We start from the raw sequence: 62986 nt of genomic DNA, 5'->3' as shown, positions 1-62986 counted from the left end.
TATTTTTGAGAGAGAGAGGAAGACAAAGCATAAGCAGGGGAGGGGAAGAGAGAGAGGGAGACACAGAATCTGAAGCAGGCTCCAGGCTCTGAGCTGTCAGCACAGAGTCCAACGCAGGGCTCAAACTCACAGACCATGAGATCATGACTTGAGCCAAAATCAGAAGCTTAACCAACTGAGCCACCCAGGTTCCCCAATACAGCATCCATTCTTGATAAAAACTCTCAAGAAAGTAGAGATAGATGGAATGTACCTCAACATCATAAAGGCCGTATATGAAAGACCCACCACTAATGTCATCCTTGATGGGGAAAAACTGAGGGCTTTCCCTCTATGGTCAGCAACAAGACAGTGATGTCCACTCTCACCATTACTATTTAACATAATACTGGAAGTCTTAGCCTCAGCAATCAGACAATGAAAAGAAATAAAAGGCATCTAAGTTGGCAAGGAAGAAGTCAAACTTTCACTATTTGCAGATGCTATGATACTCTGTGTAGAAAACCCAAAAGACTCCAACAAAAAATTGTTAGGATACGTGAATTCAGCAAAGTCGCAGGATATAAAATCAATGTGCAGAAATCTGTTGCATTTCTATACACCAATATTGAATCAGCAACAAAATTAATTAAGGAATTGATCCAATTTGCAATTTCCCCCAAAACAATTATATACCTAGGAATAAATCTAACCAAAGAGGTAAAAGATCTGTACTCTGACAACTATATAAAACTTTTGAAAGAAATGGAAGAGGACACAAAGAAACAGAAAAGCATTCCATGCTTATGGGTTAGAAAAACAAACATTATTAAAATACCTATACTACAATATACACATTTAATGCAATCCCTATCAAAATAGCACCAGCATTTTTGGCAGAGCTAGAAAAAACAATCCTAAAATTTGTACGGAACCATAAAAGACCCTGAATAGCTAAAGCAATCCTGAAAAACAAAACTGGATGCATCATGATTCTGGATTTCAAGCTACATTACAAAGCTGTAGTCATCAAGATAGTATGGTACTGGCACAAGAACAGACACACAAATCAATGGAACAGAATAGAAAACCCATAACTATACCCACAACTATATGGTCAACTAATCTTTGACAAAGCAGGAAAGAATATCCAATTAAAAAAAGACCATCTCTTCAGCAAATGGTGTCAGGAAAACAGGACAGCACCATGCAGAAGAATGAAACTGTACCATTTTCTTACACCATACACAAAAATAAATTCAAATGGATGAAAGACCTAAATGTTAGACATGAAACCATCAAAATCCTGGAGAACACAGGTAGCAACCTCTCCCGCCTCTGCTGTAGTAACATCTTACTAGACATGTTCCAGGGGAAAGGAAAACAAAAGCAAAAATGAACTATTGGGATTTCATCAAGATAAAAACCTCTGCACAGTGAAGGAAGCAATCAACAAAATTAGGAGGAAGTCTATGGAATAGATGAAGATATTTGCAAATGACATATCTGATAAAGGTTAGTATACAAAATCTATAAAGAACTTATCGAACTCAACAGCCAAAACCAAATAATCCAGTGAAGAAAGGGAAGAAGACATGAAGAGACACTTTTCTTAAGGCATCCAGATGGCTGATACATGAAAAGATGCTCAACATCACTCATCATCAGAGAAATACAAATCAAAACCACAATGAGATACCACCTCACACCTGTCATGATGGTTAAAATTAACACAGAAAACAACAGATGTTGGAGAAGATGCAGAGAAAGGGGAATCTTTGTGTACTGTTGGTGGTAACTGTTGCAACCACTCTTGAGAATGGTACGGAGGTTCCTCAAAAAGTTAAAAATGGAAATACTCTATTTTTAGAGTATTGACTCAGCAATTGCACTACTAGGTATTTACATAAAGGATACAAATATACAGATTCAAAGAGGTACTTGCATATCAATGTTTATTGCAGCATTATCAACAATAGCCAAACTATGGAGAGAGCCAAAATTTTCATCAACTGATGAACAGATAAAGAAGTGGGGTGTGTGTGTGTGTGTGTGTGCGTGTGTGTGTGTGTGTGTAATGGAGTATTACTCAGCCATCGAAAGGAATGAAATCTTGCCATTTGTAAGGACATGGATGGGATGGGGCTGGAATGTATTATGCTAAGGGAAATAAGTCAGGCAGAGAAAGACAAATATCATATGATTTCACTCATATATAGAATTTAAAACAAACAGATTAACATATGGAAAGGTGGAAAAGAGAGAGGGAAACAAACTATAAGGGACTATTATGGAGAAAAAACAGAGGGTTGATGGAGGGAGGTGAGTGGGGGATGGGCTAAATGGATAAAGGGTATTAGGGAGGGCACTTGTGTTGAACACTGGGTATTATACATAAGTGAAAAATCACTAAATTCTACTACTAAAAATAATGTTACACTAGCTGTTAACTAGAATTTAAATAAAAATTTGAAAAAATATATATTAATATTAACAGATATAAAGGGAGAAATTGACAGTAATAGTAGAAAAATAGGGGATTTTAACATCCCACTTACACCAATGGACAGATCATCCAGGCAGAAAATCAATAAAGAAATAGTGTCTTTTAAGGATACATTAGACCAGATGAACTTAACAGATATATACAAAACACTCCATCCAAAAACAACAGAATACACATGCTTTTCAAGTGCACATGGACATTCTCCAGGATAGACCACATGTTAAACAAGTCTCAATAATTTTTAAAAGGCGGAAAGCATATCATGCATCTTTTCCAACTACAACATATGAAACTACAAATCAATAACAAAAAAATTGGAAAAAAAAACCACACAAACACCTGTAGGCTAAACAACATGCTACTAAAGAGCCAATAGGTCAATGAGGAAATCCAAGAAGAAACCAAAAAATACATGGAGACAAATGAAAATGAAAATGGGACACAGAAAACCCAGTCTAAGAAAGAAATGTATAGCAATACAGGCCTCCCTCAAGAAACAAGAAAAGTTTCAAATAAACAATTGAACATTATACATAGGAACTAGAAAAAGAACAACAAAGCCCAAGTTAGTAGAAGGAGGGAAATAATATCAGTACAAATTAAATAGAGAATAAAACACACACACACACACACACACACACACACACACACACACAAAGATCAATGAAATCAAGATCTTGTTCTTTGACTCATTACAAAATAGAGAACACAAAATCTGAAACAAAAGAACGAATACCACAGAAATACAAAGGATTATAAAAGAATATTGTGAAAAATTATATGCCAGCAAATTTGACAAACGAGAATAGAGAATAAGCAAATTCACAAAAACATCTAATCTTCTAAAACTGAATCAAGACAAAATAGAAAATCTGAACAGACTAATTACTAGTAACAAAACTGAATCATAATCAAAAACTCTCAACAAACAGAAGTCCAGGACCATATGGATTCACAGATGAAATCTATTAAATATTTAAAGAACAGTTAATACCTATTCTCCTCAACCTATTTCAAAAAATAGAAGAGGAGGGGCGCCTGGGTGGCGCAGTCGGTTAAGCGTCCGACTTCAGCCAGGTCACGATCTCGCGGTCCGTGAGTTCGAGCCCCGCGTCGGGCTCTGGGCTGACGGCTCAGAGCCTGGAGCCTGTTTCTGATCCTGTGTCTCCCTCTCTCTCTGCCCCTCCCCCGTTCATGCTCTGTCTCTCTCTGTCCCAAAAATAAATAAACGTTGAAAAAAAATTAAAAAAAAAAAAATAGAAGAGGAAGAAAAGCTTCCAAATACATTCTACAAGGTCAGCATTATCCTGATACTAAAACTAGACGAAAACACCACAAAAAAAGAAAACCACAAGCCAATATCCCTGATGAACAAAGATGCAAAAAACCCTCAACAAATTATTAGCAATGTACATTCAAGAATCCATTAAAAGGATCATTCACCACAAGCAAGTAGGATTTCTTTCAGGGATGGTTCAATATTCATAAATGCAATTGATGTGATACACCACTTAACAACAAAAAAGAATAAAACACATAGGATCATATCAACAGATGCAGAAAAATCATTTGACAAAATTCAACATCATTTCATGATAAAAAACTGTTAAAGTGGGTTTAAAGGGAATATACCTGAATATGAATAAAGGCCATATATGAGAACACCACAGCCAACATCATGCTCAATGGTGATAAACAAATTGTCATCTAAGATCAGGAACAAGATAAGGATGTCACGCTCACCAATTTTATTAAACATAGTACTAGATGTCTGAGCCACGGTAATCAGAAAAGAAATAAAAAGCATCCAAATTGGGAAGAAAGATGTTATATGGTCACTACCTGCAGATGATATATATTACACATAAAAAACCCTAAAGACTCCATCAAAACCTATTAAAAGTAATAAATTCAATAAAGGCGAAAGATACAAAATTATACACAGAAATTGTTTCTATACACTTATAAAGAAGTAGAAGGAGAAATTAAGAAAATAATTCCATTTACAAATGCACCAAAAAGAAAATACCTAGGAATAAACATAACAAAGATGGTGAAAGAACTGTATTTTGAAAACTGTAAAACAATGGTGAAAGAAATTGAAGATGAGACAAATGGAAAGATATTCTATACTCATGGACTAGAGGAAATAATATGCTCAAAATGTCCATATCACCCAAAGAAATCTACAGATTCAATGTATCTCTATCAAAATATCTATTTTGTATCTCTATCAAAATATCAATAACATTTTTCACAGGACTAGAACAAATAATGCTAAATTGTGTATGAAACCACAAAGACCCAAAATAGCCAAAGCAATCTTGAGAAAGAAGAACTAAGCAGGAGGTATCAAAATCCCATATTTTAAGATATACTACAAAGCTGTAGTAATCAAAACAGTATAGTACTGAAACAAATATAGACACAGATGACAGAGAGCCCAGAAATAAACCCACATTTATATGGTCAATTAATCTACAACAAAAGAGGCAAGAATATACAATAGAGAAAAGACAGTTTCTTTAATATATGGCGCTGGGAAAACTGGACAGCTACATGCAAAAGAATGAAACTGAACTGCTTTCTTACACCATGCACAATAATGTAAATGGATTAAAGACCTAAATGTGAGACCTGAAACCATAAAACTCCTAGAAGAAAACTTAAGAATTAATCCCATTGTCCCCTTGACTTGGGTCTTAGCAACATTTTTTTTTAGATAAGTCTTCTAAAGCAAGGGCAAAAAAAAGAAAAATAAACCCTTGGGACTACACCAAAATAAAAGGCTTTGTGCACAGCAAAAGAAACCATGAACAAAACGAAGAAGCAACCTACTGAATGGGAGAAGATGTTTGCAAATGATATATCCGATAAGGGTTACCATCTAAAGTAAATAAAGAACTTACATAATGCCAATGAAGAGAAAAAATCTGATTTTAAAATGGGCAGCAGACCCAAATAGACGTTTTTCCAAAGACCCAAAGATCACAAACAGGTACATGAAAAGACGTTCATCATCTCTAATCATCAGGGAAATGCAAATCAAAGCCACAATGAGCTCTCACCTTCCACCTGTCAAGATGGCTAGAATCAAAAGCACAAGAAACAAGTGGTGTTGAGGATGTGGAGAAAAAGTGCACTGTTGATGGGAATGCAAATTGGTGCAGCCAATATGATAAGCAGTATGCAGTTTCCTCAAAAAATTAAAAATCATGATCTAGTAATTCCTGGGTATTTACCCAAGGAATACAAAAATACTAATTCAAAAAAATATATACGCACCCCTATGTTTACTGCAGCATTATTTGCAATAGCCAAAGATTGGAAGCAGCTCTACTATCTATAGATAGATGAATGGATAAAGGAGTGGCATATATACATACCATGGAACATTACTCAGCCATAAGAAACAATGAGATCTTGCCATTGCAGAACCATGGATGAACCTAGAGAAAATTATGCTAAGTGAAATAAGTCAAAGAAAGACAAAAGCCATATGATTTCACTTATCTGTGAAATCTAAAAAACAAAGGAACAAACAAAAGCAGAAACAGACCCATAAATACAAAGAACAAACTGATGGTTGCCAGAGGAGCCCTAGGATGGGCAGCATGAGTGAAGCAGAGTGGGTTGTACAGGTTTCCAGTATTGAAATAAATAAGTCATGGGGATAAAATTGCATAACATAGAGAAGATGAAAAAAATGTGGAAGATATGGTAATAGTGTTGTATAGTGACAGATGGCAGCTACACTTGTGAGCTAGGGAGGGGCAGAGAGAGGGAGACACAGAATCTGAAACGGACTCCAGGCTCTGAGCTGTCAGCAGGCTGGAACTCACAACCGCGAGATCATGAACTGAGCCAAAGTCGGTAGCGTAACTGACTGAGCCACCCAAGCACCCCGCCTGTAAAGTCTTTAATTGCCACTTTGGTTAAATGGATAACTAAATATTGTTTTCTAATGATCTGCAAAGCTACTTAATCAAATGTCCAAACACTTGTTTTTTTATGGACTTCCCAAAAACAGAATTTAAAATGAAATCTTTTTTTTTTTTTTTTTTTTTTAGCGTTTAATTATTTTTGAGACAGAGAGAGACAAAGCATGAACGGGGGAGTGTCAGAGAGAGGGAGACACAGAATCTGAAACAGGCTCCAGGCTCTGAGCTGTCAGCACAGAGCCCGACGTGGGGCTTGAACTCACAGACCGCGAGATCATGACCTGGGCCAAAGTCGGCCGCTTAACCGACTGAGCCACCCAGGTGCCCTAAAATGAAATCTTTTGACCCCAAACTAAATTTTGAAATTTCTAGAAGGTCCCTGGAAAATCTCAAAGACTTTCTTCTGATAAAAGAGGGATGTTAAATATGTCAGACATATTTGTTATGTTAAATTACATGAGGAAGATTGTCAAACAAGTGTTGCTATACCTTCTTAGATAATATTTGTGTAAATATACATTAAGGCAAGTGTTCTAGAAATTATACAAAACTCCTAGAAATCTGTTATGTCCTGGTATGTTATCAGTTATAATTTCAGTTGTTATCTTGAAGTGTAGTAGGTCACAGAAATAATCAAATTTCCTTGTCAACTTCATGGTAATAAACGAATTAGATCTTTAGCCACTGCCATTTTTATTTCTGTCATTGACAGACAGTTATTGTTTTACTCTGATGCTTTTGCAACAGTGTTTCATCTTCAAGGAGATTCAGGGAAAAGGCTCTGACAAGTACTCTAGAATAAAGTTCTCTATTACCTTTAACATTATACTACTGAACTAGGTAAGAATTTACAGAACTCTAAAGGAGAAACTGATATCTTCTTAAAGCAGCTTTATGAGGCTAAAATCAATGAATATTAATTACATGGGGCTGAACAAACTAATGAAGATGATTATAATTATCATGACTTTTTGTTTGAAATATTGCTGGTTCCTTAAATTTTATTTTCCAAATATTAGAAGACCTTTCCTCCTAAGCTAACTATGACTTATAGCAATTTGGTAAGTAATACCTATATAAACAGAATTGAAATGTTTATCTTTTTCTCCCTACCTGACCCCTCCAGAATTAAGAAACTCTCAGTGAGTATTCTTATGTTTTCATGGCAATATATTTATTTGCATAAGTTCATAAGAATCTGTTCTTGTAACAGGACACCACTGCAAACATTGGTTATATTACCAAGGCTTTGACTAGAATGTCATATTTGAAAGAAAAACTCATAGACTCAGAAACGACCAGACACTTTTCAGGAACTAAAATTGACCCTATTGAGCCAATAAAAAGCCTTTTGGAAGCCCAGGGTCCATAAGCTCACTTGAGCCATAGACGCACTGGGACACTGAAAAGAGAACTATGGTTTAAAAGGGCTAAGGAGACAGAACTTTGGAAGATGGTGGCATCCAAGATGGAGGCTCACCACATCCTGCTGATCACTTAGATTCCACCCACACCTGCCTAAATAACCCAGAAAACCACCAGAAGACTAGCAGAACGGACTCTCTGGAGCCAAGCATAGACAAGAGGCCCACGGAAGAGGGTAGGAAGGTCGGAGAGGCAGTGTGTGCTACACGGACTGGCGGAAGGGAGCCGGGGCAGTGGAGGGGCAGCCCGCCCGGCAAGGCAGAGCCCCCCCGAGTCTGACTTGCAAAAGCAGAGGGGCCAGACGGAGTGAGTTCTGACAGCTAGCAGGACTTAACATGTGGAATGTTATAAGTTGACAGCTCTGCTTGGAGAGCGGGAGGGCAAGAGGACATCAGGAGGGAGAGGTGTCGAGCCCCAGAAGACAGGGCTCAGCTCAGCAGGGAACAAAGGCGCTGGCCAGCATCTCCCTCCCATCCCCCAGCCAAAACCCCAAAGGGAACCAGTTCACCTAACTTGCTGCACCGGGCAAACACCCAACTCTGTGCTTCTGTGGATCCATCTCTCCAATGGGTCGGCCTCCCTCCTGTTGCTGCAGGGCCCCGCCCACAGGGGACCACCTAGGGCAAAGAGAACTGAACCTGCCCCTCCCGCCCCTGTGCACCTCGCGGATCCACCCTGGCTAATATGCCAGATCCCATCAAAGCAGCACCACAAGCCTGGCATTGTGCAAGTAGCCCAGACAGGGGGCACACCACTCCACAGTGAGTCCTGCCCCTGGGAGAGGGGAAGATAAGGTACACACCAGTCTGACTGTGGCCCCAGTGGTGGGCTGGGGGGGCAGACATCGGGTCTAACTGTGGCCCCACCCACCAACACAAGTTACTCCGGACAGCACAGGGGAAGTGCCCTGCAGTTTGGAGCAACCCCAGGCACTACCCAAAATGATGAAATGGAAGAATTCTCTTCAAAAGAAACTCCAGGGAGTAGAGACAGCTAACAAATTGATCAAAACTGATTTAAGCAATATAACGGAACAAGAATTTAGAATAATAGACCTAAAATTAATCGCTGGGCTTGAAAAACGAATAGAGGACAGCAGAGAATCTATTGCTACAGAGATCAAGGGACTAAGAAATAGTCATGAGGAGCTAAAAAATGCTATAAATGAGGTGCACAATAAAATGGAGGCGACCACAGCTCAGATTGAAGAGGCAGAGGAGAGAATAGGTGAAATAGAAGATAAAATTATGGAAAAAGAGGAAGCTAAGAAAAAGAGAGATAAAAAAATCCAGGAGTATGAGGGGAGAATTAGAGAACTAAGTGATGCAATCAAATGCAACAATATCCATATAATAGGAATTCCAGAATAGGAAGAGAGAGAGACAGGGGCTGAAGGTGTACTTGAACAAATCATAGCTGAGAACTTCCCTGATCTGGGGAAGGAAAAAGGCACTGAAATCCAAGAGGCACAGAGAACTCCCTTCAGACATAACTTGTCGATTTTCTGCATGACATATCATAGTGAAACTGGCAAAATACAAGGATAAAGAGAAAATTCTGAAAGCACCTAGGGATAAACACGCTCTAACATATAAAGGGAGACCGATAAGACTAGGGACAGACCTATCTACTGAAACTTGGCAGGCCAGAAAGGAATGGCAGGAAATCTTCAGTGTGATGAACAGAAAAAATATGCAGCTGAGAATCCTTTATCCAGCAACTCTGTCATTCAGAATAGAAGGAGAGAGAAAGGTCTTCCCAAACAAACAAAAACTGAAGGAATTCATCACCACTAAACCAGCCCTACAAGAGATCCTAAGGGGGATACTATGAGTGAAATGTTGCAGGGACCTCAAAGTACCAGAGACATCACTACAAGCATGAAACCTACAGACACCACAATCACTCTAAACCCATATCTTTCAATAATAACCCTGAATGTAAATGGACTAAATGCTCCAACCAAAAGACATAGGGTATCAGAGTGGATAGAAAACAAGACCCATCTATTTGCTGTCTACAAGAGACTCATTTTAGACCTGAGGACACCTTCAGATTGAAAGTGGGGGGATGGAGAACTATCTATCATGCTACTGGAACTCAAAAGAAATCTGGAGTAGCCATTCTTTTTTTTTTAAGTTTTTTTTTTTAACGTTTATTTATTTTTGAGACAGAGAGAGACAGAGCATGAATGGGGGAGGGGCAGAGAGAGGGAGACACAGAATCTGAAACAGGCTCCAGGCTCTGAGCTGTCAGCACGGAGCCTGACGTGGGGCTCGAACTCACGGACCGCGAGATCATGACCTGAGCCGAAGTTGGCTGCTTAACCGACTGAGCCACCCAGGCGCCCCTGGAGTAGCCATTCTTATATCAGACAAACTAGACTTTAACTTAAAGGCTGCAACAAGAGATGAAGAAGGGCATTATATAATAATTATAGGGTCTATCCATCAGGAAGAGCTAACAATTATAAATATCTATGTGCCGAATACGGAAGCCCCCAAATATATAAAACACTTCATCACAAACATAAGCAACCTTATTGATAAGAATGTGGTAATTGCAGGGGACTTTAATACTCCACTTACAACCATGGATAGATCATCTAGACACAGGATCAATAAAGAAACAAGGGCCCTGAGTGATACATTGGAACAGATGGACTTGACAGATATATTTACAACTCTGCATCCCAAAGCAACAGAATATACTTTCTTCTCGAGTGTACATGGAACATTCTCTAAGATAGATCACATATTGGGTCACAAAACAGCCCTTCATAAGTATAAAAGAATTGAGATCATACCATGCACACTTTCAGACCACAATGCTATGAAGCTTGAAAGCAACCACAGGAAAACGTCTGGAAAACCTTCAAAAGCATGGAGGTTAAAAAACACCCTACTAAAGAATGAATGGGTCAACCAGGCAATTAGAGAAGAAATTTAACAATATGTGGAAACAAATGAAAATGAAAATACAACAATCCAAATGCTTTGGGATGCAGCAAAGTCAGTCCTGAGAGGAAAATACATTGCAATCCAGGCCTATCTCCAAAAACAAGAAAGATCCCAAATACAAAATCTAACAGCACACCTAAAGGAAATAGAAGCATAACAGCAAAGACACCCCAAACCCAGCCAAAGAAGGGAAACAATAAAGATCAGAGCAGAAATAAACAATATAGAATCTAAAAAAACTGTAGAGCAGATCAATGAAACCAAGAGTTGTTTTTTTGAAAAAATAAACAAAATTGATAAACCTCTAGCCAGGCCTCTCAAAAAGAAAAGGGAGATGACCCAAATAGGTAAAATCATGAATGAAAATGGAATTATTACAACCAATCCCTCAAAATATAAGCAATTATCAGGGAATACTATGAAAAATTATATGCCAACAAACTGGAAAACCTGGAAGAAATGGACAAATTCCTAAGCACCCACACACTTCCAAAACTCAATCAGGAAAAAATAGGAAGCTTGAACAGATCCATAACCAGCAAAGAAATTGAATCAGTTATCAAAACTCTCCCAACAAATAAGTCAGGACCAGATGGCTTCCCAGGGGAATTTTACCAGACATTTAAAGCAGAGATAATACCTATCCTTCTCAAACTGTTCCAAAAAATAGAAATGTAAGGAAAACTTCCAGGCTCATTCTATTAAGCCAGCATTACTTTGATTCCTAAACCAGACAGAGACCCAGTAAAAAAAGAGAACTACAGGCCAATATCCTTGATGAATATGGATGCAAAAATTCTCAGTAAGATACTAGCAAAACGAATTCAACAGCATATAAAAAGAATTATTCACCATGATCAAGTGGGATTTAAGAAAAGATAAGAACCATAAGATCCTGTCAATCGATGCAGAAAAAGCATTTGATAAATTTCAGCATCCTTTCTTAATAAAAATCCTCGAGAAAGTCGGGATAGAAGGAACATACTTAAAGATCATAAAAGCCACTTATGAAAAGCCCACAGCTGATATCATCCTCAATGGGGAAAAACTGAGAGCTTTTTCCCTGAGATCAGGAACACGACAGGGATGGCCACTCTTACCGCTGTTGTTTAACATAGTGTTGGAAGTGCTAGCATCAGCAATCAGACACCAAAAGGAAATCAAAGGCATCAAAATTGGCAAAGATGAAGTCAAGCTTTCACTTTTTGCAGATGACATGATATTATACATGGAAAACCTGATAGACTCCACCAAAAGTCTACTAGGACTGATACATGAATTCAGCAAAGTCACAGGATAAAAAATCAATGTTCAGAAATCAGTCGCATTCTTATACACTAATAATGAAGCAACAGAAAGACAAATGAAGAAACTGATCCCATTCACAATTGCACCAAGAACCATAAAATACCTAGGAATAAACCTAACCAAAGATGTAAAAGATCTGTATGCTGAAAACAATAGAAAGCTTATGAAGGAAATTGAAGAAGATATAAAGAAATGGAAAAACATTCCATGCTCATGGATTGGAAGAATAAATATTGTTAAAATGTCAATACTACCCAAAGCAATCCACACATTCAATGCAATCCCAATCAAAATTGCACCAGCATTCTTCTCGAAGTTAGAACAAACAATCCTAAAATTTGTATGGAACCACAAAAGACCCCGAATAGCCAAAGTAATTTTGAAGAAGACCAAAGCAGGAGGCATCACAATCCCAGACTTTAGCCTCTACTACAAAGCTGTAATCATCAAGACAGCATGGTATTTGCACAAAAACAGACACATAGACCAATGGAATAGAATAGAAACCCCAGTACTAGACCCACAAACGTATGGCCAACTAATCTTTGACAAAGCAGGGAAGAATATCCAATGGAAAAAAGACAATCTCTTTAACAAATGATGCTGGGAGAACTGGACAGCAACATGCAGAAGGATGAAACTAGACCACTTTCTCACACCATTCACAAAAATAAACTCAAAATGGATAAAGGACCTGAATTAAGACAGGAAACCACCAAAACCCTAGAGGAGAAAGCAGGAAAAGGACTCTCTGACCTCAGTCGTAGCAATTTCTTACTTGACACATACCCAAAGGCAAGGGAAATAAAAGCAAACGTGAACTATTGGGACCTCATGAAGATAAAAAGCTTCTACACAGCAAAGGAAACAATCAACAAAACTAAAAGGCAACCAATGGAATGGGAAAAGATATTTGCAAATGACATATTGGACAAAGGGCTAGTATCCAAAATCTATAAAGAGCTCACCAAACTCCACACCTGAAAAACAAATAATCCAGTGAAGAAATGGGCAGAAAACATGAATAGACACTTCTCTAAAGAAGACATCCAGATGGCCAACAGGCACATGAAAAGATGCTCAACGTCGCTCCTCATCAGGGAAATACACATCAAAACCACACTCGGATACCACCTCATTCCAGTCAGAGTGGCTAAAATGAACAAATCAGGAGACTATAGATGCTGGCAAGATTGTGGAGAAACGGGAACCCCCTTGCACTTTTGGTGGGAATGCAAACTGGTGCAGCTGCTCTGGAAAACAGTGTGGAGGTTCCTCAAAAAATTAAAAATAGACATACCCTATGACCCAGCAATAGCACTGCTAGGAATTTACCAAAGGGATACAGGAGTGCTGATGCATAGGGGCACGTGTACCCCAATGTCTGTAGCAGCACTCTCAACAATAGCCAAATTATGGAAAGAGCCTAAATGTCCATCAACGGATGAATGGATAAAAAAAATGCGGTTCATATACACAATGGAGTACTACGTGGCAATGAGAAAAAATGAAATCTGGCCTTTTGTAGCAACATGGATGGAATTGGAGAGTGTTATGGTAAGTGAAATAAGTCATACAGAGAAAGACAGATACCATATCTTTTCACTCTTATGTGGATCCTGAGAAACTTAACAGCAGACCATGGGGGAGGGGAAGGGGGAAAAAAAAAAAGTTAGAGAGGGAGGGAGCCAAAACATAAGAGACTCTTAAAAACTGAGAACAAACTGAGGGTTGATGGGGGGTGAGAGGGAGGGAAGGGTGGGTGATGGGTATTGAGGAGGGCACCTGTTGGGATGAGCACTGGGTGTTGTATAGAAACCAATTTGAACAATAAATTTCATATTAAAAAAAAAAAGCCATACCTGAACAAGGTCCAGCTCACAGTGAGGCAAAAAAAAAAAAAAAAAATAATAATAATAATAATAATAATAATAATAATAATAAGCTGCGGTTTTGGGTTTAATTTTTACTATTTTATTTTTTTACTCTTTAAAATTTGTCTTTTTCTGTATTTTTTTTCTTTTTTGTTCTTTCTTTTCTTCCTCTTTTTCTTCTCTATTTTTCACTTTTTTTTATGTAATTACTTTTTCCTCTTTATTACCTCTGTAAAAAGCCATGGTTTAAAAGAGTAACTAGCACTACAGACACAGCTCCAGCCAGCCAGCAAAAGTCACCAAGCACACACAATCTGCACAGGGGTCACCATACACAAGGCCACTCCATCAACTTTAGGAGTTGTTGTTTTGTCTAATACACAGGAAAAACAAAAACAAACAAAAAAAAAAAACCACATAAAGTCAAGCAAAATAGGGAGACAGAAAATATGCTCCAAAAGGAAAAAAAAAAACTCAGAAAAATAAGTAAGAGATAAGCAATATGGCTGATAAAGACTTTAAAGTAATGATTATAAAGATATGCACTTTGCAAGAAAAAAGAATGGAAGTACTCAATGAGACCTTCAGTAAAGAGTTAGAAAATATTTAAAAGAACCAATCAGAGCTAAAGAATAGAATAACTGAAATCAAAAACACACTTCAGGGAATTGACAGTAGATTGGAGGATTTAAAAGAATGTATCAGTGATCTGAAAGACAGCAACAAAGAGGGAAAAGAATTTTAAACAATAAGGATAGATTAAGAGATCTCTTGGACAATATCAAGTGAACAAACATTCACATTATAGGGGTCCTAGAAGAAGAAGAGAGAGAAAGGTGCAGAAAATTTGAAGAGGGCCTGGGAAGCTCAGTCGGCTAAACATCTGACTCTCGATTTCAGCCCAGGTCATGATCTCATGGTTCATTAATTTGAGCCCCACTTTGCACTCTGCACTGACAGTGCAGAGCCCACTTGGGATTCTCTCTCTCTTGCTCTCTCTCGCTCTCACTCTCTCTCTCTTCCTCTCTCTTTGCCCCTTCCCTGCTTGTGCATGTGCTCCCTCTCTCTCAATATAAACTTTAAAAAAAAATTTGAAGAATAACTGAAATCTTGACATCCAATTTCAAGAATCACAGAGTCTCAAACAAGATGAACCAAAGGATGTCCACACCACACACAGCACGTAATTAAAATGTCAAAGTTGGGGCGCCTGGGTGGCGCAGTCAGTTAAGCATCCGACTTCAGCCAGGTCACAATCTCGCGGTCCGTGAGTTCGAGCCCCGCATCAGGCTCTGGGCTGATGGCTCAGAGCCTGGAGCCTGTTTCCGATTCTGTGTCTCCCTCTCTCTCTGCCCCTCCCCCGTTCATGCTCTGTCTCTCTCTGTCCCCAAAATAAATAAATGTTAAAAAAAAAAATTTTTTAAAAAATGTCAAAGTTAAAGATAAAGAGAGAAACATAAATACAGCAAGAGAGAGAAAAAAAGAAGTTACCTACAGGTTAAACCTCTAAGACTATCAGCTGATTTTTTAGCACAAACATGGCAAGCCAGAAGGAAATGGCATAATATATTCAAAGTGCTGTAAGGAAAAAAAAAAAAAAAAAACCTACAACCAAGAATACTCTACCCAGTGAGGTTATCCTCAAGATTTAAAGAGGATAGATGAAGAGTTTCCCAAAGAAAAGATAAAGGAGCTCATCATCACTAAACCAGCCTTATAATAAATATTAAAGGGACTTAAAGAGACTTCATTAAGTGGAAAAGAAATGGTCATACAGACATTAAAAAATATGTATAAAAATATGACAACATAAACATAAAACATGGAGAAGGGAATAAAAAGAGAAGGGTAAAAGAGGAAAAAAATATTTTTTCTGTTTTATTTTTTTCAGAACATGTTTGAACTTAAATGACCATCAAATTAATATGGAGAGCTATTTACTTAGGATGTTATATATAAACCTCATGGTAAGCACAACCCAGAACCTATGACAGATATATGAAAAATAAAGTGAAAGAATGCCAAACAAAACATTACAGATACTCATGGATCACAAAGAGAACAAGAGAAGAAGAAACAAAGAGGTGCAAAAACAACCAGAAAACAAAATTTTTATATGGTAATAAGTACATATCTACAATATTTACCTTAAATATAAATGGCCTAAATGCCCCAATTAAAAGACACAAGATAGTGGAATGGATTAAAAAAAAAACAAAACAAAAAAACAACCCACTATATGCTTCCTAAAAGATATTCACCTCAGACCTAAGGACACATACAGATGGAAAATGAAGAGATGGAAAAACATTCGCCATGCAAATGGAAGAGAAAAAAAAAACCCAGGTGGCAATACTTACATCAGAAAAATAGTCTTTAAAACAAAGACTGTAATGACAGATATAAAAGAGTACTCCATAATGATAAAAGGATAAACCAAACAAGAGGATGTAAAAATTGTAAATATCCATGCACACAACACTAACGCACCTAAATACATAAAGCAAATGTTAACGGATATAAAGAGAGAAATTGATGTTAATACAATAATAGTAGGGGACCTTAACACCCCTACTTAGATTAATGGATAGATCATCCAGATAATCAATGAGGATACAAGGTCTTTGAATGACACATTAGACCAGATGGACATAACAGATATATACACAACAGAATACACATTCTTTTGGAGTGCATGAAAATCGTTCTCCAGAATAGATCACATATTAGCCCATAAAAGAAGCCTCAAAAAATTGAAGAAGATTGGAATCATACATATCATGCACTTTTTACAACCACAACAGTATGAAAATAGAAATAAATCACAAGAAAAAAACGTGGAAAAACACAAACATGTGAACAACATGATACTAAACAACCAATGGGTCAATGAAACAATCAAAGAAGAAATTTAAAAATACATGGAGAAAAATAAAAATGGAAACACAATGGTCCAACATCTCTGGGACACAGCAAAAGCAGTTCTTAGAGGAAGCATATAGCAGTACGGGTCTACCTCAAGAAACAAGGAAAACCTCAAACAATATAACCTTACACCTAAAGGAAATAAAACAAGAACAACAAAGCCCAAGGTGAGTAGAAGAAAGGAAATAATAAGTATCAGATAAGAAATAAATGACATGGAGACTAAAAAAAAGAGAGAGAGAGAGAGAGAGAGAAATCAATGAAACCAAGAGCTGGTTTTTGAAAAGATAATCACAATTGACAAACCCTTAGCCAGACTCAACAAGGAAAAAAGAGAAAGGACAAACTTAAATAGAATCAGAAATGAGAGAGGAGATGTAACAACTGACAGCACAGAAATACAAAAGGATTATAACAGAATACTACAAAAAAATATATATATGTCAACAAACTAGACAAGCTAGAATAAATAAATTCCTAGAAACACAATCTTCCAAAACTGAACCAAGGAGAAACAGAAAATCTGAACAGACCAATTACAAGTAATGAAATTGAACTGATAATCAAAAAAACTACTCAAAAAGTCCAGGACCAGATAGATTCACAGGGGAGTTCCACCAGACATTTAAAGAACAGTTAATACCTATTCTCAAACTATTGCAAAAAATAGAAAAGGAAGGAAAGTTTCCAAATACATGCTATCAGGCCAGCATTACCCTGATACCAAAACCAGACAAAGACACCACCAAAAGAGAGAATTATAGGCCAGTATCCCTCATAAACACAGATGCAAAAATCCTCAACAAAATATTAACAAACTGCATACAACAACACACTGTAAAGATCATTCACCATGATCAAGTGGAATTTATTCTGGAGATGCAATTCCTATTAGAATACCAACATCATTTTTCACAAAATAGAACAAATAATCCTAAAATATGTAGGGAACCACAGAAGACCCCGAATAGCCAAAGCAATCCTGAGAAGAACAAAGCTGGAGGTGTCACAATTTCAAAACATACTACAAAGCTGTAGTAATCAAAATGTTATGGTGCTGGCACTAAAATAGAACACAGATCAATAGTACATATAAACCCACATTTATATGGTCAATTAATCTACAACAAGGGAGGTAAGAATATACAAAGGGGAAAAGACAGTCTCTTCAATAAATGGTGCTGGGAAAATGGGACAGCTTCATGCAGAAGAATGAACTGGACCACTCTCCTACACCATACGCCAAAATACACTCAAAATTGATTAAACACCTAAACATAAAAACTGAAACCATAAAAATCCTAGAAAAGAACACGGGCAGTAATTTTTCTGACATTAGTCATAGCAACATGGTTCTAGACGTGTCTCTTGAGGCAAGGGACACAAAAGTAAAAATAAACTATTGGGACTACATCAACACAAAAAGGTTTTGCACAGCCAAGAAACCATCAAGAAAACAGAAAGACAACCTATCGAAAGGGAGAAGACATTTGCAAACAATATATTTGATAAGGGATTTATATCCAAAAACATAAAGAATTTATACAACTCAACACCAAAGGTCAAATAATCCAGTTAAAAATGGGCAGAAGATATGAATAGCTATTTATCCAAAGAAGACATATAGGTGTTCAGCAGACACTAAAAATGCTCAACACCACTCACCATGAGGGAAATACAAATGAACCACAATATCACTTTTTACCTGTTAGAATGGCTAAAATCAAAAAGAAACAAAAACTGTTTAAGAGGATATGGAGACAAAGGAACCCTTGTGCGCTGTTGGTGGGAATATAAATTGGTTCAACCACTGAAGAAAACAGTATAGAGGTTCCTTGAATATTAAAAATAGAAATACCATATGATCCAATAGTTCTGCTATTGGGTATTTACCAAAAAACAAAAACAAAAACACTAATTTGGCTTCCTTTTGGCCATCTTCCAGTAATTTGCCAAAATGACCAACACAAAAGGAAAAAGGAGAGGCACCCGCTGTATGTTCTTTAGGCCTTTTAGAAAACATAGAGTTGTGCCTTTGGCCACATATATGCAAATCTATAAGAAATGTGATATTGTAGATATAAAGAGAATGGGAACTATTCAAAACGAATGCCCCACAAATGTGACTGTGGCAAAACTGGAAGAGTCTACAATGTTACCCAGCATGCTTCTGGCATTGTGATATGTCCACTCTAAAAAACAAACAAAAGCACAAACTGATGGTTTCCAGAGGGGAGGAGATGGAGGGATGCACAAAACGGATGAAGGGAAGTAGGAGGTACAGGCTACTAGTTATGAAATGAATCAGTCATGAGGATAAAAGGGGATAAAGGGTACAGCATAGAGAATATAGTCAGTGGTATGGTAATAGCATTGTATGGTGACAGATGGTAGCTACAGTTGTGGTGAGCAGGACATGACACATAGAGTTGTCAAATCATTGTGTTGTACACCTGAAACTAAAGTAGTGTTTCAACTATAGTTCAATTAAAAAATAAAATAAAAACAGGGGTGCCTGAGTGGCTCAGTCAGTTAAGCAACCAACTCTTGATTTTGGCTCAGATCATGATCTCACAGTTGTGAGATTGAGCCCTGGAAAATACCACAACCAGTCACAGACAAGCTAGATTGCATTCCATTCTTACCACAAAAGCAGCAACTCAGAAACTGATAATGACTGTTTGGATATTGGAAACAGCACATATCACATATGAGAATATTAAAACACATTTATGAAATAAATAGGAAGAGTAGGGAATTTAGATGGAGACCCATGAGGCAGTCTTTATTTCAAAAATGCTGTCAGAACTTATAATACCATCTCATGAGGGCTCTGGATATAAACCAGAGTGCCTATACTCACAAGGGTTTACAACACGATCTCTGTGAACTAAAACACCACAGGACCCCCAAATATTACCCAACTGTATTTTGGACTAAGAAGTTCCTGTGGTCCAACAACAGACACCAACCAATTAAGGGCTCACCCAGGTACTCTATGAGCCCTACAAAATTCAGAACCACTGACAGAAAGTAAACTAATTACACCTAAGCTACAACAGCCTATTCTGGAATGGGTAAAGCAGACCCCTGACAAACAGAGAGAAGCTACTCCTGACCATAAAGTCCTAACATGGAAATGGTATATTTCCAAGTAGGACAAACAGATTGAGGGTCAGCTTTGTGTGAACTGAGAAAATCTCCACTATGCCAATAGTGGACTTGCCAGAATTCCTGAGGGCAAGCCTATCCACGCTCCAGCAGTTGGGCAATGGGGACTGCCCTGGTCCCTGGCACCCAGTAATGCCTGGTTTATACACACATCAGCCTCCATGACACCATCTGGAGAATGCTGGCAGCCAGCGGCCTTGAGGACTAATGATGGTCTAACCCTGACAGATTCAGGCTTGAGAAAATCAGCACAATATGCTGAATTAATGGCCATAAAACTAACTGATGAACAATCTGTTAAAGAAAATCAGAATGACCTATATCCTTCTCAGACCCATGGGAAATAGCTGTTAGAATAGCTCTTTGGTCGGGAACATGGTGGGGAAATGACTGGAAAATAGGAAATATGAACATATGGAGTAAGGATATGGCAGAAAATAGCACTGGCTGACGTCTTCATGTTCATCACACGTGTCTCGGCATATCAGAAGGCTCAAGTACCAAAACTTAATGACCAGATAGACAAACTCACTAGGAAAACTAAGAAGCCCAAATTCCCCAAATTTAACAAAAATACAATGATTCACGACTAAGGAGGAAACCAATTCAAAACACAACCATATATAAACAAGCAGAACAATGGAACATAAAACCTGAGCACACAAATATGCCAAGTGATTGGGTCATTGCATGGGCACATATCACCAAACAAATCATGCTGGGACACAAAGCACTAGGACATGATTAGGAAAATAAACATGTATATACCTACCAAATAATTCCACTTTCAAATTAAGAAATGTGGGAATTGCTGAAAGTTTAAAGTGTGAAGGTCACTAATGAATACTCTGTAAGGTCAAAGAAGCAGCAGACCCTTCCTGATTATACAAATGATTGTATAGGACCCTTATCTGTACCAGAGAACAAATTATGCATGCACTTTGTAGACACATGGTCAGGAATAGGATTACTCTATCCTTGCAGGAAAAATGATCAGAAATCTACCATCAGAGCATTAGAAATCGGGATTGCTTGCTATGGTATCCCAATTAAATCAGGGGCCCCACTGCAAAGGAAAGCAAGTACAAGAATGGGCTAAGAACAAAGCATAGTAAGATACAAAGGACTTACACCTACAAGCCCAACCATGTCTGGGTCAAATGAAAGGTGCAATGGCTTACTCAAGCAGAAGCTGACTAATAAGCCTGATATAAAAGCTTGGACGAAACCAATCTGGGAGGTGGCAAGATCTCTAAACCATAAATATGGAAAGAATGGAAAAACTCCTATCGCATTAATATTGCAAGCACCTCTACAGATGAGACCACTAACAAACTCCAGTATTTAAACTAGAAGGAAAACATTAAAAAAAAAACATAATGGTGTATATATATAGTACTAGGGAAATTATGGTACCTGCCATCAATACAACCTACTGGATGACTGAAGAAAAAACTACATTACATCACATTAAAGAAAACATTAAAGATGACTCTGAGAATGGCAGGCATGAGAACACCATCTTTATTGTATTGACACCAGATGCCTGATATTTAGCCTCGCAAGATGGAGGGCGACTATGCTAGAGGCAATAATAGACGTCATAATGGTAGATATCCTTGGGTGGCAAGAACAACGAGAAGGAATTAAAAATGCCAAGGAAACTATCTTTATTTTGCAGGCATGAATCCACGATGCATCTTGAACCCTACCAAGATTACTAAAGGGTCAGTGCAGCATGCTGCCTGCTGCCCATACTCCGTTGCCTATCACTCCCTGTTGGATACCATAGTCATTACAGCTATGGATACTCCTCTGATGGCTCCAGCAATAGGAGCTGTGCCAGTGTTCCGAACTGGAATGCCACTTTCTGGTCCGGCACAACTCCACTGTCTGTGACATCCTCCGCGTTCTCCAGAGATCACTAGTCTAGTCACCTTATTGCAACGGAGGACTCATCAACATCACCGGCATCAACCAACCCAGCCTCTGCACCCCATCCTTCGCTGTCAGCACTATCTACTCACCGGGAAAGCTTCAATCAGTAGAGACACCAAATACTTAAATACTTAGGGAAGCTGATGAAGCAGTGGCGACCTCCATTTTAATCTCCACAAGAACCATCAAGGATTCTGAACAACAACTCTATTAGACATTGACTTGGAGGATGAAGACTGGCCTGAACTATTAACTGGCTTTTGGTATTATAACCCAGCATACATACTAAGGCAACCAGGTACTGAATTTTTTACTTTTATCTTATTGAATTGAGGCAGCATTGGACACATCACAGAGACTCTGAAAATAACCTGGATTTAGTTCCTGATTTGTGTGCTAGCACTTTATTGTAGAAGAGCAGCTACTGAATACACAGAATGGGTAATTATATCCTTAAGTATAAATAGGCCAAAAATTAATCATTACACTCACAATTTATACTGTTTAACCCATATTCACCTGTTAGAAAACAATAGATATGAACAGTGTAAACAATAGATCTGTGGATATTATGTCCAGACTTTAAAAGTGGGGCACCCAGGTGGCTCAGTCAGTCAAGCATCTGACTTGGGCTCTGGTCACGATCTCACAGTTCACGGGTTTGAGCCCCACGTCTGGCTCTGTGCTGACAGCTGGGAACCTGGAGTCTGCTTCAGAGTCTGTCTCTTTCTCTCTGCCCCTCCCCTACTCGCGCTCTCTTTCTCTCTCTCTCAAAAATAAACATTAAAAACAAAAGCAGGGACATATAAGAAACAGAAAACTTAGCATGTAACATATATCATCACCCTATGGATTTCTTTCTCACACTATGGATTCTTTCTCACACTATGGATTTCTACTCCAAGAATATAGGAATCTATGTTAATAAAACCTCTCCCAGTCGCACCCTACAATAATAGCCTATACCTTGAAATTTAACATGTAGGGGTTTCGAGCCAGGTACAGATACCCTAATTGTGTTCAGTGTTATTCATCTTCATTTATGCTCAATGAGCAATGGATGCCAACAACAGATTCACTAAAAGGAAGGAAACCCATTTAGTTCCTTGTTGGACTGGCAGGTTTAACTGAAGCAACAGTGGCAGTCACTTTTTCTCAATTCCAAATCCATCAAACCACATTAAATTTTCAATTTTTGAAATCAATCTCAAGTTAACACGCATGCAATGGCACCTTTGTTGTTATTGGATACGTAGATGGAAACATTTGCAACGTACGACAAATAGATTTCACACAAAATAAAGCAATGGAAATTTGACATAAAGCACCTGGAGAAAACACTAACCATAATACTAAAAAACAACATAAAACATGTTTCTCTAACTGTTAATTGTCAATGTTATAGTTAGGAATGGTTGATGTATGTAGTCGTCTTCGGACAGTTATAATCTCAAGACAGTACTGGCTGCCTGAGATAACAGCCCCACCAGAAGGAAAGTAGATATCACACATCCTAATGGCTCTAATTCCTTGGGCAGCTGTCAAATTAGAATATTGGCATTTAAAGAAGGAAACATGACATTGGATTCCCTACATTTGCTGTTTCTCAATATCAAAAGGGAGAGTGAAGGCCACAGGAAGACCCCTTATAATAGAAGGAAAATGTGTTCCTAAGGATACATTATTGGAATAGAACCAAAATACCTTTATTACTGCTGGACTTCTGGATATACCTATGGCATAAGTACCATACAGGTACCTATGACTATGGCTTTGATGCCTCCCCCACCACTTATATTTAACATGGGAAACTGGACCAGGATAGCGTGCTCTAAGCCAAAGCTCACCCGAACCTAATGGGGTCAAGGGGAAACTACAACATGACGTGATATGTAAACATACAACAGGTAATGAATGTGTCAAGAGAACAAAAAAAATATATTATTCGTGGTCAATAAAAGATAAAGAGCTATGAAAGTAATCAGAAAAACGTTTCACATCGAATTTCCTCAAATTAATCTAATAAATGTAAATCATACATGAGAAAACCTAAGTAAAACCAACACATACATTCCCTAAAATAATGACAGCTGGGGTTAAAATAAAATGATTATCTAGGGTTAAAATTTTAAAAACTGCTAGGGTTATGGCAGTGGAACACGTGCTTGATAGTCCTGTGCAAGCCTGTACCCCTGCAGCGTTATAAAGATGATCTTCACTTGGAAACATATTTGTCAAGGACAATAAACTGAGTGGTTCAAGAAGCTTACCTTTTGGTTGTTGGAGATTAAATATGGTAACACGTTAAAGAGTGCTTTGTTATCCTTATATTAAAAATATTAGGAATACACTTGTTTAAACTGCTCATGAAACTATGGTGTCAAAGAATAACACTCTCCACTTGTGACTGTGATTAATATTGTAAGTCATGTAGAATCACGGGATGGATTGATACTTTTGTTCATTTAGATTTGTACAGGACATTAGACACTTAGTATTAGTGTGTGAGTGATTTGAGTCACGGGGTAGACTGTTGTGTATTGGTTTGGAAGGATTTCAAATCCACTGGTTTACAACAACGACAAAAATAAGGTTGTGCTTAGAAGTGAAGTTGCTTTGATAGAACAATGAAGTTGTACTCATGAGAACTTAGTAGCTCAGCCACTGAGGGGCCCCCAGGGGCCTTACCATGGAAAAGATATGAAGAAGCAACGATGACAAGGGGACATTAAACTATATTTGCTGAGGGATCGTGAGGACTATCTGAGAGGGTTTGGTTTGGGCAAGGCAATAATACTTCACTGACCTAAAAGGACTCTCGAGGGGTGCCTGGGTGGCTCAGTCAGTTAAACGTCCAACTCTTGATTTCAGCTCAGGTCATAATGTCATGGTTGTGAGATTGAGCCCCATGTCTGGCTCTGCTCTGCGCTGGGCTGGGCTTAGAGCCTGCTTGAGATTCTCTCATACATTCTCTCTCTCTCTCTCTCTCTCTCTCTCTCTCTTTCCCTCTCCCCCCCCCCCCACATGTGCACGCTCTCTCTCATGCTCTCTAAATAACTAACTAAATGGACTCTTGGAGACCTTGGGGCACTTAGCTCCTGCCTGCATAGCTCCTGCCTCCATAAACATGACTCTTTTACAGGCAGTAGTAAAAGCCATATAGTGTCCCTACAAAAATCATATTGCCCACCAACATCTAGTCCTCATTCCCTGGCAAGGTACCCTAGCAACATGGAACTTTTACTTTAGCACTGGCAGCTGGACGTCAGCTACAGTTCGCTAAGCTGTCTCTCCTGGGTACCAATTCCTGTAAAGATACACCTGAGCCATATTTGGATTTTACTCCTTTCATCTCTCCTTACCTGGAACAATAGTGTGATTAATCTAACACTGGTTTGGAGTATGTTATTTCTGTATTATCTAATGAAAAGACGTTCTCTTGTATGCTATTGGCTTGTGAAATTCGCAGAGCGAACCATTGTTAAATACATTGTTGGCAAAGACCAAATCAGCTTCTGAGTGTTATTTGCCTCCCCAAAACAGCCTTCGTGGGGAATATGTGCATTTGTGTAGATTCAAGATGGGAATTGGACACTAGGCGCCCCCAATTGCTGTTCCTATGACCCAGCCTTGCTGACACTTCCCTGTTCTAGGTCCCTGGCTACTCTGACCTGGGCTTCTAAGCATCGACAGTCTGTCCCCTGTCAGCCACCCTTGGCTACTCAGGTCCCCCCAGGCCCGTGGAGCTAGGGCTCACACCCAACTTCCTGCATTGCCTCAAGGGTGGAAGGAAAACACCCCCCAAAATTGTTCTGAGGCAGCCATAGGAATAGGTGACAGTCCTCATGTGTACTTACTGTTTGCTGGGGTCCTAGATTTCTGCAGCAATCAAGGATCCCAGGGATCTCTTATCGGAAGCTACCTCAGCCGGTCTGTCCCATCCAACCCTGATCAGGCATTCCAGATTCCTCCAGCTCTGCGTTCAGGGGGAATATGGATTACGTGTAGGTTAGGGTTTGGAATTAGGAATATGCCAGTTATACCCAAAAGCCTCCCCCTGTGACCCAGACTTACCCAACTTTGTCCATGTCTACCCGGGCCTGCACAGCTCACACATGTATAGTAGTACCCACCGTGTCAGCTCTAAACCGGTAAAAGACTGTCCCTGTTTGGACTGGTTGCCCAATGGAGTCTCTAGCAATCACGGCTTTGAGTTGTCACTTACTGGAGAGTACCTTAGCTATTTCACCTGCTCTGCCCTGGCAGGGCAGTCCAGATTTTTCCAGCTCTACTTTCACGGGGAATATGTACATTTGCATAGCCTAAGGTTTGGAATCAGGCAAACACCAGGTGCCTTCAATAGCCTCCACGTATGAGCCAGCCTCACAGGTCACCTGTAGTGTTCCAGGTTCCCAGCTGCCCTGAACCGTGCAGCCTGCGCATGCACAGTTCACACCCCTAAGCCAGTCCACCAAGCTTGTGAAATTTTGGCCGGACGCCAATCGCCGGCACAGCCGCCAGCGTGAAGGGAGCCCACCTTCTGAAAACTGCTCTGAGCTGAAAGCTGCAAATGGGCCATAACTAGTCACCATGTGAACTGAACCAGGACCCCCCCCCCCCCATGTATCTAATGGAGGATATCCTGACTCCTGCCGGCCCAGCCCCTCCTGGCAAAGCAGTTGGAAAACCTCCAGCTCTGCCTTTGGAGAGAAAACTGTCAGTGCAGAGCCTGATGTGGGGCTCCAACTCACGAACGGGGAGATCGTGACCTGAGCCGAAACCAAGAGTCGGACACTTAACCCACTGAGCCACCCAGGGACCCTGGCCATCACTTTTTAACATTAATAGCTCCCTCCTGAGGCTCAGCCTTGCCTGACGTCGCTTAACAGGTCCCCGGACACACTGAGCTGCAGACACTGCGCATGCGCAGACTGCAACTGTCAGACCGTCCTGGGCTGCAGGGGGGCACTCAGGCCTGCGGAACTCCAACCTGAACCCAACCACCTGAATGGCCTCAGTGTGGAGGGGGCCCACCCTCCCCACCTCAAAAATCTTTGAGGCAGCAGCTTTAAACTGGCAGTAGTCAGTTCCCATGTATGCTACCCTTTTGGACTTTAGCGGTAATCAAGCCTCCCAAATGTCTCTTGCCGGAGGGTGCCCCACTCAGCCAGACCATCCCTTCCATCTTGCTCCAACTTTGCCTTCTGTGTGAATATACTCATTTGTATAAATTAGAGCTTGGAACAAGGTAGATACCTTGTAACCCCAAGAGCCTGCTCCAGTGACCCGGCTTCTCCAGATGCTTGCTCAGTTCTGGGTCTTGGCTACCCTGATCTGGGAGTCCCACACATGTGTAATTCACACCCTATAAGCCAACCCTAGGCAGACCCCGCCTACAAGCCCTTGGAACTCAAACCAGGCCTGAACTATGGCTAGCTTCCAATGTGGAGAGAGCCCACCCCCTGAAAATCTTTCTGAGGTTTCTGCCTAACCTGGTAACTGCCAGTCCCCATTTAGACTGGCTTACTAATGAAGTCCTGGTCTTCTCCAGGAATCAAAGCCCCCCCCCCCCCCCCCAGGTGTCTCTTAGCTGAGGGTAGTCTGGCCATCCCACCTGGCCCCATGCTGGCAGGGCAATCCAGATTTTTCCAAACGGCCTCAGCAGGAACATACATCTTTGTGTAGGTTGAGCCTGGGAATTAGGCAGATGCTAGATACCCTTAATAGCCCCAACCTGTGATGTGGCCTCTCCACACACTCGCTCTGTCTTTCCGAGTACAAACTCTTGGCTACTCTGACCTGCACGGCCCACATATGCACAGTGCACACCTCGAATGCCACCTGTGGGTGAACAGGGCCATCCGTCCCTCTAGAGCTAGGGCCCATTCCCAATCACCTGCACAGCTTCAAGTATAGGAGTCCATTCCCCCAAAATTGATCGGAGGCAGCTGCTAAAATGGGCAACAGTATGCCCCTGCAGACTGACTGCTGGCATTTCAGGCTTTAGTGCTCCCAGGTGTCTCTTATTGGAGGATACCCCCTCGAGCCAGCCCCTTGCATCTTACCCCAACATTGCTTTCAGCAGAAATATGCACATTTGTGTGGGTTAAGCCTTGAAATTAGGCAGATGCCACATATCCCCAACAGCCTGCTGTTTGACTCAGACTCTCCGGAAGCTTGCCCTTATTCAGATCCCTGGCTATGTTGACCCGCACGGCCCTAGCACGGGCAGTCCAAGCACCCTTCAGCTGACCCTTGGCAGATGGTGCCCTCCAGGCCTGTGGAGCCCAGGCTGTTCCCCACCCACCTGCTAGACTGCAGGGTGGAGAGAGCCTACCCCCAGATAATCAACCTGAGGCAGCAGCTATAACCTGACCACAGACCATTTAGACTGGCTGCCTGGTGGGGTCCCGGGCTTCTCTAGCAATCAGGGCCTTCAGGTGTCTCTAACAGGAAGGTACTCCAGCTTTGAGCCTGCCTCACTCTGGCAAAGCAGTCTGGATTCCTCCAGCTCTGCCTTCAGCATGAATTGACACCTTTGTGCAGGCTAAGGCTTGGAATTTGGCAGACTCCAGGTACTTCCAAAAACTGCTCTGGTGACCCAGCCTTTCCAGACGCTTGCCCTGTTTCAGGTCCTTGGCAACCCTGCCATGGGCATCCCATGGGCATGCGCAATTCGAACCCCATCAGTCACACCTGGGCAGTGGGTCCCTGAGCCCTACAAAGCTAGCGCCCATCTTGAACTACCTGCATAGCCTCGAAATGGAGGGTGCCCACCCTCCGGACATGGGTCCGAGGGGGATGCCAAATGGGTGACAGCCAGTGCCCACATGCACTTACTGTTTGCTGGGGTCCAAGGCTTCAGCAACACTCAAACTCCCAGGTGTTTCTTATTGCAGGATACTCTGGCCAGCTTGCACAATCCAACCCTGAATCAGTCCAGATTCTTCCAGCTCTGCCTTCAGGGGGAACGTGCACACTTGTGTAGGTTAAGGCTTGAAATTAGGCAAACACCAGATACTCCCAACAGCCCTCTCCAGTCATCAGGCCTCTCCTGATACTGTCCTGCTCCAGGTGCCTGACTCTCCTGACCTGCGCCGTTCGCACATGCGCAGCCTGCCTTGTATCAGCAGGCCTTGGCCTGCAGGGGGCACTCTAGGCCTGTAGAGCTCCTTCCGGTGAAAATCTTTCCTTTTTTTTTTTTTTTTTTTTTAATGTTTATTGAGAGAGAGTGAGCATGGGGGTAGGGAGGAAGAAGGGCAGAGAGAGGGAGACAGAGGGTCTGAAGCAGGCTCTGTGCTGACAACGCAGACGGGGCTCCAACTCACGAACCATGAGATCATGACCTGAGCCAAAGTAGGACCCTTAACCAACTGAACCACCCAGGGACCTCCCCCATGAAAATCTTTCTAAGGTGGCAGCTTTTAACTGGCCACAGCCAGTTCCCCTAGGTACTCACCCTTTCTTGGGATTCCAGGCTTCTGCAGCCATCAAAGCTCATGTCGGAGGCTACCCTAGCCAGCCCACACAATCCAGCCCCAGCAAGGCAGCCCAGATGACTCCAGTTAGGCCTTCTACAGGAATATGTGCATTTGTGTGGACTAGGTCTTGGAATTCTGCAAACGTCCTGTAACCCCCAGAGCCCTCTCCAGTGACCTCTCCCAACACTTGCCCTGATCAGATCGTTGGTTCTTCTGACGTGCCCTGCCTGTGTGTGCCCGGTTCGTATCTGAAGACCCAGCAGGCCCTCCAAGCCCACGGAACTCTGGCCAGGCCCAGAGTTTAAGCCTTGAAATTAAGCAGATGCTGGGTCCACCCAATGGCTCCAGGTCCCAGGCCACCCTGACCTGTGCAGCCCACACATGAGCAGTACTCATCCCAAATGTCGACTTTGGGCAGACCTAGCCTTCCAGTCTGGTGAAACTGCAGCCAGGCACCTGCATAGCCAACATTGTGGAGGGAGCCCACCTTCTGAAAAATCACCCTGAGCTGAAAGCCACAAGTGGGCATGGGCCAGTCCCCCTATGAACTTACTGCCTTCTCCAGAAACCAGGACCCCCATGTGTCTCCGAATGGGGGAAAGCCTGTACTGCTGGCCCCATCTGGCAAGGCAGTTGAAAACCCTCTAGCTCTGCTTTTGGGGGAAAGGTTCACAATGGGGAAAATAAAGCCTTGGTACTTTGGGCTGACACCTTATACCCCCAAAGCCTCCTCCCTGTGACCCAGCATCCCCCAACATTGCCCTGGTGCAGGTATCTAGCTATCTTGACCTGTGCCAAGCCACACACACTCGGGTCTTCGCCCAGACAGCTTCCCCAGGGGCTGCAGGGGGCACTCCCGGCCTCCCGAACTCCAGCATGAACCCAACAAGCTGAATGGCCTCGGGGTAATGGGACCCCACACCTCGAAAATCCTTTTGAGGTGGCAGCTTTGATACTGGTGACAGTCTGCCACTTTTGGACTAGCTGCCTGACCCGGTCAGGATTTCCCAGTAATTAAGGCTCACAGGTGTCTCTTATTGGAGGGTACCCCAGCCGGCCAGCCTGCCCCATCCATCTACCCCAACTCTGCCTGCAGTGGGAATATGAACATTTGCATAGTTCAAGGCTTAGAATTAGGCGGAGGCGAGGCACCCCTGTGTCGCCGCCTCCTGTGACCCACCTCACCCCGCGTTGCCCTGCTTCAGGTGTCTGACTACTCTGACCATTGCTGCTGGTGCATACCTAGCTCTTGCCCTAGCAACAGTCCTTTGGCTACCAGGGCCCTCCATGCCTCTGGAAACTGGGCGGGGGGGGGGGGGGGGAGCCAACCACGGTAATCTTCTCTAGGCTAGAGGGAATCCACTACCTGAAAAATCTTTCTAAGGTGGCACTTTAAACTGGCCACAGTCCCCATGGACTGGCTGCCTAACAAAGTCCTGGGCTTCTCCAACAATCAAGGCTCCCAGGTGTCTGCGATTGGCCCGATCTAGCAAAGTAGTCCAGATTCCTCCAGCTCGGCCTTCAGCAGGAATATGTGCCTTTATGCACGTTAAGGCTTGGAACGAGGCAGATGCCAGCCAGGTACTTCCAATAACCTGTTTTTGTGACCCAGCCCCTCCCACACTTGCCCTGTTCAGGCCCCTTATCTGCTCAAGCTGCGCATACAGAGTTCATATCCCTTTGGGCAGCTGGGGCCTACAGAGCCTGTGGAGCTAGGGCCCCTCTTTATCTGCAGAGCCTCAAGGATAGAGGGAGCCCACCCTCCCTAAAACTGGTCTGAGTTAACCCCTAAAAAGAGCAACCATCAGTCCCCATGTAGACTTACTGGGCTCCCAGGTGTCTTTTCTTGGAAAAGACCCTGACTGGCCTGCATGATCGTGCCCTGGAAAGGCCATCCAGATACCCCAGCTCTGCCTTGAGCAGGGACATGTGCAATTGTGTAGGTTAGGGCTTGAATCAGGCAGATGCCTTGTAATCCCAATAGCCTGCTCCAGTAACCAGTCCTCTCCAAACACTTACCCTGGTCAGGTGCTTCTCCACCTTGACCTTCGCTGCCTGCACATGTGCGGTACACATCTCTAAGTCAGAATTGAGCAGGCCTGGCCCTCAAGCCTATGGAACTCTGGCCAGGCCCCAGCTACCAGCAGAGTTACTAGCCTAGTAGTATAGCCCCTGGCGATGTCGGGGGAGCCTTCCTATAATTGCTCTGAAGTGGCAGCTGCTAATGGCAACAGTCAGTCCTCATGTGGACCTGGTGTCTAATATGGTTCTGGACTTCCCTAGAGACAATGACTCCCAGGTGTCTCCTAATAAAGAATACCCTGTCCTGCCTGCCACCTGTCCCCACCCTGTCAAGGGAGTCGAAAACCTCCAGCTCTGCCTTGGGGTTGTTGCATCCACCCGACTCCTGAAACAGAATGCTACGGGCACCAGTGACAGTCACAACAAAGTCTATTGCAATGAGAGGTAAGGCAAACCGACCGATCGGGACCAACACTCTTGACCAGAGTGCAGTCTCCAACAGCCGGGATACAGAGTTTTTATAGCCGACCACATTGTCTTATTATCACCTGGGAACAGAACAAAGGAATAGCTCCCAGGTGGAAACAGTTGAAACAGGCCCTTGCCCCAATCCAATCAAGCGCTAATCCATCCCTTGATTGATAGGATAAGGCTGTTAATCTCTTAACCTATAGTGTTAAAACAAAGCTGTTATTCCTTAAAGCTACAGGTTAGCCCTACCCTTACAGGGTGAATATTCCACAATGGAAGGTACGCCTTGAATTGGGCTGATGTTTTCTCTACCCCCTAGAGCTCGCTCCGGCATCCAGTTTTTCCCAACACTTGCCCTGGGCCAGGTCCCTGGCAACACTGACCTGCGCGTCCTGTGCATGCACCATATGCATTCCATCAGCCGCCATCATGCAGGCAGCGCTCTCCAGGCCTGTGTAGCTAGCGCCCATCCCCAACAACCTTCAAGGCTCAAATGTGGAGGCAGCCCCACACAGAAGATTGCTCTGAAGTGGCCCCTGGAATGGGCTTCAGGTAGACTTACTTTCTGCTAGTGTTCTGGCCTTCTGCAGCAATGAAGGCTTCTAAGTATCTCTTCTTGGAGGATATTCCAGCCAGCTCACCATATCCACTGTATGCAGGACAGTCCAATTCCTCCAGGTCTGCTTTCAGGGGGAATAGGCGCCTATGTATAGGTTAGGGCTTGGAACTTGGCAGATGCTTTGTAATCACAAGACTTCACTGTCATGATCAGGCCTCTCAGGACACTTGCCCTGTTCCAGGTCCCTGTACGCCTGCACATGCTTAGTTTACACCCTGTCAGCAGGCACCACATCAGGCAGCTAGTCCAAATGGGGACACATGGGATCTTTGATTGAAACAGGGTGATATCCGAAAAAAACCACCAGACGCCGAGTAGAAGCGAGGCAAGATTTTATTCACGGCCAGGCCAAACCTGACCTCCTGATGTTAAGGAGAAAAGCGCAGAGAACGGCCCCGAACAAAGGCAGCAGTGGGCTTGTGTGGATTTTAGCAAGTCAGAATACATCATTATTTGGTTAACCAATTACAATCTACAGCGTTTCATGGTAGCCAATTATATTGTGACACAAAGACGTTAGTTTTGGCGGGAACCTATAAATTTTGAAGGTCTTTGTCCTAAGAGGGTTTAAAATGACCAATCATAGTTAGACACCTGAGATGCTATAGAGCAGTGAGTACGTGACTTTTTACACGTTGGTCTGGCCTAGGCCAGATCTTGGTAGAGAGGGTGGGGGAGCGTTTTGCATCCTAAGGTATTTGTTTAGCAAGCAGGCGAGGTCACAGAAGTGAGATAGGAAGGTTAGTAATTACTGATAACCCTAATAGGGAACTACATAAGCCTTTTATCTCCACTATTCATGAAAGGTGAGTTTAAGGCGAACTTATATACAATAAGCTTTCTGATATCTTATAAGTTGACCTATTACAGATTACTGTAGATGCCCAGGACTCCAGCAGAGTGAGTCCACAAGGGGACAGACTGTTGCCAGCTTAAAGCTACTGCCTCAGAACAATTTTCAAGTGGTGGCCTCCCTCCATCCTGCAGGCTATTCAGTGGTTTGCATCTGGCCTGAGTTCCATAGTCCACCATAAACTAAAGGCCTGCTAACGGGTGTGGTCCACATATGCCCTGGTGGCACAGGTCAGGGTAGTGAGGGATGGGGAAAAGGGCCAGGTCAGGCAAGGCTGGGTCACAAGAGCAAGTTATTGGGAATACCTACATTACCTAATTTCAAGCCTTAACCTACACAATGTGCATATTCCTGCTCAAGGCAAAGCTGGAGGAATATGGACTGCCTTGCTAAGTCAGGGATGGGCAGCTCAGCCAGAGTATCTTCCAGTAACACACACTTGGGAGGCTTGATTTCAGCAGCAGCTGGGGACCCCAATAAGCAACAGGTCCATGAGAGGCCTTGGGAGTGGGCTTTCTCTTACTCTTAAGGCAATGCCACTGATTGGGGATGGGTCATTTCTCTATAGGCCTGGGGGCCTCTAATGCCCAAGTGTGGTTTACGAGGTCTGCTGTGCTTGCATAGGCCTTGAAGGACAGGGTAGCCAGAGACCTGTTAAAGGGCAGATATCGGGGGAGGCTGTGTAGTGGGAAGAGATAGTTAAAGGTACAAGGCATTTGCCTAATTCAAAGCTCTAACCTCCACAAATGCACTTATTTACCCTGAATGCAGAGTTAAAAAAAACTGAACTGACTTTCCAGGGTCTGGTTAGGCAGACTGGTGGGGTTCCAGAAAAATAAGGCATAGTTTTAATGTTTCAATGAGCTAGATTTCTGTATTTTTTTAAAATTTTTTTAATGTTTATTTATTTTTGAGAGAGAGACAGTATAAGTGGGGAAGGGGCAGAGAGAAAGGGAGACATAGAACCATGAAGCAGGCTCCAGGCTCTGAGCTGTCAGCACAGAGCCCGATGCGGGGCTCTAACTCACGGACCGCGAGATCATGACCTGAGCCGAAGTCAGACGCTCAACCGACTGAGCCACGCAGGCGCTCCTAGGTTTCTGTATTTCTGAAAAAACAGCAGGTACATGTTTCTGGAGCTTAGGTAAATTTGAGGTCAATTAGGAGGAAAGGGAGAATTTCTTTCCAAAAGATTTTTAAGAATGCATTCCAATTTTGTGATTCATGTGTCATATTATGTATTGGCATATCATGCTGTAAAGAATACTTCATAGCAATGAAGCGATTTTAAATTTAATCGACAGCTATCTCATCACACAATTGAAGGTGAAGGCGGCCACAGGGAAATTTTCTTACTCTCTGCATTTGAAACTGCTGTGATCACATTCCGGAATGTTCCATTGATTTCTGAAGTTCCCGGAATAGCTCCCTTTTTTTGTCTGTTCATTACAGTTTTCTGATTTTGCAGATTTATTAGAACTGGTTTCAAAGGTCAGGCAGGCATCTTCTATATTTGGCTAATCCATGTTAACGTTTTAAATCTGGCTTTAACTATGTGGAGAAAGATAATGGCGATGTTGAACTACTTTTGAGTGGGGCTTTGAAAGGAGAAGAAAGGACATGAATTGTCTGAAAGCTGCTCGTGAACTAGAGGGCACAAGATACCAGCTCAGAGGGGGTGTGGAAGCTCCTGCTAGATCCATCACTGGACTTGAACCCAGCCCACTGTTTCACCCAGCCAGATTGTTATGAAACGGGGACTCTGAAGAAATATTGGAAAGTATTTAAACCACTAAGCTCAGAGATCCGTGAAGCTCCAACACCTCCAAGGAATCCTCCTCTCCTTGACCGTGAGAACAAATGGCTAAAGATAAAAGACGCTTCTGTTTCCCACCTCAGGAGCAGGAAGGGGAGCAGGAAGGCTTCAGGGTGGCTCACAGAGGTATGTCTGAAACCGGAGATGTGGTCCTCTCAAAGCAGTGATTCAGAATGAAGCAAAAAAACTGGTGGGAGCAAGTCCCAGTCAGATGTTCAGAGCAGTGAAGTGGTCTAGGGTGTCCACATAAGTACTAAGAACAGGGGTTATTTAATAGGATTTTGCAATCTTAGAGCTGGAGGGACCTCAGCAACAATCTAGTCCAACTTTTTGTTGCTGTGGAGCCCTCTCTCTTCAAACAAAAGCTTCCACAGGAGCCCTAACACAAACTCATAGGAAAGCAGGATTGCTGGGGGTGTGGCCTGGAGGGGCAAAACCCACAAAAGCTTACTTATAAAATTAGAATAACTTTAAGAATCATCGTGCAAGAAGTTTTATTTATTTGTATCAGAGAGAAGCTAAAGCAACTTTGGTCACAAAGAATCAAGTTCCCCAAACTGACACATCCTTAATTTGCAAAGTGAAAAGCCTTTGGGTCCTTAAGGACATTTTTGCTTGGAGGCAAGAGAACAGGGAATATGACTTTTAGTCACACGGAAATGAGCCTTGGATGGAAATTTTCAGATTTATGGACTATGCTATGCTGGTATGGGACAATGAGCCCCCAAGTCCCACCAGGGGGCGCCCCTGTTCGACATTTTGGGAACGTTTGTTTCCCTCCTGGAGCGTCTGTCGGCCTCGTGCTTTGTAGGTTTAAGGGAAATCCGATTAGATACCACGCTCAAGGAGACACTAGGCGTTCTTCTATTTCAATCTCCTTCCCTCTCACTTTTCGTCCCAATGATCGAAATCCACTTAATATTGGGGTTACTGAGGTTTCTTCACTTTTCAGAAAAAGAATTAAAAAGCCCCCAGATATCCCCTGGAGAGAAAAACAAGAAGCGTCTTCCAAGGGGCCTGGTGCAGCCCGAGGAAGGCTGGGAATTCCAGCTACAAGATCCTGGGAAAGAACGGCTCCTCTGGCCTCAGTTTTCTCATCAATAAAAAGGCTCTTTGCGCCCTACCATCCGTAGCATCCCGTGACAGGGCAGTCTGGCAAATGTCAGCTTAAATTCTGGATCCTACTTCTATCTGTAAAAGGCGGATGCCACACAGTATGATCACGGAGATTAAATAAAACAATGTTCGTAAGCGCTGGTGCAGTGTCACTAAATGGGTTTATTATTGCCTCTTACGTTTTTATTATTGCTTTCATTACCCCTCGGTGGTGGGGGGGGGGGGGGAGAAGCCCCTCCTTGGGAAAGCCTAGGAAATTAGACTTTTCATTCACTTTTGTTCTAATTCATATTCACGGGAGGTTTTAGAAGTTCAGGCTACAACGTGCTGAAGGACAGCAGACGGTTGAGGGGCGCGCCCGTATTTCTGAGGCGGAAATCGGGGGCTAACTGCTACTTCCACAAATCCTCCCCCGGGCCTTTCTCCCTCCGGGGGCAGCGACCCCAAGCCTCACTCGCCGCCAGAGAGCACAGGCAGCGCAAGCGATGGCTACCCCGCCCCGAACCTCCCGGAGCCGACGCCAGTGGCAAAGGCCAGCGCCGCCCGGTGGGGCCTCGGGCCCCGCCCCTGGCGTCTCGCGTAACTTCGCAGAGGCGTTTCCCGGGGCGTGCCTCTGTTGCTAGGCAACCACACCGCTCCCCCTCCCGCCCCTGGCGCTCCTCCCGCCCCTGGCGCTCCTCTCCCCACTCCCTGCCCGACCAGTCGCAAGCAAAGGCGCGCGGAGCTGCAGTGTCTGGACGAGAGTCCCCCGGGAAGCGTCGCGGTCCCGGAGGCAGCCGCCCCAGCGCAGGTGGACCCTGCGCGTCGGACCCTCCAACCGTCGCCCCTCCCCCGGGGGCTCCCGAGCTAGCGGATGGGAGGCACGGCTCGCGGGCCCGGGCGGAAGGATGCGGGGCCGCCCGGAGCCGGACTCCCGCCCCAGCAGCGGAGGTAACGGCGGCGCAGGGTAACGGGCTGGGGGCCCCCGAGTGGGTGGCTGGCGCAGGCTGGCGAGGCCGGGGGTGTGTGGAAGTGGGGGGGCGGGGAAGGCCTGATGGAGTGAACCCCCGGTAGCAGGGACGAGGGAAAGGTTCTTTCTGATCTCCTCCCGGGGACCGGCCCACCCTCCTAGTCTGCATCAACTGCCCTCCCCCCCCCACCTCCGGCCCCCCGTGAGCGGAGGAGGAGAAGCTGGAGCGGAGCTAGGAGAAGAAGCCGTAGATCGGGGATATGTAAGGAACTCTAAGAAGCTGGGACTTTTTGTGGGGCTTTTTAACAAACCGGGGGAGGCAGAGAGCAAATACCTTTCCAAGAAGCCCTGTTGCTCAGAGCAAATAACCCAGGGCTGAACTCTTGGGGTTTGCCGTGAGGGGTGCGGTCTGACTTGGGGATATGCAGGTGAAGGGTTGCGCTGAGTAGGGCTTTCTGGGGATCCTATTTTGAGAGATCTCCACCTTGCATTGTATTTTACACCTAAAAGGAGACTACGGACACCCCGCTCATTTGCATGCAGACTTCCTTTGGGTAATTTCCTCTGCCTGTTTATAAGAATACTTGCAGGTCTTCAGGGTTGTCTTTTTCTCTGTAGTTGTGGACGCCTGTCCCATTTTATTTATTATATTCATGATGTTGGCAAAGAGTCAGTCACATCCAGAATTTTTGGCTGTCAGAGAAGCCAAAAATTTATGTATCCATTAAAGATACATAAAATTCTATCAGAATGTGAGTTTGTGTTTATAAAGAATCTTTCAAAAATATCTGTAGTTGTGTTTTTAATTATCTTTGTATTTCTATAACACACCAATTAAGAAAACTCTAGAACTAATTGTATAAAAGTTTTGAAAGGCAACTTTAAATATTGCAATTACGAAAACAAATATTTCAGCATATTTTAAAAGATTTTTAAAAATTCTTCCCCTGCAACCTCGTGACCATCATTGTATTTGTAGTATATTATGTAAAAATGATACGATGAAAGGCTGATGTGTATGACTGGGAAATTCATGTTCGCGGTGGCAGATGAAATGCATTATCTAGGACCATCTTGTGGTTTAAATAAATCCTCTCCCTCTTTTGTGGCAGAGGCACAGCGTGAAGGAACAGAGAAGTGGTCCTTAATCATTTAGCATTTAGCTTCCACCATCCACTAGAAAATGGAGTGGATAAAGAAGTGAAATTCAGTACCTTGTATAATTTAGAGAATCTCTTTGGTATTTGTTGTAGTATTCACTGGATATTTCTACAAGTTGGGTAGATGTTAAGTAGGTAAGTGAATAAATCATAAAAAGAAGACATTCTAAGAAGGCTTTTTATTTCTTGCCTGTAAGACAGAGAAGTGTGCAGACTGGAACTATTCTTCCCATTATAACATGTGGAAAACAGGCTCATAAAAGAAGGTAGTACAGCCAGTGATAAAGCAGAGATTAGAATCCAAGGCTCTGACTTTTAAAATACAGTTACCTCTGCCTTTCCCCCCCCCCCCCCCCCTCTCTTTTCCTGCTCCGGTTACCTTTTAGGCTTCAGATTTAAACGAGCCTTTATTTTCATGTAGTAAGTTAAATGAGAGCCTTCTCATAGTCCCTATTCTTATTTTTTAAATTTTTTTTTAAAGATTTTATTTTTAAGTAATCTCTACATCCACTGTGGGGCTCGAACTCACAACCCCAAGATCAAGAGTTGCATGTTCTCCTGATGAGCCAGCCAGGCACCCCGAGAGTCCCTATTGTTAACAACATTTACACAGTAAGAGTTGTCTTAACTCTGTCAAAATACAAACCTAAAATGCTATCCTTTTTTAAAAAAGAAAAAGAAGTGGGGCGCCTGGGTGGCGCAGTTGGTTAAGCGTCTGATTTCAGCCAGGTCACGATCTCGCGGTCCGTGAGTTCGAGCCCCGCATCAGGCTCTGGGCTGATGGCTCGGAGCCTGGAGCCTGTTTCCGATTCTGTGTCTCCCTCTCTCTCTGCCCCTCCCCCGTTCATGCTCTGTCTCTCTCTGTCCCAAAAATTAAAAAAAAAAAAAAAAAAAAACGTTGAAAAAAAATTTAAAAAGAAAAAGAAGAAAAGTTGGGTTTTCTCTATTCTTTTGCCAAATACCCTAGTTGTTTGTATTCGATGCCAAAATGCAGTGTAGACTTTTTTTGTATTAGTTATTTGTGGCAGATGTGAAGAAGTAAAGACACAAAATGTTTTGGAAATACAAGTTTATATACTTAAGATACTGACAGATTTTATCTGTAATCCTTTCAACTAGATTGGGGGATGGTGTCTATGATACCTTCATGATGATAGATGAAACCAAATGCCCACCCTGTTCGAATGTACTCTGCAATCCTTCCGAACCACCTCTACCCAGAAGACTAAATGTAAGTAAATGAAATTGTTCTTTGCTGTCTAGATGTCTGGGAAAGAAGGAAGTGCTACTTAATGCCCAAGGTCCAATTACATCTCACTGGCAACTCAGACTCTTTGTTTCCTTTTGGTGTCTCTTGACTTTGGAATAACAATTTCTGTGGTCCAAGTTTAGCTTTCCAGATGATTTTGATTTGGAGCCCCACGTATTCCTTTCAATCACTGGGATAAATTATATGGCACTAGGAAAAAAATAATGCTACTTTTATCTAGGGAATGTTTTGTTGTTGTTGTTTTATGGGATGACATAGTGTATTATAAAGGTTCATTTTAACAAAAATGAGGAACAGATAATACCCCTGAATTCATAGATCTGCAAGTTTTTTTTTTTCCCTGCAAGATAGAAATGCAGTCCTCGCTTATTAGTATGCTAAAGAGAATCACTTTATAGATCATAAATAAAACTTGAACAGTACAGTTTGGTTTCTGATGCATTTAATCATTCTGGAGCTTGCAGACACTTAGCTTTTGACACTGTTTTACTTAAGGTAATAAAAGAATTAATTCATATTCCATCAGCATACACAGGATAGTAGGGAGAACGGGGTTTGGAGGAACTCCATGACAGGGAGAAGCCATTCTGTGACTTTAAAATTTGCTGCATATGTCCCCTGATGACCAAATTGAATAACTGAATAGACTTATTTGTAATATTTCTCCTTCAGATTTCTGCATTTAAGACCTAAAATTGTTTCTGTATTCTAGTATATTTTTTATTATATGTCTATTTATTTATTTTGAGAGAGAGAGTGCACATGCACATGCGCTCTAGCTGGGGAGGGTCAGAGAGAGAGAGAGAGAGAGAGAGAGAAAGACACGGATAGAGACAGAGAGGATCCCAAGCAAGTTCCGTTCTGTCAGCGCAGAGCCCGTGGCAGGGCTCAGTACCACGAACTGTGAGATCATGACCTGAGCCGAAATCAAGGTCCCAATTAACTGAATGAGCTACCCAGACGCCCCAGTTTCTATAGTCTAAAAAAAACAATTACTTGAATTTTTCATAGCCCTTTCCAACTTTCTGTTAGCTTTTGTTATTAAAATCAATCTTTTCACTAGTTCCAAGGCTAATAATATTACAAAGTATTGGCTAAATATATTCTGGTCTCCCTATTTTTAACCTGTTCCCTGGAGTACAATAAGTTTCCTTTCCATTTTCAACAAGCTCATTTCTTTAATATGTGAAAACCTCTCAGAGTTCCAGAACCATATACTCCTCTGGTTGACCATGGGCTTTTTGGTTACTGGCTGCCAATTAGCATATCTCTGTAGGAAACTTTTTGCAGTTGGGCTGGTACATTAACATATGATTTAAAGTTCATTTTAACTTCAGTTTAGAGTTAGCCAGTGCTAATCACCTCCCGGTAGGTCAGTTAAACTGTATGTTTCAAGATTAAAATGAATTTCTTACTGTATAGCATACAGAGTAACAGTTTTTGAGAAACATGGGGTTTTAGATTCTAACCTAACTGGTGTCTTTGCAAACTTTGCTGAAAGCAGTGCTCTTTGACCTCTTGTTGACATTTATAATAGTTCATTAAGACATGATTCCATCCCTAGACCCTATTGCTTTTTGTCACAAAGCCTTTAAGCTTTGTTTATCCAAGATGTTCTTGCGTTCTCACTCTAAACTATAAATCGTCCGCTTGGCATTTATTGGCTTAAGCTTTGTGTTGCAGATTTAGCGTCAAGAGCTAGGGAAAGAGTAGAGTTTCATATCTGGATGAGAAGGATATTCCTTTTTTCGGAATTTCTCAACAAGATCTTCGAGACTTGACTCACACAATTGAGAATGTCAGCTTCTATTTGAAATGTCAAGAGTCCTCCAAATTAGCAGTGTATGTGAAGCATTGTTAAATAAAACATGATTAATCGGTCTCTCTGGATGTAATCACATAATTAAGAAAATAATTGGTAGAATTGATCATACATATTGTTGAGTTACTGTGATTACAACTACGGACTAGAAACATATAGTATTTTATTTATAACTATTCTGCTTTAACATGTGTGCAAACTCTAGACTCTGCTAGAACAATGGAAGGAAGATTTTATTTATAGCACAACAGTCTTGATACATAATTGATTCAGGCCAGTATTTGAGTTATTTACAGGAAAGGAAAGAGACCTGAGAAGATACCCCATCCTTGTGTGGAAAAATTCCTTCCTGGAATTCTTCAGATTCACTGGAGATTCAAACCTTGATAACCCATAGTGGACTGTACCTGGGGTACCTTGTTCTGTTCTGGGAGCCACACTCTAAGAGCACAGCCCGTGCTGAGAATGTGAATAAGGCAGTAAGCATGAGGCAGAGGATATAATGGGCATGATGGGCCCAGGGAAAAGTAGGGGGTGGGGGGAGGGCAGGACAGCCCCTTTTTAGTATCTGAAGGACTTTTACATGAAATCTGGACACTTCTGTGTCCTTCCAGAGGGCGAAATAAGATGTGGTTTTCAGGGAGAGAGATTTAGGCTCACTTTAAGGAAAACCATGGCATCCTTAATCTTACTGTAATAGCTCTGTGGAAATGAAATTTCTGTAACATATCCATTCAAATTCATGTTCTGTGCCCAAGACCCCCTCTTTATCACAGACAGAAATGAAGACTCCGGAACCCACACAGCCTTACATGTAGGCAGGGTAGGTGAAATACCCAGGGATGGACCTGGACCCCAAATACCTTTCCTACCAGCTTGTTACTGATGACTATGGTTCCTAGAGAGTCATTCCTTTGGGTTAAGGCATTGATCTGCTGTTAAAGTTCAAATATCTTGGAGAGGTAAATTAAATTACCTTAAATTGTATGGCAAGTCAAAAGCACGTTTTGTATCAGGGAGAAAATGGGTGAGTTGTTTCCACACCTCCTAAAAGAAGGCCTAATGTGGGTGCCACCATGCTGCAGGAGAGATATTTAATGCCAGATGTCTGTGGAGGGAGACTGGAGATGTGGAAGGAGGTACCAGAGAGAGAAGAGATAAACTGAAAGGGGAAAAAGGGAGGGCATATAAGAGTTTAAACCTTAATATGTTGAGAATTTTGTCTACTTATTACCAGTGTTTGTAAAATGTTTTATAGCTTGTAAGGGTCTTTCACATATATTATTCATTAGAGTTTGATTTACACTTTGCATCCTACAAGTAGGTATTATGACCCACATTTTATAAATAAAGAAACCGAGGCTAAGAAACTGAGCTAAAGTTTAACAACTTGCTTAGGGACCTACAGCTTTTAAGCAGTATAGCCAGGACTCTAACCCAAGCCTTTTGACATCACTTTTCTTCAGCATGTGTCCCCAAAGCACTAGTGGTAAATCTTTAGATGCATTGAAGTTAGGTATTAAAATTTTTAAGGAAAACTAGCTGAGATGCACGCGAAGATTCATTTTTGTTACGCAAATCTACCTAAAACCAAACAATTGTAACTCCCTAGTCCAGCCAGTCTATCTCCTCACAGATTGAAGTTCCTTGAGAACACCTGTTTCTTTCTGCTCTTGTAATAGTGAACAGTAAGGGTTCCTGTGAATGTCACGTGGATGGATGGATAAATGGGACCCTCTTCTGTTTTTTTTATCCTTAAAATCACCAATAGTGGGGCACATGGGTGGCTCAGTCAGGTAAGCATCCGACTTCAGCTCAGGTCATGGATCTCGCGGTTCCTGAGTTTGAACCCCGCATCAGGCTCTGTGCTGACAGCTCAGAGCCTGGAACCTGCTTCGGATTCTGTCTCCCTCTCTCTCTGCCCCTCCTCCCTCTGTCTCTCCCTCTCCCTCTCTCTCACAAGTAAATAAACATTAAAAGAAAAACCACCTAAAATGAGGAATAGTTATTTGACTTAATTACTGCTAAGAAAAACGTTGTAGTATATTTCCACCTTAGCAAGGTGTTTGGGTTCTGTCTGCAGGCCTGTTGTATTTTCTTGACCAGCGATAGTTCTCCATTTTGGTATCAGAGAGATTTTTCTGGGTCCATAGGTCGTCTCTTTACTGAAACCCCACGTGCCAAAGTGTGGCTACAGTTGTATTGCCAACTTCACTTTGTGTGTAATCATGTAATATCCTGCTTTTGTAACTGTGGGACTTCACAAATGTTTAGATTGATTAAATGACCTGAAAGGAGCAGGCAGGAACTAATGTCCTGCTTGCATAACTATAGCTGTATATGAAGTTTGGCAACACTCAAATGTTTTCATCTTTTGTTTTTTGCCACTATTTATATCTTTTATATTGTTGTTTAGGTAATAGGCCTGTTTTCTGGAGTTAGATTAAAATTCTTGTTTTTAAAGATTTGGCCACTTTGGATCATGATCTTTCTATCTCTTCTTTCCTTCTAGCACCCTCTTAATTTTTCTTTGTGTGTGTGTGTGCGCGCGCGCGCGCGTGTGTAATTGTTTAAAGTATTTATCTTTCTTGCTTTTCCTTTCCTCCGTCTAATTTCAAAGAAATTGTGTTTCCTCTTGAAGGAGTAAGTAGAGCTGTCTTCTGTGAGTTACTGTTCCTTGAAGGAGAATGTTAAGCAAATGCAAGTAAAAAAAAGTAGTATGCCATTATCACTTAGGCTCTTGCTGAGGAAGAGTGGGTGTAGGTGTAAGTGAGAGAGAGAGAGAGACTCTTGATCTCTTTGAGAGAGCTTTACAAGAACCTCCCCCACCTTACCCCCCAGGACCTTGGATTCTCACCGTTACTCATCAGATACTTAAAGAACTGGCCCAGATGATCCCAGGAGCCCTCTTTGGCTTAGAACTCTTGTGGTTCAGTGCGCTGAGCTAGAAGGATTCAATCATTTTGGGGGGAACCTGGGAGTAAATAACGAGGCCTCGCTTGATTCCAAGCCACAGTCCTCGTTCAGCCCTAGTTGGAGAGGACTGCAGGCACTGGGAGAAGCTGGTACCAAGTTGTGTTCATGAGAAGCGTGCTGGACTGACAGAAGACCTGGGCTCAAATCCTGCCTCTGCCCTTCAGTGGCGTTTTACTTATAGAACGCCTTTTTGTTTTTGTTTTTTAATAGAACACTATAACGTGCATATTTTGATTCTATATATGCCATTAAGATCTGGGAAGATACTTGAAACAATTAGTAAACAATATGAGACCGTGTGTATGTAATCAAGTGCCAGATTATGTGGTACGGGTTGGAAAAGCTACAGTCACGATTCGTTAGTATGGGCTTTGAGTAGTTCTAGGTAGAAGAGAGAGGGCTTGAATTGGGCCTTGAAAGAGTGTAGGATTTGAGTGGATGGGGTGAGAAGATTCTCAGTAGAAAGACATACCTGCCGGAAGGAACCTAGCATGTGTAGGGCTTGGTAAGAAGACCATCTCTCTCTAACAAACCGAGGCATGTGTAGGGGGTGGAGGTGGTCATAGTATTCCAGGGGGTCCGAGATCAATATAACCCAAGTCTCTAGAGACTCCTGCTTGTCTTACCTCACTTTTGGGTCTTTGTAACGTACGTGACTGGACAGTTTTGTTGTTGTTCAGTCGGGGGGAGGATTCTTTCATCCTTCCACTGTTTTCAGTGACTTTTCTATTACATTCATTTTTCTTTTCCGTAGACCACTGCCGAGCAGGTAGCAAGAGACCACACTCAGCGCTTTCTGAATGGAGGTGAGGTGAAGGTGGAACAGCTGTTTCAGGAATTTGGCAACCGAAGATCCGATACTCTCCAGTCGGATGGCATCAGCGACTCTGAGAAATGCTCTCCTACCGTTTCTCAGGGTAAGAGTTCAGATAGCTCGAATGCGGTAAAACCCAGCAGTTCAGCCAAAGCATCCAAAGTGGTGCCACTGACTCCAGAGCAAGCGCTGAAGCAGTATAAACACCACCTCACTGCTTATGAGAAGCTGGAGATCGTCAACTATCCAGAAATTTACTTCGTGGGTCCAAATGCCAAAAAGAGACATGGAGTGATCGGTGGTCCCAATAACGGGGGGTACGATGATGCAGATGGGGCCTATATTCATGTACCTCGTGACCATCTAGCTTATCGATATGAGGTGCTGAAAATTATCGGCAAGGGGAGTTTTGGGCAGGTCGCCCGGGTCTACGATCACAAACTCCGACAGTACGTGGCCCTAAAAATGGTGCGCAATGAAAAGCGCTTCCATCGGCAGGCAGCTGAGGAGATCCGGATTTTGGAGCATCTCAAAAAGCAGGACAAAACTGGGAGCATGAACGTCATCCACATGCTGGAAAGTTTCACATTCCGGAATCACGTCTGCATGGCCTTCGAATTGCTGAGCATAGACCTTTATGAGCTAATTAAAAAAAACAAGTTTCAGGGGTTTAGCGTCCAGTTAGTTCGCAAGTTTGCTCAATCCATCTTGCAATCCTTGGATGCTCTCCACAAAAATAAGATCATTCACTGTGACCTGAAGCCAGAAAACATTCTCCTGAAACACCACGGGCGCAGTGCAACCAAGGTCATTGACTTTGGGTCCAGCTGCTTCGAATACCAGAAGCTTTACACCTATATCCAGTCTCGGTTCTACAGAGCTCCGGAGATCATCTTAGGAAGCCGCTACAGCACGCCTATAGACATATGGAGTTTTGGCTGCATCCTCGCAGAACTTTTAACAGGACAGCCTCTCTTCCCGGGAGAGGATGAGGGGGACCAGCTGGCCTGTATGATGGAGCTGCTAGGGATGCCACCACCAAAACTTCTGGAGCAGTCCAAACGTGCCAAGTACTTTATTAACTCCAAGGGCCTACCTCGCTACTGTTCTGTGACTACTCAGGCAGACGGGAGAGTCGTGCTTGTGGGGGGTCGCTCACGTAGGGGTAAAAAGCGGGGTCCGCCAGGCAGCAAGGACTGGGTGACAGCACTGAAGGGGTGTGATGACTGCTTGTTTATAGAGTTTTTGAAAAGGTGTCTCCACTGGGACCCCTCTGCCCGTTTGACCCCGGCTCAAGCACTGAGACATCCTTGGATTAGTAAGTCTGTGCCCAGACCTCTGACCATTGAAAAAGTGTCGGGTAAACGGGTGGTAAATCCTGCAAATGCTTTCCAGGGACTGGGTTCCAAGCTGCCTCCAGTTGTCGGAATAGCCAATAAGCTTAAAGCTAACTTGATGTCAGAATCCAACGGTGGTATACCTCTGTGCAGTGTGTTGCCCAAACTCATTAGCTAATGGACAGTGCTGTGCTCAGAGATGCGTATGTATGTATTTTTAATTCTCTTGCAAACCTGAACGTGGCGGGAAAAAAAAAAAACAAACACGAGCCCGTTGGTGGATATGTTTTTGTTAGACTAGATTTCTTTTTTTAACACGGCAAAACATTTTTATATGTCTGTAACAGAACTCTTCAAGGGCTAATGACCTAACCAGCCTGTGTTGGCCATCCTGGAATGTACATTAAATGACTTTTTATAGGTCAGTGTATCTTCGTTACTGTCGTCAGATGTACGTCACCTTGCGTATCCTGCTGGTTGAAATCCCTTTCTCTCCAGGTAGAAGGTATCGCAGGAAGTATATCCTGATCATTCCTCACCGTGTCTAGTCTCCTTCAGCATCTATTCCAGAGGGATGGTTTGGGACACGGCTGTGGTTCTGGATGAGAGCCAAAGCCCCTCCTGTCCCAGCAGGCCACTCTGTGGGCCCATTCCAGGTGAAAGGGCTCAGCAGAATATGGCGTAAGGGAAGGCTCCAGAAGCTGTTAGTCACTTGAAGAGGTGTCATTGCTTCTCAAATGAGTCATCTCTCTTTCAATCCTGTGATTTGTGGCGATTTTATTTTATGTTGTTATTATTTCTGTGATTATTTTGCTTCTGATTTGTTTCCTAGTCAAAGCATTTTACTGATGTCTTACCACTTTACCAAGTGCTGGCTTGAAAACTGAGTCCTGTGTATCACTTTACCGCCCCACTCCACCCCTGTCTCCCAGCAACATAAAGCAGCTTCTTTGCCCCAGATTAATGTTAGAAGCATAGAAGCAGGGGCGCCTGAGTGGCTCTATCAGTTAAGCATGACTTCAGCTCAGGTCATGATCTCAGTTTGTGAGTTCAAGCCCTGCATTGGGCTCTACACTGATAGTGCGGAGTCTGCTTGGGATTCTCTCTCCCCCTCCCTCTGCCCCTCCCCCACACTTACTTTTCTGTCTGTCTCTCTCTCAAAATAAATAAATAAACTTAAAAAAAAAAAAAAGGGAGAAGCAGCATGCAGACTACAGTTCTCTAATTTCTGGGAACCCTGGAGACCAGCCTGCTTGCTGCATTTCCCTGGACTTTCTTCCTTATAAAATCACTATCCGATAATCCTCACTATAGTTTGCTGCTTCCCCTCCTCTCTCCCCGCTCTCTGGCCACCTCAGTGTGCCACAGTTTACCCTACTTTTTAGTTGCTTAAACTGGAGACCGCTCCCTAGATTCTAAGCGCACTTCGGTTACAAGAAAATCCAGAAACTTGGGGGTAACCCGTTTCCTTTCCCTTCACTTCAACATCCTTTCTTTTTCTCTGCTAAGATTTAAACAGTGAGGACTGGCAGTAAAGCTAACTGCTAGCCAAATGTCTCTCGGAAGGCTGGAGAAGGCACAGTGCCTGAATACCTGAGTGCTACCGTTTTGTTGCCCTCTCCTGCCACTCTCCTCCAGGGGTGCGCCTGAACTCTGCCCCCAAGTGTGCTCTGTAAAGTAGACCGTTGCTTTCTTCACCACCATTCTCAGGATGACCCAGTTCCATTTTTACTGTAGAACTTAGTCTCCTGCAAGCGCCGTGAGATCAGAAGGAGATCATAAGCTCGCTGGGCAGCACAGTAACCAGAAGGAAAAACATGCCAAGGGCATATCATTTAAGGAACGTTTGCCTTATCCAAAAGCACTCTGATTGCCACAGCACAGGCTGTGCAAACAGAATGAAGCAATGTCCAGAGCGTGCCCTTAGCCCCCCCGCCCCGGCTGAGTTCAGACTGAGGCCTCCGCCTCCTAGAAAGGGGACGTGCCCGTGCTCCTGGTGCACTGTGTAAAACTTGAATGGCTTCCTTCCCTCCTGGTTTACAGAAGGCAATGGAACACTCGCCTCCATTAGGCCCCTCCAGCTCCCGCTGCACTCGCCACCTGACGGAGCAGTTGCGTAAGGATCCCCTGCGTTATCTCGGCCCAGCACGGGTTGAGGTGGTTATGCCCGTTGTTATCAGCGTGGAAGGCCTGCTCTTCTAAGCAAACAGTGTCTCGAGGACTGCCACCCCAAACACACGGGCTGCCCCTGGATTTCGGTGTTGGTGTTTTAGTGCCAGGTCTCCCGGGTCAGCCCGCGCCATCCGTGACGGGAGAGACGAGCCTGTGGCTGAGGTGGACGTGTGGTCTGTTTCTGTGCACTGAGTGGACATTCGGGTTCCTGAAAGCAGGCCAAGTGACAGGCGGTAGGCAACCCGTGACACCGGAGACAGGTTCTAGAAGGCTCTGGGAAGGTGGATGGATGCGCTCGTGCCTAAGTTTGGCAATCTAGCGAGTGACGCGGAGCAGAGTCATTCAGGCTGGCGTGCCAGTCCTCTGCAGCCGATTCACGTTTGGAGACCGTGGGCTGCTGTCAGATGTGCTGGTTGTGCCAGATGGATCTGGGGAGGTTTGAGTCGGTTTCAAGCTTCGGGGCAAGTTGTCATTTTTAGAGGCTGTTACCCTGGGCCCCCCTTCTTTCAGCCCCTGTGAAATTTTTTTCTTGGATCCCTGCCCACAGCAGTGAGTGACTAAACTGGATCAGAGTTAGTGCAGAGATTCAGGCTGTCTGACTGACGGTTACTGGATGGCTCTTCAGCCATGTTCGTTCTTCTGGTCATTTCCATTAAACAGGCCAAGTCGGTTGACTTCTACTGTGTTTTAAATTGGCAAAACTCAACTCCATTTCCAAATTGCTATTGACGCCGTGGAAAGAGTAGGGTAGGAATTTCTGTTTTATTTCATTTCCTGAAGTCATTTTTTTTTTCCCTTTCAACATGGGAAATTGGCTAATCCAGCTAATAACCTGCTCATCGTATTAGACTCTGTCCTACCTTCTGCCCTCACGGTGAGTGATCTGTGCATTCATCATATGCCATCATGAGCTCTCCTTTGTTGGAACAGAAGCTTCAAATGGGCAGGCCCACGTCTTCCTAATGCTCTAAATGAGCCAGTTGTAATGCTATCCGTCACGCGCAGGTGACAGAGGTCCATCTCCCTCTGTGTGCCAGGAATGTGCTCACCTCTTGTCTTTTAAGTTAACCCACACGATCTCCACTCTCCAATCTCTCCTCTTTGAGCAGGGGTAACCGGAGAAGGGTTATACGAGGGCACCTCCTTCTGGCCCAGTATCTGACACCTTGGTAATACGTATGAAAAACTCAGCCATAACCTTAACTATGGCATAAAGATTCGGCTTCTGACCCACAGGGACTCTGAAAGAGGAGAGGGTGGGGCCTGCCTCTTCCCCAGACGACTCTGGTTTATGACTATAGTAGCATGCTTTGGTCCTAGGTGTTTTAAGAGGGTTTGGGAAAAATGGGTTAGCTGGCTAATGTCATTATAATTTTTATGACCTTTAATCTGTTACGCGTGGGGTTTATTGCACGATCAAAAAGCAACAGAAAAGATTAAATAAAAAGTTCACCCGTGAAACAGTTTGGATCTGCAGCAGCTGGTCGCGTTGAAACATTTTCTGCTTTGCTTAATTCCTAAGGAGGCATAATTAAAGTCAAATGCTAAATTTTGGGTAGCAGCAGATAAATGCTTCTAAGCTTTCCTCACAATACTCCTACTGCTTTCGTGAACCATGGAAACCTTTTTCTCGTTTATTTTTAATTACGTCCCATGTATCTGTTACCTGATGTCACCAACATGGAAGTGGAAAAGTGGCAATGATTGTTCCGGACTGCCTGCGTACGCTTTTGCTCCTCTGAGAATCAAGGCTCGGTCCTTCTCTGAAGCAGGTGGGAGCCGCCAGAGCACGTGTCCCTTCGGGTCTTCAGTCGTGTCGGAGGTGACCGGTCTGTAGAGCACCATAGCTCACCACACAGAGAGCAGCCGCAGTCGTCCATGATATGAACAACCTGGAGTTTTCCAAACAAGGAAAGAGACAAGACGAGGGAATAGCACATCAGGGAAGAGTTGTCCTCTGCCAGGCATCAGCCTCCCCGTTTTGAAAAATATTTTTAACATCCTCAGTCCAGCATGTCCCGCTTTCGTCTTCAACCTGTACTTCCTACGGCCTAGGAATTTAAAAGAGCTTACTTCCAAACCTGGCCTGCCGCCATAATGTGATTAGGGGGTAATCTTTTCCAAGTGTCTGTCAAATTATGCCTGCTAATTTCAGTGAGGCAGGTTTTTAAGAGTCCCAGTGAACCCATCCATGTAGGGACTGAAAGCTCTGGCCCCTGAGATCTATAACCCCTGAGATAAGCCAGAGCTACAAATACACCGTCTAGACTTTGAAGGAGAGAATATGATTCTTAATATAGCTCACCAACCACCAAGTCGTGCCTAGACTCTCTCACAAGTTTTCTATAACAGGAGAAGCCTGCCTGCCTGTTGACTAGAAAGAGTCTCACCTCCTCTGCCACCGCACAGATAAACTAAAAAGAAAGGACTGCCCCCAAATCAGGCCAGATGGTGACCCCTGACTATTTCAGCTCAGGATGTCAGCCTCTAAAGCATCAGGTTTGAATCATCTTGGTATCACGGGATTCTATCATTGTTCATTTGAATCTGCTGACACGCTTCCTCTGGAAAGTATAGTTTGGCAAGGATGACTCAGTGGGTTTTTCTGTTTTGTTTTATTTTGTTTGGGGGTGGGGGGTGTTTATCAAAACATAAAGATGGAATGCTTTGAGAATTTTTCAGCACCTCATGATTGTTTCAAAACCAAGCCTGAGAACGTCCGCAGCTGGCCCTGCCTGCTGTACTCACCACCAGTGTGGCGACTGTGAACCAGTCGCCATGGGTTATCGGTGCTGACAATGAGAGAGAAAGAAAATGCTAGAAAAAGGAAATAAATGGACGAGGGGTAGGATGAGAGACGGCCTTAAAGAGATGCTGCTTATTCTGATAGTTCCTCAGAATCCAGGACGTACCCTGGCTTTGTGGAAAAGGGAAATGAGAAGTCATGTAGGGATGGCCATTTTCCCCGGGGGCCCTAACCGTCAGCTCTCCCATCAGGATTTCTTACGTGTAGCCTCCAGGGGCCCAAACGTAACTTCAGGATGAATCCTAACAAGCAGCTTCAAGGAATACAGTTTATTTGGGAAGTTTCAGTGTGTTTCTTAGGCCGAGGACTTGTACCACATAACAACTTAAACCTAAGAGAACTGAGCACATGGAAGGAAAGGGAAACGAGTTCTTAGGGGCCCTTGGGCAACGGAGCTCCTGCCTGCTTCTGAGCTGGCCCCGCGCCACTCTTGCCCTGGCAACAGGAACTAAGTGGACGCTGAACTCACAGACCGCCCTCTGCCGCCCTTGAATCATCCGCTGGATCCTTGAACAGGCTTTTTGCCTTATGAGAGCCTGGCCTAAAGCTAGAAAAGGACCCTCCTGTACTCGCGTGAAAGCAGCTGTGCCTTAAGAGAAACTAGAGGCCAGGCAGAATTAGAAAAGAATATCAGGCTTCCCCATGCCCTTCAGATTTCCTCATAATCTAGTAGACACCAAGCCAGGACGGTCCCGTGGCTTTTTGGACCATTGTAAGGCCGAAACTATCAGAACTTAGAGCTCAGAGGAGGCAATGAAATGGCAATGAGAACAATAGGTGTGCCGTCCATCGCTTCTCATTACCCAGGAGGTAATTTCAGTCCAGAGGCAGAGACCTGAAGTGACCGCAGCTAGACCGTGACAATGCTCAGGTCTGGTCTTGCTTTTTCTATAGCACGAGCCTGGGTACAATTTGACCTTGTTTTACAAACGCTGCCCAGCCCTGCCTGTGCATCTGGCTGCTGACAGGCTCCCGATGCAGGAGCAGACCCAGGATACCCAATCCGATCCACTGCAGAGAATCCTTAATCATTCCCAGGGTGGAGCCCTAGCCCACACATCTCTGCCTTTCTAATGCACGTCCATACAGGCCTTTATTAGTACATTTTTTCTTTCAACAGTGACTTATTGAGCTATGGCTGGTGGGGGGGGGGGGGCGGGGCGGGGCCGGGGCGGGTTGGGGGCACTCTAGTGGCATTTGTCAGAGACGGGAGCATCCACAGCTCTGCAGACCACACGTTCATATGTTCTGTTGTTTAACAAAAGCCAGGCAATGGGTTTAGAGAAAACTCCTAAGTCACCTCCACTCTGCTCTGGTTTTAAATTTGTGTAAATCTGTAAGTGAATGGGGCAGGAAGGGGAGATAGATTCAGAAGAGAATGTTCTTATGTAAGCCTTGTGTTCTGAGCTGAAGGAGGAGAAAGATGTGCTATCCCAAAAGCTACTTGGCTCTCACTCCCCTCCATTTCCAACCTTGAAGATGAGATTGGGGTCACCCTTGGGGTTTCTCCGGCATGACTTCAGGTCAGGGGTTCGACTCCTGGTACTCTCTCCTCAAACATCAACTCTATCCCAAATTCACTATCCAGAGAAAGCACAGAGGAGGAGGAAGGAGCAGACACCAGACTTCCCCACCACCCTTCCCTCCCTGCCTATCTCCTTCAACAACTTGCTGGCTAGCGTTGCTGTTTTCTCCGGTTGCTAAATCGGCGTTGTTTATTTCTGCCCCATCATCAAACCCAGTGCCTGAGACCCAGGCGAGTGCTTGGGATGGATTCCGGAAGGTCCTCCCTGAGATCCTGCTCTGTGGTTTTTGAGCAGCTGTCCCACGTTGTCCTGGTTCCAGTCCCTGCCAGGAAAGCTTCATTCAAGAGCCCCTTTCTAGGGGCCCCGGGGTGGCTCAGTCAGTTGTGTCCGACTTCAGCTCAGGTCATGATCTCATGGCTGGCGGGTTCGAGCTCTGCATTGGGCTCTATCTATGCAGACAGCTCAGAGCCTGGAGCCTGCTTTGGATTCTGTGTCTCCCTCTCTCTCTGCCCCTCCCTGCTCATTCGTTTTCTCTCTCTCTCTCTCTCTCTCTCTCTCAAAAATGAATAAACATTAAGAAAAACAAAAGAGCCCCTTTCTTTTCCTTAGAACCCCAAATCACCTTCTGCTTCAAGGTGCTAGAGAGACAGTCCAGGCACAGCAGCAGGAGTGAGGCGGAGAAGGCTTCTGACTCCTGTAGGGGCCAAGCGGAGGGAAGGACCACAGGTGCTTCCCCTCAATCCTGCTGAAATGACAGGGGTCAGGCGCTTCCGTGGCCGGCCTTCCTGCAGGGACAACTGTCTCCCAACTGCAGGGTCACACACGTCACCCCTCCTACCCATTCCAAACCGAACCTGGCCCCAGGCAGCTGCATTTCAAAGAGCGAGTAATCTCCCCCGTTCTTTCTTCATTCCTGGCCCTAAATTCTACTACCTCCCAAGGAGAAAGGTGCAGCATTAGCTGGGAAAGCCTGGGTGCCGCTGGGGCTGGAGAAGGGGGCAAGGCTGGGATTTCTCAGGCCGTGGAGTCAAGGTTGGTGAAGTTAGAAACCAGGGAGAGAGCGCTGGCAGTGTCCCCATCCCAGCCCCGGGAGTGTCCCCCCTCCTCACACAGCTACGTGCTCTCCAGGGGCTCCCCCAGGGGCGCCAAGCCCCCCCCCCACCGGCAGCCCCCCTTCTCCATTCTCTCGTGTCTTCTGTGCGCCAGGCGCTGTGCTGGGCAATTCAAACATGAATTAGACACAAGTCCTTGCTCTCAAAATTTGGGGAAAGGTAAAGCTCGGGGAAAGAATTGACGTTCAAGGAGATACGTGCGATGATGCCCTAGGTGCCCTAGGAGTGAACAAAATAAAGCATGGGGGCGGAGGTCAGCACAGGATGTTCTCGGTGGCTGCCGCATCCCTCACCAGCCAGGATCGTGTCCCCCACGGACCACCCACTATCTACAATGCCTCCTCCTGAGACGTCATGAATGAATGGTGCCCAGGCTCTTCCTAATGGGAAAAGCGACAGACTGAGGCCCAAACTGGAGACACCAAACGCCCTTCCTTGTCCCTTTGGTTGGTAGCAGAGTCTTGGTTTGGAGCCAGACTCTCCCCTGCTGCTATTAAAAAAAACAAAAAACAAAAAACAAAAAACAAAAAACCTGCCCCGTTCAACCCCACCCCCACCCCCCACCCGATGCGGTGTTTACAGTGCATTCTCAGCAACTCTCTTCCCCCGCCCCCACCCAGCTCACCAAAGGTGCCAGAATGGGGGGAGGGGGGTATTTTTACCTACAGGGTTGGGAAAGGGGCAAAGGCTGAGGCTAGGGCAATTCTGTGGCGCCAGCTGAGGCTTAAATACAATGAGAAAGCCCCACCCTGCCTGCTCTGCCCAAAGAGGACCCGGTAGGAAATAAATAGTGCTGTGTGCCCTGCCTGGAGGGCTGGCCCGCATCTGTCTGCCTGGACCAAAGCCAGTCACATGAGCCGAGACTGGTTAAAAAGAGGGCTCCGGTAATCTCCCAGCTCAAGTGTCTCAATCTGGCAGGAGGAGCTATGTGGGCGAGGGTGTCAGCTCTTCTTTATGGGGCCTGGGGTAGACCGGAGGAGAGTGGGAAGGGGCAATTCAGGCCGGGGGGGAGGGCAGCCAGTCCGTGGGACTTTACCCCAGGCAAAACTATCAGCCCGTGGACCTGGCACTGGGAGGGGGTGATAACCCACAGGAGGGCAGTGTAGGCAGAGGAGTCCAAGGGAGAGAGGTTGGCAAAAGTTCCACAAGTCTTAATTTGGCCAAAGCCTTTTGTAGTGGGCACACGCGTGTGCACGCACACACACATACACCCCTGATATCTTTTCTTTCCCGTTGCTTTGTCCCCCTGCATGCACTCCTGTCCCCATCTCCAACCCTCTCCGCTCAGAACATCAGCATTTGATGACCTTCAACCGCACACCTGTCCCCTCTCCCTTCCCCCACCCACCCTCTCCTGTCGCTCAGGGCAGTGGCTGTTTCTCCTCTCTAGGCCTCAGTTTCCCTTTAGGCAGCTGGTTGCGGATCTGGCTCTGAGGGCCCCCTAGGCAATCTAGGACAGCACCCGGAGAGGCTCCCAGGAGAAGGGTTTTTACTGAGGTCTCGGAACTAGGTGAAGCGATTCAGCAAGCTGAAGCCCTCTTTGTTCAGCTCTGAGCCCCTAAGAGGTTGGCGGACCTTGAGCCAGGAGGCCCATTTTGCTCCAATCCTCCTGGTAAGACAAATGCCCTATGTATTATGGCTGAAAGCGTGTGACCCCAAGTGTACCTGTTCATTGCAGAAGGTGTGCAGATAGTGGTGTCGGGATCATGAGGAGTCAGAAAACTTGCTCCCTGCAGGACGACACGGTGTTGTCGAATGGGGAGGCCCAGACCTCAGGAGCCCTAGGCCCTGAGAAGCTTGAACTCAAGGAGCCTGAACTTGGGGAATGGTGGTGGGGGGTGGAGGGAAGGCAGGGGCACATTCAACAGTGCTGAAGATTGTTAACCTGATGGCTGACTGTTCAGGGGAGAAATTGGGACCCCCCACCCCTCCAAACAAAAGAAACAAAAAGCCATTCCATGTTTGTAGATCTAACTAGTTCAGAAAAACACTGAACATATCGGGAAGGAGCAGGATTATTTGTGATTTCAGGGGCTATTAAGGAACCCCAAACTCCCTGAAGATTACTGCTAAGGTTGGAGACAAATGTTCATTTTCTCTGGCTGGAAAATTTAAGAAATCAGAGGGGAGTAGGGCATATACAGAAGCATGTAAGTTCCTGGAAAGTTATCAATAATTTAGGGCCCTGCTTGGGCCAGTGTTAAGCAGTCATCTGGAGAACCCTACAGGCCTGGAGCTAGACCAGAGGGTTAAGAGGCCACCATGTCTAATCCCCACTCAAAGAGGAACACTGGGGAGAGTCTGATGAAGAGGCTGTTTACAAAACCGGGGAAGGGTGACAGGAAACTATCAGGGGACAGTGAGGTTCCCAGGAGATAGCCACACTGGCCCAGGGAAAGGGCTGGTTGGTGCAATCTCGGAGAGCGTGACTGTCAAAGAGGAGGAGGAGGCGGCCACTCCACAGAGGGCCTTTGAGGAAGACAAACACTGCCAACCTCTGGCCAGCAGGGAGGAAGCAAGTGGCTGAAAGGGCTGCCATCTCCTCTTACTCCCACACCTCCCACTGGCCAAACCTGACCGCAAGCCAGAGGAGAAGAGTCTGGCTGGTGCAATCCTAAAAGGCCAAACTTCTGGGGTGGCACAGAGCGCCGTGGAGAATGATGGGTAGCAGATCCAGAAGGGCAGGGGCAGAGTATTACAACACAGTCTCTATGATCCCAAGCAGGCAATTTCATCGGCACCGATGAACAATTTGGGGGCACAAAACATGCACCAGGATTGTGCTGTCCAATGAGGACAAAACTTCAAGAATCTAGCAGCCCAGCTGGGGAACCAGGAGCAGGAATGTTTAGGGAAGGCTTCTTGGAGGAAGTGGGAATGTGAGATGGGGCTTGGGGACAGGTGAACGAAGAGCTGGGAGTACTTTCACTGTTGTCGCTTACTCAGCAACTGGATCCACCCAAGGACAAGTTTCAGATTTTCCACCCCTAAGATTTTACACAACAGCCATGGACAAAGACACCCACCGGACTCCACACGTGACTTCTCACCTCACCTGGGAAGGATCAATTTCTGAACTGCCTGCCCGAACTTTCTCAACTGTCTTCCCCACTAGGCTCTCTAGAGGACAGATTTCTTCCACCTCCAAGAGTGATGTCCTGATCGATCAAGCAATTCAATAAAAATTCACTTGGCCCCATGCTGGAGACTCAGGCTATATGGATAGATAAAACACACTCCCTGCTCAAGGAGCAAATATTTTACATAGAACAGAGACATGGTTTAAAAAAAAATCACTATAATGTGTTTGGTCAGAGGTATGATGGAGCTATTATCAAAGTTCTAGAACTCACAGCAAGACAGTGACTAATTCCTAGAAGTGTTAAAAAAAAAAAAAGGCTTCAGAGAGGTAATACTGGACAAAAAGTCCATCAATGAGTAAAATCTGCTAGGCAGAGAAGGGAATTCCTGGCAGAGGACTTGAAATGTGTGGGAACAGCAAGAGGTGAAAAAGGATGGTGAAATACTCACGTCGTCTAGAACACAGGATGGCAGGAACTGAATCTGGTGAGAAAGGTTTGGGTTGACTTAAAGGGAACATTGTAGGTCCAGTTCTGGAGTTTATCAGTCAAGCAGACAAATGAAAAGCCAAAGGGAGTTTTCACATAGGGGAGTAACATGATGAGTTTTCTTTTTGGCCAGAAAGTAATTCTCTGGGAGGAAACCGTATTTGTTCAGATGCAAGGAAAGGAACCTAAGATAGGGATCTGTACCTCTGCTCCACCCCTGCCTCCCCTCCACATCTCACCCCCTCACCCCAACTCCTGCCATCTTTCTCCAGAAAACAAGTGTTGTTCCCCCAAACTGGTGCAGTGGCTGTTCTGACTTGGCAACAAAACAAACAAACAAAAACCCCAAAGCCCAATAAACGAGCTTGTCTCTTCTTCTAGGATGAGTGGACAAGAACACTCAGGAGAATATTTCCCCTTCCTCCAGTTTTTACCCCATCCCCAAATCTGCTGACCCAGAGACTGGGATGGAACCTTAACTGGAGCAGACAGCCTATGGGATTCAGGACCTGCCAATCTTAGAATAACCAGCCAACTCCAGGGCTTTTCAGTCTCCCTGGGGTTCTTTCCAAACTTTGTGGCTATTCCTCTAGGTCTTAGCTGAAAAACACCAAAAATAGGCCAGCTCTTTTCAATTTAATTAGCCATTCCTCTGAGGACACCAGATGGAATGAAGCAAAGACAGATGCATTGGGGGCAAGGAGGGGTGGGAGTAGATTCTAAATGGGGTTTCTCATGAGCCCAAATTCACCCCCACAAAGGGTGCTTCTTAGAACAAGGAGCTCAAGAGGCAGACGGCGGGGCTCCAGGCTTTGGGCTCACAGGCCAAGGGACTAAGTGTCGCTCACAGGCATGGTCTGTGAGGTGGCCAGAAGGATGGGAGCAGGTGCCTGGGTCTCCTGGGTAGGAGGGAGGAACCACCGTTCCTTTTGCAGAGACTAAAGTACCATCACCCAGAGTTGGGGTGGGGGATGGGAGGGTTACCTACCCTTACCTGGCTCCTGTCTCACAGGCTGTGGGTAGCCAGCAGCCAACCCTGACAGCCTTGTAACAGCCGCCAAGAGAGATGCTGGAGTCTATTTCTGGAGTTCCTTAAGAGTGGAGGGAAACGGCCAGCTGCCTGGGACAAGATGATCCCTGCATGCCTCCCTCATCTAAAATTGGGTGATGTTTGCTAAGTAAATGCAGGCCACACTTGGGCAGTGGAGAGCTAAAATGACCCTTAGGACCTCAGGGGTCTCTCACCTTAGTAAGTACCTTCTCAGCCAGGCAGAGAGACCACCGATGTGGAGCAACTGCCCCCCCTGGTGGCGAACATGGGTATAAAGTTACACGGGGTCAACTTCATCTCCCACTTGAGTCCACAGCAATTTCTCCTCCAAAATTCAAAAAAAAAAAAAAAAAAAAAAGAAAGCCTGTGAGTCCAGGCTTGAGTCCCTCTAGCTTCCCTCTCTTTCTCTTGACTGCAGTTACAGTCCCTAGCCAGGAGCGTCTTTCCATTTTCTGAATTGATACTTTACAGTGGAAAAAGCACTGAGAACACTGAGTGAGTCACTTTTCCTTTTGGCTCCATGGAGGAAAAGAAACCACCTGTCTGCATATCTTTATTCAAGCCTAGCTCTTTCCGTCTGTAATGTGGAGACGATAGAGGCACTGCCTGCCTCCCGGGAAGGCCACTGACTGCCACGGTGCCGTGTGACAAGGAGTGGGAGAAGGGGGGCCCTTCCTGGTCCTGGAACCCAGGTAGTCCCATAGCCGGCGTGGTCTTCCTTGTCAGGAGCTACTGTCACTGTCACTCATGCCTGGACCCGAGACACCTCCCCATGGCTCAGACCCTCAAGACTGCTGGGCTCCTTGGTCCTGGTAGGGACGTCACCTTTTCCAGTCGTCCAGGGCTGCCTGCCAGGGAAGGTCAGAGTGACCTGATGATTGTGGCACTCGAGATGGAAAGACTTGGTCCTGAGCCTATTTTGCTGTTGTTATCGTCACTTCACAGTCTTTATGATTTATGTTTATTTTTAGGTACCTTACTGAACATTCCTTTTATGTGCACTGTGATGCTTTATGTATCAGATGCTGGGTGCTGCTGGTGGCAAACAAATCGGGACAATTGTTTGGAAACAATATGACTAGTGTTGTGACTGTTTCCACAGGGAAACTAATGGCATTTTTGCTACAGTTTCTTTCCTTCTTTCCTTCCTTCTACTGATAGCTTAAAAACTAAAATAAACCCAGTAGTGCGAATGGTCGCCTGAATGGTCAATGCTTTGGATAGGTGTACGTTCAGGACCAATGTTGCACAATGTGTTTCAAAATTGTTTTCAAGGGGCGTCTGGCGGGCTCATTCAGTGGAACATGTAGCTCTTGATCTCGGTGTTGCAAGTTCGAGCCCCGCATCGGGTGTAGAAATTACTTAAAAATCAAATATTAATAAAAAAAAAAGTTTTTTCTAAGAATTTATGTTACTAAGGGTTACCTTTAAACTTTTTTTTTTTTATTGTGGTAAGATGTATAGGATACAAAACAAAACTTTTTTTTTTTTTTACCGTGGTAAGATGTATACGATACAAAATGTACAAACATCTCTAGTTCACGGAACATTAAAGTACTTTCGCACTGTTGTGCAACCATCACCACTCTGCAAGCTTCAGAACTTTTTCATCATCTCAAACTAAAACTCTGTACTGGGGCCTGAATTTAACACAAGTACCTATGAGAGCCTGCTGGGGTCCAGTTGGACCCTCAGACCTCCTAGTGGCTTTCTCTTCTGCTGCTGTCCCTAACCTGATCAGACCTGTAGTGGTCACCGTGTTCTGGCCCTTTCCTGGTAGGAATGACTCAGGTACTGATAACAGCAGAGAAGAGGGCTGCACCACAGTTGTTGAGTTTTGTAGCGAGAAGGGACCTCTAGGGATCCTCTGCGTGGCCCTTCCACAAAGCAGAACCACAACTACCCCATAGCCTACTTCCATGCCTCAGTTAAGACTTGTTTAATGAGTGGATGAATATGGAAAGATAGACACTATCCTGAGAAAGAAGACTTCCTAGCTGGCTACTCATGGTCGTAGGGGGATGACAATGCATGTCCTTTGAGGTCAGAAAGATCTTTGTCCCTTTGTCTCTTGCTAAGTCTGTGGCTAGGTTTTCCTCCGTTACACCACGAATGGAAATAGTCATTCTTACCTCCTGGTACGAGGCTTGAGCGAGGCAGTGCATATGAGGTGCTGTAGCAGAGACAGAGAGTAGTAGAAGTTCAATGATGCTCGTTCCCTCCCTTCCACCTGCCAGACACTCTCACAGATGCATCTCGGGAAACGACTTCCTCTTCTTTGACTCCATTTTCATTTCTTATTGGCTCCTTTTGTGTCGGATCCTAAGAAACAGAAGCTTCCCCATTACCTTTGCCTTTTAAAGCTAGGGTTCTATTAGTAAGCAAATGTGAAAGGGGAATATCGTTTGTCTTTATCTGAAATTGAGCCTCCCAATTTCTATTTTATTGGATGTGGTTGTGATTTATTAATGTTATGTGTTCTCTTTCTCTCCTCCCCTCCCTCCCCATACAGTCACCTATATAGGCAACTCCTCTCATACCCTACACTAAATTATCCTGTTTTTAACTGTTTTCAAATCCAAGAACTTGGCTACATTCCCCTGAGACAGAGGACAGAACTTACTATGGATACCCAGTATTTATTTTATTTTATTTATTATTTTTTAAATTTATTTAATTTATTTTATTTTTTTATTATTTTATTTATTTTTTTTAATTTTTTTTTTCAACGTTTATTTATTTTTGGGACACAGAGACAGAGCATGAACGGGGGAGGGGCAGAGAGAGAGGGAGACACAGAATCGGAAACAGGCTCCAGGCTCTGAGCCATCAGCCCAGAGCCTGACGCGGGGCTCGAACTCACCGACCGCGAGATCGTGACCTGGCTGAAGTCGCACGCTTAACCGACTGCGCCACCCAGGCGCCCCTATTTTATTTTATTTTTTTATTTATTTTTTATTTATTTTATTTTTATTTTATTTATTTTATTTTATTATTTTATTTATTTTATTTTTTTAAGTTTATTTATTTATTTTGAGAGAGAGAGAGAATGGGGGAGGGGCAGCAGGAGAGTATAAGAGAGAATCCCAAGCAGGTTCTGTGCTGTCAGCCTGCTGATGTGGGGCTCGAACTCATGAACCTGAGCCAAAATCCAGAGTCGGATGCTTAACCGACTGAGCCACCCAGGAGCTCCTCGTTTGTTTTTATTTATTGATTTTTTTTTTTTCTGAAAGAGAGAGAGAGAGAATGGGGGGAGGGGGAAGGAGAGAAGGAGAGAAAAAAAAATCTTAGGCAGTCTCCACACCGAGCGTGGAGCCCAATGTGGGGCTCAATCTCACGACCTTGAGATCATGACCTGAGCCAACATCAAGAGTCAGATACTTAACTGACTGAGCCACCCAGGCACTCCAGCACCCAGGTTTTAGTAGTAACCAGGTCCTATCATTCATTCTCAAAGATGTTTCCTTCATCCACCCCTTCATCCCAATTACTTTGTACCTTTATTCTCACCTCCAGATACTAATATGAGGCCACAGAGTAAGTAATTTGTAGAAATCAAGTGATCTGGCTAAAATCAGTGGGCTGCAGGACTCTATCTTTTCTGGTAAGTAGTTGGAACACTTCAAACCCAAAGGAAAGTAATACACTTCAATTTTAAATCAATACTCATTGGGCACTGCGTTTATTCAAGGATTCTGGGAGCAACGTGGGCTTACAAAACCTGTAAATCTGATAATAGAGATTTCAAAACAGTATTTTAGAATAGTCTCTTCACTGATTTCTGTCACTGTGTGTCCTCTCTTCAGCTGAATTTACACAAAACTTGCAGACTAAAGTTCTAAAAACAGCACTGGTGACTTTGGGCCCAAGGCTGTACTAGGGAACATAGTCCATTTCTCTAGGCTCTGGGGACCTATTGAAAGATTTTTGAAGCTCTAGAATAACATATTCATATTTATATTTTTATTTTTTACTTTTTTTGTAATGTGTATTTATTTTTGAGAGAGAGAGAGAGAG

The 62986-nt window shown here is 44.0% G+C and overlaps 1 protein-coding gene across 4 annotated transcripts; it reads left to right on the top strand.

Annotated features, from left to right (window-relative positions):
* Positions 1-21963: 21963 nt before the first annotated feature.
* On the top strand, positions 21964-47158 carry DYRK3 (dual specificity tyrosine phosphorylation regulated kinase 3). Of its 4 annotated transcripts, none has more exons than XM_043569533.1 (3): positions 21964-22325; positions 39634-39745; positions 45337-47158. In XM_043569533.1, exons 2-3 carry the CDS (start codon positions 39662-39664, stop codon positions 46909-46911), a joined length of 1659 nt encoding a protein of 552 aa, XP_043425468.1. In that variant the 5' UTR covers positions 21964-22325; positions 39634-39661; the 3' UTR covers positions 46912-47158. The 4 variants fall into 4 exon arrangements, with proteins under 4 accessions (XP_043425468.1, XP_043425466.1, XP_043425467.1 ...); XM_043569531.1 differs by lacking the exon at positions 21964-22325 and adding an exon at positions 37045-37335; XM_043569532.1 differs by lacking the exon at positions 21964-22325 and adding an exon at positions 37797-37908.
* The last annotated feature ends 15828 nt before the right edge of the window (positions 47159-62986 follow it).

This window comes from Prionailurus bengalensis, chromosome E4 (genome assembly GCF_016509475.1).
Source record: "Prionailurus bengalensis isolate Pbe53 chromosome E4, Fcat_Pben_1.1_paternal_pri, whole genome shotgun sequence".
Taxonomy (NCBI): domain Eukaryota; kingdom Metazoa; phylum Chordata; class Mammalia; order Carnivora; family Felidae; genus Prionailurus; species Prionailurus bengalensis.
The sequence above is the reverse complement of the archived record's forward strand: the minus strand, read 5'-3'. Positions and strand labels throughout refer to the sequence as shown.

Bases quoted from the DNA above. Each gene is read 5' to 3' on its own strand.
- DYRK3 (XM_043569531.1), top strand. From the start codon at position 37,259: ATGGGAGGCACGGCTCGCGGGCCCGGGCGGAAGGATGCGGGGCCGCCC. The intron at 37,336-39,633 runs GTAACGGCGGCG...CCTTTCAACTAG, and splicing joins CTCCCGCCCCAGCAGCGGAG to ATTGGGGGATGGTGTCTATG. The intron at 39,746-45,336 runs GTAAGTAAATGA...TCTTTTCCGTAG, and splicing joins CTCTACCCAGAAGACTAAAT to ACCACTGCCGAGCAGGTAGC.